A 72,089-nucleotide genomic window follows, 5' to 3' on the forward strand; every position below is an offset into this window, starting at 1 on the left:
AGCCGGTCCGGGCCCGTTGACACCTATATCTAGTTTAGTCGCACCCCTTAAGTATTTATATTTATTATATATTGGAAGAGGGGCTGTGTAAATTGCTGTAAATCAAATATATTATTACCTCATTATATATATGATCTAAATGGGTTTAGCCGCATTAGTAAAGTAGACACGATGTCAAAAAACAGAGTATTGCAGCGTATGCAGTGATACCTTTTTTATTGGACTAACATAATATTTAAATGACAAGCTTTCGAGAGTTATCCTCCCTTCATCAGGTCCGAAGCAAAACTAATCAACATGACAGAGGTTATAAATTGTGTTGTGATGGTATTAGGGAAGGGGGGTGTCATAAATATTTGGCCTGGAGGTGAAAAATGCAGAAAGGTAGAGAGATAACCAAAATTACAGAACAAATAAGCCTAGGGAAACCAATAAACACATCAGAGACAATAACAATTAGACACACATTGAGCATTAAGATGAACGTCCGTATGAAGTTCTCATAGTGTGTCAGGAAACCAGAACCCACATTAAGTCCCTCTTTTATGGCGTTAATACATGTTATTTTCATCTCAAATGTTTTCCTTTCCTGAGAGCCTTTAAAATGCCTTTTGAGTACTCTAATTTTCAGGTTTTGAATAGCTAGCTAGATAGATACGGCTGGCCACAACTATTTGACACTTGAGATTTTATTTCTCAGACTGACCACTCACACACTATTATCGTTATGTAACCCGTCTTTGTCACATGCTGTACAAACATTATAATACGTGATGTTAGTGGCGCTAAACGCTAACAGAACATTCCAGTATGCGTTAACGTGCTAACCACGAGACCAAACATATAAAACTAATAAAATCACAACAAAACTGCGGGACACAGCACAGCTACCCAGCAGGAACTAACCGGAAATAGGCGGGAACGTGATGTCCTTTTTTGCTATGGGCAACGCTGCCAATCAGATGTAGGGGGTGTGGCCTAATTCCTACAGTGTTTTCCGTTCTGCCTTCGGTTCCCTTACATGACGTAGAGAACAGCGTGTACTTTCCGAGGGGGATATACAAACCGGACTGTACCATTCCGCTGGCAGGATAGACAGTGTCATCGCCCGTCAATCACTCCGAACGGTATTTAATTTATTACTTTGATGCTTTTGTTGCTGGCGTATAGTTAAATTATCTTAACCAATGCTCAGTAGCGCTTACGGTAGACAAAGTGTGCATCCCCATGTAAAATGGTTTAGCCTGAAAACTGGGAATTATGTTTGTGAACAAATATGATGTAGTTCAGAGCTCGGGGAAAACCATCTAGGCAGTAAGTGGGTGATACCGTTTTTTTTTTAGTAGTTTCCCGGAGACCGAGTGTCCTTTTATAAACGTCACATGGGAAAAATACCCAAGTCGTTTTAGTATCCCGAGCTGAAAGCTTCAGATAGGTCCTCACTCTTTCAACACCCCTTTAAACAGTTGGTACCATCCAGCAGCCTGAGTGGGTGAGCAAGCTGGGGATGTCCACGCTGGATCAGTGAGAAGTAGACAATAGTGAGCCAAGGAGGCGAACGCTCACCCTCTAGGACACTGGGGTCATGTAAGTGACTGTCCTGTGCTGTAAAGTGTAAGCTCATGGGGCTAGGGTGTTTGGGGGGAGGAGGGGGATTATAGGAGTTACTACAGTGTACCCAATAGAGAGGGCTGCACAGTAATGCCTGTCTGTAGAGAGTACAGATAACTATGTAACAATGTCAGTGACTGCGCTGTACAGTGCAGCCTTAACCAGATGTGACAGTGTAACTTATGAGTGGGGACAAAGGAATGACCGTATACAAGAGACTGCAGATCCCTGGACTGTGTGTAAGACAGAATGTGACTGCAATGTATCTGAACAGACACACAGTTTGGACGTAATAACATTGTGTAATAACTACAGTGTATCCTGACACAGGCCTGGTGCACTTGTGTGACTTTACATCTTATTAACACGTTTCAGCTTCGATTACGGATGCCGTGCGGGTTTATCTGTTATCCTCGTTCTATAGTAATAGTGTCACTAATGTGTGCCTGTGTATAGGACCTGTGTATCGGAGTGCGTCTACCGTGTTGTTTTTGGTAGAAATATCTTCTGTTGTGCAGTTGTCAGTGTGTTCAAGAATGGGACATTATTGTACTGCACTAGTGTAGTTTTGTGTAGGCACTTGTGTAGTTACATTGGCTTTGTAGGATGAAGAACTTTGTAATAGTTATAAGTACCAGATTGTAACTAGCGTATGTTCAAGAAACAGAGACCCCATACAGTACAGGCTCTATAGTAATATATGTGTGTATGTGTATAGAGGGCCCTCCTCTCCTGCTATAACAGTATGTCTTTACATCTGTTAATGTTCAATGTAAATTTGTACATTTGGTTGTATTCGCTCTCCCTATTGTAACATTACTGCCTGTGTTCTATAAATAATGTAAATAAACATGTGAGTTGGTGCTTCTGGATACACTAGAGTCCGTATAAAGAGAAATTGGGGGATGGTCTAAAGTAATAATGTGAGCTTGTGTAGAAGTACTAATAACCTCTAGGATTAAAACAAAGTGTGTGTGTGTGTACATGCGCGCGATCTTCAGTGAACGGCGTTGCACACAAGGGTAGAGGGAACTTATAGAGCAAACAGTGTAAATACGATTGTGTCTCGGATAATCGGATAAGGGTTATCTAAGGTTAGTTAAGTAGAGTTACTTAGGTTCCAATCTTTAACCAGAAAAGATCTACGATAAGCAGATACATTGCTATCAACTCCTAGGGCCCAAGGCCTTTATCAAGAAATGTTGCCTGCAGGCGTACAAACCCTTTCTCTCCATAGTACTTTGATCCGTGAATCAATACAAAGAAACGACTCTGGGGCAAACTGGTAAAAAAGTGGTACAATCTCAAAGAAAATTCCACAGGTTGCTATGGTGGCTGCGCTATTTGACATCACAATTGTGTCTCCTATTTTGTATGTATATTTATTATTAGCTTTTATTTCTTAAACGCCAGCAAATTATACAGTGCTGTACGATTGTGTGTGTGTGTGTGTGTATATATATATATATATATATATATATATATATATATAATAGTTTTTGTTTTAAGTAAAGGACTATAATCACAAAGTAATATGTTGTTGTGTAACTTTGTCATACACTGTCCACAATAAATACATAAGGGGAACACGATGCACTTGGTGTACTATTAAAGCATTACTACATTTCACACTTCTATATAGCTGACACACGCCATTTGTCTCTCCCCGCAGTCACCACACTATAAAGTGCAGTTGTTTAGCAATAGATTGGCGCGGCGTCTGTTCCCAGCAGGGAGGCCCTTAGCACATGGAGTTTTAATAGGATTGTTTTGCCGTATTTACAAAATCCAGACCTTTACAATGTGATGCATTCTGTAGGATATTCCAAAATATAAACGCTCTACATGTAGCCTGCACCTTATCCTATTAAGAGATAATGCGTTCTTGTGCTCCTAGCAGTAGATGTACTAAACCTAAAGTTAAGACATATAGAAAACGGTGGGTATTTCCATCACATACAGTGATCTAAACTCTATAGCGAACTTTCTAAAATAAGAGGGTCAAAGGCTTAGATGTAATGTACGGAAGTTTGTTTAATGGTAGGTATATGGAGCAGCCTCCCATCAAGAGTGGTAGAGGCTAATACAGCGAGGGAAGTCTTTACAACCGGAAAAATGGGCAGATGAGATGGGCCAAATGGTTGTTCTGTGCCGTCAAATTCTATGTTTCTATGCAGATATTTATAAATATATATTTTTTGTTAGGTTAATTCAACAGTTTCCTGAGAATCAAGTCACTTTACGGAATTTTTTTCAGTCCCTGGACACCTTAGATTTGCGTACTTTCTCATTTCCTTCTTGTAGAATTTTAGAATAGGGTTATACTGATATTTAGGTTTTATCGTACGAAAAAAATAATTTATTTATTTTTTTTCCGTGTTTGCTCTGCCCAACATATTATAGCCAGATCTAGCATCGCTGTTGGAGTCGCCAATGTCCTCCTACATATAGAGCTTTAATTTATTTTCTTTCCGTGATAAATGAACAGAGCCCAAATTGTGAGACGAGGCATCACGTCTGTGACTGCAGCCACGCGTGTAAGTCCACGACCCCCACCATTATATGGTACGTGGCTTCTTGCTGACAATATGTCGGCGCCCCTAGCATTTTCCACTTGATTATTTCTCTTGTAGGCCTTTTGAACGCAGTCGCTTTGTACTTTTCACATTAGGGCTTTGATCAGACTTCTCAAACAAAACAGTGAATGGTTTGTGTGCTTAAGCAGCCCACCCTCCCTCGTGGAAAACAAATTGGTGTATGACTCCCAGACTCATTATAAGAGAAATAGATTATTTCCCTCTCTCCTTGTCTCCTGATACACATGAAATCCATATCTCCCGTAGCCAGTATTAATATTTTAAAGACAGAAGTCTGAGGGGAGGCGAAAGATACCAGGAAACCTTGTTTACTTACCCCAGGTAGGGGTACAGGGGGCCATTGCTGGATAGCAATTCCCAGTTTTTGGCCGCTGTTAGCCTGGTGATGGCTTATAGTGCTTCATTGTTTCGCACATCGTTGTTTAATTGAGGATCTGACGCTTCTGAGCACCAAAGCTACCTTGAGCTTATATCTCTCATTCTCGGGTGGCCGGATGTACCCTTTCCTTAAACTTGCCCTCTAGAGAAAAAGCAGAAACTGGAAGTAGGGGTGGACAACATTTTTGTGATTTCTACATGTTAATCTTTAATTTGTGTGTACTGCTTCCTTTTACTTGAAGAATTTTTTTTAATTATTATTTCCCCAGGGGCGCCATGGTTGAAGAGGAACAGTTCGTTAACATCGATCTGAATGATGACAACGTCTGCAGCATCTGTAAACTGGGCACGGACATTGAAACCTTGTCATTCTGCCACATCTGCTTCGAGCTAAGCATCGAGGGTAAGAGTGTCTCGTCTTGTTATTTCTCAAATGTGTGATGTGAGCAAGCCAACTTCTTGTCCAGTATGAGTATTTATATCTCATCAACTTGAGACTATTGGACACGTTCTGCTTAGGGGTCTAAAATGCTATTGAAAATGTCCATGTTTTCTAACTTGTGTTTATTTGATGTAATAAAGAGTCATCTGCAGAGGATGACTTTTTGTCCTTTCTGCAGGCTGTGGACTTTTTTTTTTTTTTTATCATGGTTTAAAATTTTAATTGATAGATGGGACTGTTGGTTAATACCAGATCTTTGTATTATTTATTCTTCAGTAAGGGTTCCCTTTCTCTGGAGCACAGACTAGACTAAACACTTGTTAGATGTGTCTAACTTCTTTTACACTATTTTTAGTACTGCATTAAGGGCGGGGGGGTTGTGGAATTGTACTTGATATTTTATTCTTCTTCTCCAAGCTCTGAATGGCACACTTCTCCATAATGCATAAAGGCTTCAGAAATTACAGCGAGAATTATGTGTTATGTGATTCGGTAATTTTAATTGTCTCCTGTTCCTACTCTTACTAGACACTGAGTAGGAGTACAGGGTGGATTGTTTTCTTGGGCTGGTTGGGTTATGGAAGTCAATCATACCCTTAAGTTTTTCTTTAAAGGGACACCCCAGCCATGCTCTTTAATATATAGTATAGTAATGTATAATAGTATATTATTTCCCCACCCGACACCCCGCTATAGAAAGTTTTAAAAGTACATTCTTCCAAAATAAAATAAATAAAGCATAAAGCACTTGCCCGACAGGATTTGCAGACGTGCTGTAAAAGTTGCCTTCTCCCTTCACGATCTGACATTTCTTGCCACTGATTGGCCAATTGAAGCTGTCAGTCAGTGGTAGGAACGTCTTCCCATTGAAATAAACGGGGTAGATTTATTCATGCACAATGGGGTCTAAACAGATCCCTGTATGCAGCGTTCAGCAGAGCCAGCCAAATGCATCTTCTTTCTGACGGTGGAGAAAGGGGACAAATGCAGAAACCCCCCCCACCCCATGCATTTGCAAAATGGCTCACGCTGGCGTGTCCCTTTAAACATTCCCTAGAGTAGACTATCCGTTTAGTAAACAATAGCCGGTATGGAGAGCCTATTGAGGCTGTATGCCTCAAGGTCACCTCTAATCCTGCTGCTACAAAGAAGTTTCTAAGGGCATTTGCCTCAAACCTAATGAAAAGGTTAAAATCTATGAATGAGGGTCAGCGCTTAGGAGCTGGGCTTTCCTGTGTCTGTAAACAATATAGACAGAAGAGCTGAATATGGCATTCTTCAGAGTCAATTCTAAACTATTTTTGTGGCCCATGTGTTGTAAGGACTAGCCGTGCCTGCTGGGGCTGAACGCTGCAATGCCCCTTCCTCCACTAAGGTAATCCCCTAAGATCATGGTAGTGTTTGCCGTGACTATGAAGCTTCTGCTGGAAATTCCTCTATTGCTGTAAACAATCTAGTGAAGACACATGATAGCTGCCTTCTTCAAGCAGTCTGGGTAAACACATTTATCTTGTGACTAAGCTACAAATACAGGCCAGTTCATAGCATTTACAAATCTTTGCTTGTAACCTTTCCAGTGCCTGGCTTAGCTCGGTGACTTCACTTCTTGCACCCCTTTATCCTTGGGGTATGCCTTCTCTTAAACCCTCTGCTGACCCATTGATAACATGCTGACCTTGTTAAACGTCTAAGAACATTTTACTTTTACTGAAGGGGTTGTAGATCAGCACAATAACCCTGCAAAGGTGGTAGAAGCTAATACAGCGAGGACATTTAAACATGTATGGGATAAGCATATAAAACAATCTATGCAGACTATGTAGGCAGAAGGGTTCTTATCTGATGATGAATTCTATGTATAATCTAGAAGCAGCTTGTTACGTGATCCAGGCGCCTTGATTTACCACTAGTGTGACTCCAATTACTAATGTTTTGCTGGAGTAGTTAAAGTTCCGACCCATTGTTTGCCAGAACAACGAACACCTAGCCCCGTGTTACATCGCCCAGTGCACCAGTCATCATTATATACGCTTGTAAAATGTTACGTTATTTTTCTATTAAACGCATCCCGTTCTGCTGAATAATTGTAGTGAATCGTTCCTCTACTCCAATAACTTTTGGTGTTCCCTCGGAAGTGCGGCCCTCCAGGCCTGTTATTACCTGCACGCTGTATAATTGCATACTTTGGTATTCTAGTTAAAGCCTGTGACGTGGAGGCTGACAACAGAACGTAATTAAAGGGATATTCTGATGGAAAGCTGAATCTTCTCATATAAAAGCAGATCTTGGTCCAATGGAATTAATTACCCCCCTATTTCCATTAAATTGTACACTAGTTTGCAATACAAAAGAGCTGTTTCTATATAAAGCCACATCCGTGCCGCGCCACCTCGACAAAGGAAGCGAATGGGGTGTATAATTAAATAGACTCTAATCTTTTCATGATCCTGTCCCTTTAATATGCATTTGGAACGGCGTGTAAGAGAGGAAGGTGTGCTTCCCCCTCGAGCTGTTCATGTAGGGCAGGGATGGGCTCATTGTTCATCTGAAAACTACTTTATTTAAAGCCTGGAAATGTTATTTGTTCTTCTCTTTAATTTCAAGTATTCACAGTCCATCGCTGGGTTCGGACACCAAGACTAATTATTTTTTTTTGTACATTGCCTCATTTAGTTAATGTGTCAGTCGCCCCAGGTGCAAATAAGGTCTCAGTGTGCAGGGATCTGTGTGAAAGTACTTCAAACAGATCACATGAAAGGCACGGTGTTTGGTTTTTGGCTTTTTTTTTTTTTTTTTTTTTTAATATAAACCTGCCACAGATGCCCCGTGAAGTTATACCTCTTGTGAAATTAATGATCTTTTGTCGTGTACACATTTAACTTTGCTGGATAACAAATGGCCGTTGTGGATCCCTGTATATGATCCCCTAAAAACACTAATTTTTCACATCCAAAATATATCATCTTTGGATTTGGACTTGCAAGTTCACAAAAATAGTGTAGATACAGGTTATACTACGGTAGACTCCATACAGAATCCATTTATTTAATGTTGGGTGGCTCGTAGGAAAGACGAGAGAGAAGTGATGGAAATTTAAATACTTAAACAGATTTAACAAAGTACTAGAGGGATGAAGTCAAAAATGTAAAACTAGAGGGTCAGAAGGTTAGATCTAAAGTAAGGAAGATTTATTTTATAGAGAGGGTGGTAGATAAATGGACCAGCTTCCCATCAGATATGGTAGAGGCTAATACAGTGAGGGGATTTTAAACATGATGGAATAGGCATGAATATGGCCAAGCATTCCTTTACATCAGGAAAAATGGGCAGATTAGATGGGCTCCATGGTTCTTATCTGCTGTCAAATAGTACGAATGCGAACAGTTGGCTATCATGGTGTAGATTGCTTTTGGACCCAGCCTCCCGAGTGTCCCTGTTTTATGAGGGGCAGTCCCACTTTGAGACCCAAATACCCCATCCCTCTGTTTTTAGGGCTCAGACTGCCTCCATGTTACTATAATATGTAACTGAATAATGTAAATAACGTACGTTCTTACTCGTAATGCTTTACCCAATAGATTACAGAATAGCGGCTAATAGACTGTAAATTGTGTTGGTAAAACCCACCACTACCCGTATCTCCATATCCCACCCTTACTCAAGCAGCCCTCTTGCACCATTTGAAACGTTCGGAAGTTTAAATTTTTTAAATGCCAGCTTTTTAAAGGGGTTGGCAGTAGATATTTTGTAATATTCATTGAGTTGCTGGAATGAAACACAAGCATAGAAAAATTGTCTTTCTTTACGGAAACATAATGCTTTTCGTTATCAATTAGTTTTTATGTCTTATAATTATTAGAGACCCCGAAACACCAGAGGTTATGCTAAACAGCTGACCGAAGCCATATATTTAATGCATTTAATGTCCCGCTGTGTCGTTCTGGCTTAGGATAAGCTATCCCATTCTGTGCATTTTAATGTGCTGGGGGGGCTAATGGGGGGCTTTCTTCTGCTCTCTGAAATCTGCGTAATCAAGTCGTATCATAAGGAATTAACAGAACTGGGTCTGTTACACTGCGCACATCTAATGAGCCGAGAGATGCTCACCCTGTGGAAATGGAAGCTGCTTTATCTGTTAAAAATCCAGCCACGCTGGTCCTCCCAGCAATAACGTTTAGCAGAACACATTAGGAACTCTAATGGTTTCACTCCCTGCGTTATTGTTGGCAGTTTTTTGTTTGTTTTAGATTTATATAATTTTTTCCTTCTGTGTTATGGTGCTTGGTGCGCGTCTATATAACCCATCTACTATGGCAGGCAAATGGATGGTGAGCTGTCTGCCAATAGCGACCCATTCCCGTCCTGCCACCCCGGCAGCAGATGGGGTCCGGCTGAGAGAGAGGGTTTAGTTACTAATTCTGTTGCAGACTCCATCCTGTAGAAGTCGAAATGTTATGTTATATACATTACGTCTTGTTTTTCTGTTTTCCCTATTGTACAACGCTGTAGAATATGATGGCGCTATATAAAACAATAAAGATTAATACTATACCTCGTCAGTTTAGTTTATCGTGCAATAAATCAGCCAGTATGCGATTGGACAAATGGTTATCTGTCCTCAAATTATGTTTCTATCTGTACTTTTGACTAAACGTTGCTTTCGCAGAGTACAAAGTTGCCAGATTTTACTAAATTATGACGTAAAGTCATGATTTATAAAGACACGGAGGCAAGCATTCTGCTTATCTCTTTTCTTTATTCCCTCTGCAGCAAAGAAGAGGAAAAAAATGTTTTTTTAACAAAATAAATATATGTAAAATAGGTAAATACACCAATCACAACACATATGAGCGTCCAATGAGGGACCTCCATGGATACCCCTCCTCTTCCTATATAATAGCTTGACTCCATAAACCTTCCTCTTTTCTTTGAACTGGAACCGAAGAACAGCCGAAAAACCGAACAAAAACAGGAACTCCGGTGAACAAAAGGACTCGCACCTCAACCACCGAAACGAATGGAAAAAACATCATCCAGTCGACAGTAGGACCCCAAAGAGACCTCACGCTGAAAGGAGAAAGAGACCGAGAAGAGAATTGAACCAGAAACAGACAAAAACACAGTAAATCACACGATTAGCATTTAACGAGCCGAAATATATACATATAACAGCATGGAAAATAATGTATAATAACAAGAAAATCACAATCACAATGCATATAAAACGAAAGGGTGGGAAACAAAAGAAACAACCATAAAAAGAAGAAAAACGTAAAATATATATAGGGTGGGAATAATGCTCGCCTCCGTGTCTTTATAAAATCATCAGGCAATTTATAAAGACACGGAGGCTCTCATTATGCTAGTTTAAAGCTGGCCAATAACCACAGAAGAGCAATGGATCAGAGGCTTGAAATAAAACGTAGACTCCCCGGACCAATCAGCTGCCTTAAGAAGATCCTCCAACCGACATCCCAGAGATGCAGCCTTAGATGCCATGGCCCCCCTCGTAGAATGGGGACCAAAAAACAGAAGTGTCGACACCTGCAGACCCCAACAACCATCTGACCCAACGAGCCAAAGTCGTGGTAGCCACTGGAAAATGAGGCCTGCGAAGAGACAAGAACAGATCAGGACGAGAGAGGTAACTAAAGGGGGCCGTCCTCACCTCATATTCCTTAAGACATGCCACAGGGCATAACTGAAGTTGGTGAGGAAAAGGGTAAAACACTGAGGTAATAGACGTCTTGGTACGCCTAGAGATGTCAAACTTCACACCTTCCGGAGTAAAAGATCTAGCTGAGATATCTAAAGCCCGAACATCAGACACACGTTTACATGAAATAAGACAAAACAGCATGACCAATTTGGCAGACAACTGCTGAAGAGACAAAAGGGCAGTAAACGGCCAAGCGACCAAAAAATTAAGGCCGAGGAGGGCGAGCCAGCTTCATGCCATTAAGCAAATGACATATAACCGTCTGCTTCCCCACTGGGACACCCACAATGCCCACATGACCAGCAGAGATAGCCGTCCTATACACGTTAATTGTACGGTAGGCCAAACCACCGTCAAATAATTCTGTTAGAAAACAGAGAATCACCATTACAGAAGCCGAAACGGGATCCACACGTTGTCCCATGCACCAACGTTCCCACATGTTCCAGGCATGACCGTAAGCCCGTCTGGTTCCTGGGGCCCAAGTGCCAACCAAGAGGTCCTGAGTCGATCTCGAAACTCCCTGGACACACCAGGGTCCCCTGAAACCATCCAAGCCATCAAGGGCAACAGGCCCTGATTAAGAAGAGGATGAGGGCACCCGTCCAAATCTGACACCAGATCCAGGCTGGAAGGGAGCAAACGTGGAACATCCACCAGCATCTCCAACAGCGTCGGGAACCATGGCTGAGTGGTCCATAGTGGGGCAATCAGAATGAGCAAGGTATTGCAACGTCTGAGATGGAGCAACATCCGTGCCAGAAGGCAAAAAGGTGGAAAGGCATAACACCTGCGGAAAGACCAATCCTGCAGAAACGCGTCGGAGGCGAGAGCTTCCGGATCCGGCCTCCAACTGAAGAACCTGGGAAGCTGGGTGTTCAGCCGAGAAGCGAAGAGATCTATCCCCAATGGGCCCCAAACACCCGAGATCTGATCGAAGACCGAGGGGAGTAAGCGCCAATCCCCGGAATCCTTGAGATGACGAGAATTCCAATCGGCGACACAGTTGGTCATCCCCGGGATATGCTCCGCCTAAACCGCAATGTTGTGTGCCAGACAAAATTGCTAAAACTCCGTGGCCAGACTCGAAAGTTCCCGGGACCTTGTGCCTCCCAGATGGTTTATATACCTGACCGCCGACACATTGTCCAGACGAAGGAGTACGGAGCAGCCTAACGAGTCCCTCAAGAAACTTTGAATGGCGAATGAGCCTGCCAGAAGTTCCAGGCAACTTATATGGAGTCTCTTTTCCTCCAGCGACCACTTGCCCCCTGTGGAGAAAGGACCGCATCTGGCTCCCCAACCTTCGAGGTTGGCATCGGACTCTATCACCACATCGGGGGTAACACCGAAAATCGCTCTCCCGTTCCAAGCATCAATGTGGCTTAACCACCAAGACGGTTCCTCCCTTGCCTCGCAATCGATTGGAACCGCTCCGTCGTACGATAGTCCCTGGAGTAAGGAACGGTTCTTCAGACGCTGCAATGCACGGTAATGTAGAGGCCTGGGAAAGATGGCCTGTATGGATGCCGATAATGTTCCTATTATCCGCGCCAAGTTCCGGATGGAGATGACTGGACGTCCCAGCACCCTCCTGATCTCCTTCTTGATTGATTTCACTTTGGAGGATGGCAGATGCGTGGATCCGCGAATCGAGTCGATCAGAAATTCCATGGATTGAGATGGAACGAGGTCCGACTTCTTCCAGTTACTCAGGAAACCCAGGTTCTGCAGGAGTGATGTTGTCCACGACAGATGAAGCTTTAGGGATTCTACGTCTTGAGACATAATAAGCAAGTCGTCTAAGTAAATGATGAGACGCACTCCTTTTTCTCGTAGTTTGCCCACCACCGGCTTCAGGAGTTTGGTGAAACACCAAGGGGCCGATGACGGGCCGAACGGAAGGCACGTGAACTTCCGTCTCTGCGAGTCCCATTCGAAGTGGAGAAAGTCCTGGTGTTCCGTCGCTATCGGGACCGTCAGGTAAGCATCTTGCAGGTCGAGCTTGACCATCCAATCTGCAAGAGATCTCGTAGGCAATGTATGCACTCCATTTTGAAATGCTGATACGTTATAAATGCATTTAGTGGACGAAGGTTGATCACTGGACGGACACCCCCGCCTTTTTTGGCCACCAAAAACAGGTTGTTTAGAAACCCTGGCGTATCGCCGGGGATAGGGCATAAGGCCCGTTTGGCGAACAGAGCCTGAACCTCCGCGGATACCAATGCCTTGTCCGTCTCGGAAAACCGTATCACCTTGGGGAACTGATATTGAATGGGAGTTTGAACAAAATCTATATGGTAACCCAACACCGTGTCTAGAACCCAAGGATCTGATGTCAGAGATCTCCAGGCACCGACACAAAACCGGAGCCTGCACCCGACTTGAGAATCTAGAGGTAAAAAGGGGAGATGTGTACTCACCATAGGACCCTCTAGCTCCTCTGTTCTGTCATGGGCGTGACCGTTGGGGAAAGAAAGGTGCGGACGTCTGCTTGTGGTCCTGAAAGTGTGACCTGGACAAACCGGGGCCTCGGGGACCGGAATATGGTCCTCTGGAGTTGCGGCCAGGTAGACGGCCCCTGTGTCTGCTGGCCCCTCCAAAAACCTTGCCTCTAAACGAAGGAGCCCAGATCCTTGACGAAAGAGTCGCCAAAGAGGAGACCTTTTGCCTGTGGGCCAGGCTCAGATACCGCCATATTAACCAGTTTAGGTTCTATTTTAAGTAAAATGACTTTGCGCCGTTCTGACGCCACAGCCGTATTGGCGTTGCCGATAAGGCAAATAGCGCGTTGTAACCAGCCGCGCAGCACCATAAGGTCCACTGTGGCATTATCGGACAGGGCCGCCTCCACCATATCAAAAGCCTTGGTAGTCGGGCCAAGGATATCCAGGATTTTATCCTGATAATTCGTAAGGGAGAATTCCAGTCCCTTCTTTGACTTCCAGCCCGACTTCCCCAAAAATTGCGCGATCTTGGGGTCCACCTCAGGCGTGGCACAGGCGTCATCGGGTACAGACGGCCTAGGACATTCTGCCCTTAACTTATTTCTAGCCACCTTATCCAGGGGCTTACTTACCCTGGAGGCCACGTAATGAGCAACATGAGGTGTAGGAAACCACTCCGCCGATCTGGGGTTCTGCAGAGTATCGGGATCAAAAAGGGGTTCGCCCTGGGGGTCCACAAGGGCATCCCTATCAGCTGGGTGGCGGACGGGACTCGTCTGGTCTCCGTCACCGGGCGCCGTATCCCCATAAGAGGAACAAGCGGCCTGGTCAAAATCAAATGACACCTCTGAAGCCTCTCCAGATACCGACTCAGAGTCGGATGAGTCAGAAAAGGACTTAGCCTTTTTCCATCTCCGCATTGATTTTGCCCGAAGGTGGGCTCTTTTACGTGGTGTGACCACGTCCTCAGTGACAGGGCGTACCTTGTCCGTCATAGAAGTTTTGGAGGGCAAATGTGTAATATGGTGGGATTTAGCGGAGGCCTCAGAAGTTTCTTGCCCAGACAAAACAGGGTTAAAGGGCATGGAAGGAATCTGAGCAGCTTTAATGGCAGAGGAGATAGATTGGGTAATATTAGAGGACATAAGTCCCATAGCTGATTGCAAGGCCTGGGTAATGGATTTTGTCATAGTAGCATCAAGGAGAGTATGGAATTCCTCAGAAGAAATAACATCCCCCTGGGAATCACCCAGGTGTGTACCCTCATTACGGATAGCAACATTATTCTGGCCAGAAGTTACTGGCATCTCAGCAGAGGAAGTAGACCTGATAGGGAACATCACACCAACAAAAGCTCACCTGGTTGAGCAGAAACGAATGGGGAATGATGAAAAAACACCAAAAACGGCAAGGAGGCACAGAGAGAACGATCACAGGCACCAAACCGCGCGGTACAACAGAAAAAATGGCCGCCACAATACGTACCATTAGTGACGTACAGAGACCTGGCAAAGAAAAGGATACAAACCTGTTCCAAGACGGCCGCCGTGTGCCTGACGTCTGACGCGCGCATGCGCGAATAAGGAACTAAATGAAGAAGAAACTGGAAACAGAAAATGGCCGCCAAACGCGAAGCAAGCGCGTCAGGCAGCCGGGAGAGACAACAAACGAAACGGCAAACGAGAGGTACTCCGGATGAGGTAGGCACAACCGCCCCCTGACCGGAGTGAAAACGGAGGGGAAGACAATCACATATGTAAGGCAAATAACCAATCACAGTATGAGTAACACAGAGCAAATAAATGGTGTACTTATGTGAGGGAGCAGCAAAGAAAAGAGGAAGGTTTATGGAGTCAAGCTATTATATAGGAAGAGGAGGGGTATCCATGGAGGTCCCTTATTGGACGCTCATATGTGTTGTGATTGGTGTATTTACCTATTTTACATATATTTGTTTTGTTAACATTTTTTTTTTTCCTCTTCTTTGCTGCTGAGGGAATAAAGAAAAGAGATAAGCATAATGGGAGCCTCCGTGTCTTTATAAATTTTAAATTGTGAATGCATTCTACACAATGGTTTTGTGTGTGTGTGTGTGTATGTATATATGTGTGTGTATATATATATATATATATATATATTTACTCACAGAGTCCATTGCACACCATTCCAAATGTTCCAAGCCCGGTGCTAGTAACCAGCAGTTTCCATATAAAACACTTTCAAAAAGATGGTCAGCACTCCAGGTCTTTAAATTGACAATTTCATTTTATTCAAAGTCAAGTCGACGTTTCAGTCATTACTGACTTTCATCAGGACATGTCATTATGTGCTTAGTGGTAAATTTCGTGGCTCCCAAAGCTCAGTATCTTAGTACTTGCACTTCATCCCTTAAGCTGTTCAGTTGGAGTCTATGTGTGAATCTGGAATTTTTTTTCTTAAAGTTTATGGTATGCAACAAAAACAAAACAAAAAAAATAATGGTGAGACTTAAAAAGCAGAATCTGCTGGCTTTATGTGTATTTTCTGCTTTTCATCGCTATTATTATTGCTCGGTTTAGGCTCCCGGTTAGGGATTGTGATGATATCAAACAGATGGAGGCTTCACACCTGAGCACTCATGCATCGCCGCCGGTGCCGACAAACCCCACGCAGTAAAAGGCTGCTAAATAACAAGGGACCCTCGCTGGGCTGTGCATGTGAGCTGAGATGATAGCCCTGGCATCCCTTTAGCTTAACTAGTTTCTTGTTTTAATGCGGCTTGAAACTTCACTTCTTATTTCAATCAGTATACCTAGACACATACATACATATATATAACCATAATGTCCGTCCCCTATCATACGCCGGCTCAAGTGTTTGCTTCATAGCGCATTGTATTTTTGCCTTTAAAGAGAGTTATTTAGCATATAGACTTTTTTTATTCTTCCAAACAATTCTCCTTTGCAAGTTTGCCGTAGGGACGCCACATATAGTTTAATTGGTGGAGTCTGCTTGGAATTTACTTGGCTAAAAAAAACCAAACGCTTCAGTGATCCGATAAACCTCCTCCTCGCTGCTGTTAAAGCAAATTATGGCTTGAGTTGGAAACTGTGTGAGAAATGGAGGCGAACCTCGGTCTCTGTTGGATTAATTTCAGTTGATGGGGCGGAAAGACTTAAAATCATGCCTAACTACTTACAACATGAAACGCACAACAATAATAGAAGTTAACCCCTTAAGGACCGGGCTCGTTTTTTCTTTTTGTACCCTGTGGGACCGAGGCTGTTTTAATACTTTTGTGGTGCTTGTGTTCAGCTGTAATTTTCTCCTCACCCATTTAGTGTACCCACATAAGTTATATATTGGTTTTTTCAGGACAACATGGGCTTTTTATGACTTTTTATTTGAAAAATCTTTTACTCACCTAAAAAAGCAAGTAAAAAATTTAGCTAAATACCCAATGTTTTTATGTTTTTTTGCCGTTTTTTGTAAGTTATAGGGCAATAAGTACAAGCAGCATTTCCAAACCTTTTTTAACAAATCTGGTCAGTCTGCCTCCATCTCCTCTTTGGAACATCTTTGAAGCCGGTTAACTCAATTTAACCCCGTCAAACCATATATTTTAGAAAACTATACACCACAGGGTATTCCAAATGCTGTTATTTTAACCCTTTTCATGCACCAATTATACAACTACACTTTGTCAAACTTTTTGTAATAGTAATTTTTTTTTATTTTTTTTTTCACACAAATTGTACTTTAGTTATAGATATACAGGTTCTGGTATATGTCACTGTCAAACATCCCGATGTGTGTTCAGGAACATCTCCTGAGTGCAGTGAAACCCCACATGCATGGGTTTGTCGTGTTGTTTGAGATTTAAAATGCCACATTTGGGAAGTGCGCTTTTTTTTCTCCATTTGAGCTTTTGATTCTTCATCTTTGAGCTCGGCCACTCCAATTTACCCCATCAGCCATTTTTTTTTATATTAGACACCCCTTGGGTATTTGAAGTGCTTTTATTTTAACTCTTTGTTGAGATTTTTGAGAAATTTTAGCACTTGCTCAAAATAATAAACTTTATTTTTTTAATACTTTTTTTTATATTTTCTTTACACATTTTGCTGGTACTTGATGGTTAATCTAGTGACATCACTGCATAATTATTTTTAAATGTTAGCACATTTTTTTTATTTTTTTATATTTTACTGATCACATTGTGATTAGAAAGCTGGGCTCCATTGACTTGCATGGTTGAGTGCAGTACCTGTATTCAACCTGCAAGTGGAGCCAGAGTTCTCTTGAGGGTCTGGAGACCATCTAGCGAACTCTTTCATCTTTATTAGTTTTTTTCCCGGGCCGCCGCCATCTTGCTGATGGCGAAGATCACCGGCAGCTGCGGCTGTGACCGCTCTCCGGAGCGTTCACAGCCCATCCAGAGGTAAGTGTTTGGTGTCGCTGGATGCCTCCTGATCGAGGCTAAACGCTTTTAAAACGGGCGTCAATGTATGGCGGCTGCTGACGCCCCGGGGAGGGGCCAGACATGGCCCCCGATGCCGATCTCGGCCTTGCTGAATGCCTCGACATCGAGGCATTACAGTAACGCCGTTTAAGCGAAGAAAGTGATCGTTGATCACTTTCTAAGCTTATTTAATTTTTTGAACCAGCAAAGGTCGTTAAGGGGTTAAGCAAGCACGCTCCATTTATTCTTGCTGAAATAACTCGTGCTAATGCAAATAGTTTAGGTGACTTAAAGGGGACTTTCGACTTCCAACATCTGTTTTTATCTTATAACTAGTATCAGATAAAAAAAAAAAAAAAGTATTTATTTTTTTTTAGTTCTAGTTTTTGCATAGTGTTTTCAGGCAGCCCCATATTAACTATTTGTATGTGTTCTGTTATCCCAATCTACTATACAAAGACCCCGACTCCTTATACTGCCTGTGATAAGGATACTTGGGAACACTTAGGGTTTTTGCTCCAAGCTCAGGGTCACAGGGTCTGGAGACTTATTTATGCTCTACATTGATCTGATGATATCTGAGACTCCTAATTACTGTGTTTGCTACCCGTATGTCATGGTTTATATCCATGATTTAATGCGGGTGACTCCATTACGTTTCCATGAGTATTAAGCATTATTTGGGTAACACGTTTGATGAGTCGCTACATAGTCTGCTGTAAGGGGTTAATATTTGAGAAGCCCCAGGGTCAGCTCATTTGGAAAGTTCCCAGGTATAGCGAAAAGCAATGGCTCAGTCTTGCCCGCACTCAGACACTCTGACTAATGAGAGTCTATGAAGGAACAACAGACCTCATTGGCGTTGCCATAAATAAACTGTTCAGTAAGGTTATTAAGTAGGAAAAGTCACCTAAAATATCACATGACTGATAAAAATGGCAGCCTCCAGGTATGCAGATAACAGACGAGGATAAAGGAAAGACCCATGGGGAAGAAAGATTTCTCCTTGAGTAAAAATACAGTGCTATACATTTTAATATTGGTTAAAGCTGAAACATGGCAGATTTACTGCGAGGTAATTCCAGTTCTTAATCGCACGGGTGACAGAATTCCAAAATTCAAGACCACTACTTTGGAGATCGCTAAACTGTCACTCGTGGGATTCAGGCCCTGAATTGCCTTGCAAAAAATCTGTTGCTTTTTTTTTTTTTATAACCCTGAATGTTATAGTTCTGTGCGCCAAATGATTTTGTTTAATGCCGTCTATAGATTCAAATTGAGAGCAGCCATCTTAACTACCCTTTCTTGGCATCTGCATGTCCTCCTCCACTGAGACATCCTATATAAAGAGATTTTAAAAAAAAGACAAGTGAGCGGACTTTGAGCAAGCTATTTTAATATATTTGATGCTTTTGATATATTTTGCAAGTTTCCATTTTCAGTGAGATTGGGTAATCCCATTGCTGCTCAAAATAATATTGGGGGGGGTTATTGAAGTTTTACTGACCCCCATAGTAACAATATGTCTCTTAGAAGCAGGAAAAAAACCTTTTTTTCCCCTGTAGCCCGCTTAGTTTTTTTGGCCGCGGAAATCTGAGCTCCCTGCAGAGTCTCACTTTGATGGCTGCCCCAATTTTTAAAGCCGATACTTCATATTCTTAACTGTTCTAAAAAAAAAAAACCAGGCTAATAAGCATGAAATTAAAATATACTCTGTCCTATCTGCGCGCCGCAGTCCTACCTGCTCTTATAGTGATGCTTTCAGCCTTCCTAAACATTCTCATTTTAACTTTTCTCTTGTGCGTGGATTGAGCACAGCAGGGATTTTCAATGCCGTTTTTGTGTTAAGCACATTTACCTCTTATCTTCGGAAGAATGATAATCTTCCTTCTCTGGTGTGAAGAAATGCCGTATTTTCACATTTTGCGTATTAATTAAAGTTCAATTTAAGTTTCCTAATGGATTTTGTAGAATGTATGAAGTTTTAGACAAGAAGGCAAAATAGGCAAAAATAAGAGTAAAGTAATCAGAAAAATACTTTTTTGTGCAATTAATGCTCTGCAGGATGAATTTTGTAGACCTACACGATCTGAGTGCCAGATTTAATGATTAGATGATGGAAACGGAAAACGTCAGGAGATGAAGAACCATTTGGGTTTTGTTTGTTCATGCCTTATATGCTCTATATATCCCATGAATTATGCTGTATTACCCTATACTACTATACTCTATACCAGAAGACGGTTCCGCTTATCTTCCACTTATTCAGACAAGATGTTGCATTATATATTAGGGATGCACCAAAGTGAAAACTCTAGACCGAAACCGAAAATTCAGGATTCACCTGGCCGAAACCGAGAATGACCCCCCCACCACCACCACCAACAACAAAAAAAAATATAATAATAATTAATAATAATAAAAAAATAAAAACAGCCACACATTTACTAAAAGTAAATAACACACCAAAATTGAACAAAAACAACATTTCAATAATATATATATCATATATATTTGTTAACAGCAATCACACTCCTATCATGCCCAGGTTCTAGCATGTACTGGTTGCCTGGGTATGATAGGAGTGTGATTGCTGTTAATCATATATATAGTAATATTGTTGTGGAATTTTTCTGTCCAATTTTGGTGTGTTGCTTTTAATAAAAGTGTGGTTAACACACCAAAATTGTGTCGCGTAGGTTTTTTTCTTCTCTTGAAAGACCATCTTTGACCCAACATGTTAATGCTCATGGACACTGGAAGAGGTCTGTTTGGTGAATTGAGGACTATAACTGATTATTTCACCCCAGACTCCAGTCTGGTGGCATTATTGTATTCCTTGACTATTCAACCATCTGCTTGTTTATTAGTGTTAGCTATGTTTAACTTGTCATTGGTTTGTCAATTCCAATCTTGTTGTTATTCCTTGAATATATGTATTGTAAGGCACGCTGCGTAAATAGTTGGCACCTTATAAATAAACGATTATAATGTCCAGTGCCATGATCTAGACCCATTGTGCCTTCTGAAACTGTTAACTGCCATTCAGACGTTTGATTCCTAGCATTTGTTTTTTATTATGTTGATGTTTTTCGTGTGTCTGTTTTGTTGAGGCTAATACACTTTCAACCTTTTGACATCATTTTCAATTTCATTCTGCTCAGGAATCCCAAGGTCTGATCTTCTACACACCAGATCCCTACGAGGGCACAAGGGCTGTTTTGAGAAATACCATCAAATTGCAAATCAGGATTGTTCACGATCCAAACTTGCTAAGAGTCCGTATGAGGAAGTGAAAACTGTTTTGAGCAAAAAAATTAATTGGATCGTTCAGTACGCACAGAATAAAGACTTGTATTCCAATTCCGACTGTTCCAAGCCTTCTCAGCTCAATTTTTGCAAGTTCCGATTTCAGAACGATAGGACTCTACTGCCTCAGTACGATTCACAAGTGCCACGATATTCTGAAAAGTGGCTTAAGTCTGGCGTGTCTAATTGTGCCCCAGGAATTTTGGATAGAAACAATTCTGGGGAATTCAACATGAGCGTGTTACAGAATACCGGTGCCACATTCTGCCATAGCAATGCATTGTGGCCTAGTTCCAGTAAAGCACAACACAATGAAAAGTCCAGCCTTGATCCCGGCGCTAGGATTCCAAGGAGATACCAGCAATATAGCAAGGAAGAACGTAAGCTATTTTTGTTTTTAATTTTATTTTTATGGATTAAATTAATGATGAAATGCGTGCTATTTTTATATTGAGTGTTCCATAGAAGCTGTCAATTGTCTATTAATTTTAAAATTCTCGTCTGGCTCCCGAAATGTAGTAAATTAGCCGGTTGCCCAAGGTGAAACACTTGAGATCAAGTAACTGCTTCGAAGGCAAAGAGAATGTGACATGGCTACCCAGCCAACATTGTGAATCGGAATAATGAAAAGCATCAATCTTGGCTGTTTGGTGGAAGACACCGCAAGGTCACATCTGGCTTAATGCAACGGTGGTTTAACTGCCTAAAGAGTTTTGTCTTGGGCCGCGGTGAACAAAAAAAAGGACAATCAGTTGATTGACGTTGAAACCAATTGTATAAGGACTCGGTAGATGTTCTTACAAAGTTAAAACTTTACGTAATTAAAATCCGCCTGCACCTATTAATTCTAGCAAGGGAACGAGGGACATGGGTTTTATTCCTTCATATGGTATGGGGTCTGTTTTTGGCAACTTTGCTCCGCTCTTATTAAAAATAGATCTAATCTGCAAGAACCTCCTTGTATTTACCAAATGTTCAACCAGGGTTCTTATCTTGGTTTCAGATGCCCATATTGTGTTACTTGATTTTCCTCTTTATTTCCTTCTCCAGTGAGTTTAATGAGCGCTGAAGAACTAGAACAATTAAATGAAAATCTCCTTCGACAAATCAATGGTAAATCCTGCTCCAAAACGTATGTGTGTAACCTTTTAGATATTAGTCTACGGGTGAAAATGTAAGCAACTCTCATCATGCAAAAGCAGTGAATTGTTATCTATTGAAACAGAAACCCACGCGTCGTCTCACAAGCAGACCTTTACCCACCCACAGCTTGGCTTGTAGCCGGCACCGCTGTGTGTCTCGTACGAGCCGGGGATGGGGCGTAATCTTAGCCACTCGCTAATTATAGGTTACAGTAAAGATTATCAATCCTTGTGGCTTATTTTTAGAACACGGATTATTAAAAGCTAAAATGCCTGCAGTGAGTTAAAGGGACTCGGGCATGTCTAATATGTAGCTTAGCCCATTTGTGTAAATATTATGTCCTATCTATGCCGAAAAGGTTATTGTAACATAGGAACGTAGAATCTGATGCCAGATGAGACCCATCGAGCCCGTCTACTCTAGCCTGCCCAAACGTAAACCCCAATCAGTCGTCTCTTGGATTCAGGATATGTCCGTCCCATGAATGTTTCAGTTCCCTCACTGTATCAGCCTCTACCATGCCTGAGGAGGCTGTTCCGTTTATCTACCACCCTCCCAGCAAAGCAACATTTACTTCCATTACATTGAAAACATTGACCTTCTAGTTTTAGATTATGGCCTCTTTACCTAACATTTCTCCTCGCGAATAAATTTCCCTTTACTTTAAGTATTTAAATGTTTCTATCATATCCCCTCTCTCTTCTTTCTCCCAAGCTATACGTATTGAGATCCCTTAGTCTTTCCTGATATTTTTTATCCTGCAAGCCATTTAACATTTTAGAACTCTCTCCAAAATGTCACTATCCTTCTGTAGATGGTCTGTTTAACCTAATCTAAGTCATGGCATATTCAGTGTTCCCTATGGCTACGCTACCCTATGCACGCATCACGGGGCAGCCATCTTTGTATGAGAACTTCTCTTTGGTGGAAACTTTATGATGATGTAAAATAGTAATTTTGTTTCTCTGAAACAGTTATGCTGCTAAATGCAGTTCTATAAATATATAATAAGTTGCAAATGCTACATTTACCCTTTTTGTGTACACTCACCCCCCCATTTTGTTTTTATTTTAGAAGTGTTTGAGGACCTCACATGTGTCGTGCAGGAGAAGGACTCCTTATCTTCAGAGCTCAACGTGCGTCACATAGCCATTGAGCAACTGCTGAAGAACTGCTCAAAACTGCCGTGTTTGCAGATGGGTCGGGCTGGATTGAAAGCAAATGTGGCCAACAACTGAATAATATATATAAATATATGTGACTGAAAGACCCCACCAGCCATTCTAAACCACCAGGCTATATGACTTCAACGACCTTCAAAATATTTTTTATAATAATCTCTTCCTTGGTGGATAAAGAAAACTAACAAAAACAAGTTATGCTTGGATAGCAATTTCTTCTGCTTTGTTTTGCCCATGTGGCCCTTTCTGGTTTTCATTGAATGGAAGCAATTTTTTTTTTATCAGAACTTTAAAAAAAAAAAAAAAATTCAGAAAAGACTTTAGAACGCATATTTTTCTCTTTGCACTGAAAGTAAATTTTAAATGAGAAAAAAAAAAAAACACAATTGTTTGCCTTTTTCTATTGTGAAAAAAAAGACTACTGCCAACATGCATTTGTGTCTGGCACAATACAGCTATGATTTACGTTTACCAAACGCAAGGCAATAAAAGCATCCGCAACCACGTAATAAATAAATTTATATTGTGGATATTGGTCGGTAATGGGACAATACTTTGCACACATTTTCTGTGCCTATTTTGCAAAGATTGCAGTCAAAACTCTGACGTTTCGATTCTGTGTATTGACTTGAATTTCTGTATCTGGCTCTTCCAGAAAGCAACTTTGGATCCGTACTGAAAAGCAACTCTATTAAGCCTTGATAAAAATGCAAGATTTTCTTTCTTTCCATTTAAAAAAAAATAAAAAAAAATGGGAGATCGGAGGAAATACATGTTTTGCTTGAACTTGTACCGTTTTCCATGTTTACAATGATACATTTTTACAATCTACTTTTTTTCACAAAGAAAACTATTTTGGGTACTTCTTGATAATTCAGTATAAGCCTGCGTAAGTGTTGGTAGGAGACCGTCGACGTTTTGTGTATGATAATGGTGTTCAGTCATACATCAGGCTGATTCCTAGCGGGGTTTTTTTATACCGAAGCACTGAATTATTTTGGTTTCTAGGATCCTGGTGAACATCCATAACATTTAAAGGCCGCCTATTAATTTTGCAGGTCATGTTTTTCCATTTCTTTATCGAGTTGAATGAATGCTTTCTTTTCACTATGGGGGGGGTGTTCACTTAGATTAGTGCTTGAAGTGTGACATTTGCATTAAGTCTTAACACAATCTGGTCACATTTACTAATTGATAGTATTTGGGGGTTTTTTCTATTTTCATAAATTGTATTTAAAGTAAAGTTTTGTCAAAGAAAGAAAATGCACAATTTTACTGTATTATGTATTGGTGCTTTGAAAGAAATGATTTGATCATTATGATATGTTACACCAACGGGTGAATTACCGATTTCATCTAAAACCTATAACCAGACTTTGGTGAGAATTCTGGTCCGATATCTGGGTGGGTACAGATTTTGTGCCCCAGTCTTTAAATCTATATTGCTATGCAATACTTACAGGGATATGGTAAAACTGTTAGATGCAGTAATGTTTGGTTTGTGTATTTTTTAATATCCAGACTTAGATCTTTTTTAATATCTCTCAAAAATATTGGTAATAAAATTTAGACGACCCCCTCCCTTTACAAAGGTATTATTTAGATGGTGGGTATATATTATAAATTAAATAAGCAAATATTTTCTACGTTAGAGGGTAGTCTATGATTAAGCTATTTTTTAAGAAATAAAAATGTTACATTCAGCGTGGATTTTCTGAGCATAGTAATACAGATGGCCGTTAACGCAGGGTTAACCTAAGCGGATGCCCCATTTAAGGGCAACATTGTGAACGGTATCCACGAAGAATGCACATAAACCATTATTTGCCAAAAATTAATGTGCTTTATTAATTAATTGTTTAATTTTGTGCTAAACGTTTCATTATGGAAATGTGATGTTCTCTCCTAAACCCTGTTTCAGGCATTATGCCCGGACTGCAATATTCTCCCACGTTTCTAAATAAGATAAAGTTTACAGATATTGTATTTCGTATTGTAAAGGAGTAGAGGCTGTATTAAGAACAGGGATAATTGTCTTTTTTCTTTTTTCATATTAAACAATAGAAGTTTAAAGGGGAGATGTGTAATTTTCCATTTAAGCCTCAATCCCACTGTAGTTCTTATACTTCTTTATGTATTAATTTAAGCAGTTAAATTGCTGCCTAAAATGTGATATCAGCTTTACAAAAGAGCTGCACAGTAAATAACCTCCGACTAATGCGGGTAAAGTTCAGGAATCATCTTCCAGTTTAGTAAGCCGACCCTTCATGATGCATAATGAAGTTGGTGTGTATAACTTGTGTAATGTTCACGTCAGTTCCTGATTTAATGAATAATCCCCCCCAAAAAATTAGGTATTGTATTTCCTGTTTCATGCAGCTAAACCCAGCCTTGTTTGTTTTATTTTTTTTGTAATGTATTTTTATTTTTAAGCTAAGTTACCCAAAGTGACATTTTTACTATTTATCCCGCCTTGGTCAATCTCCCCAAAATTGTCTCCTGCTTGTGTGGATTTTGGGTGTTACAGTTTTTGTGCTATTAGTTTGTTACTTTTTTTTTATTATTCAAAGTTTGTGCGTTTCCAGTACAATTAAAATGTTTTATCGATTTTTCACAGAACGAGATAACGAGATTAAACCAAAAATTTTCAAATTTTTCTTCTGGACCTTGAGTTTATGCTGAAGCAGGACAAAGTTTTCAAATAGAATGCTGCTTGTAAATTTTCCCTGTAGAAGTATTTTTTTGCATAAAATATTTGACGTGAGAGAACTCCTCTCTGAAGTTACGTTTTTAGAAACCAAGACAAAATCCCAAAAAGTGTCTGGTGGTAGAACCAACTTGTTGAACTGTTACCAGCCAATAGGAAATGGAATCTCAGCCCTGCTTGTCTGCCATTGGTTGCAGAGTTTCCTCATTTTAATTTTAAAAATTTTCAAGATACTCAATGTAGTGAGAAATTTTTGTACGCAGTATTTCCTTTAGCTACAAACATAGGATGTCTTGTACCCCATCTGTTGTGAACTACCATTCCCAGAATGCTTCTGGTTTTGCTTGGGTCTCCAGCTGTGGTGCCAGATGTTCTGTACTTCCTCATTATATTAAACAATTGTGAGTAGAGATTATGACTGCCAGATTTTAGGAGTTACTGCTGACATATTCATGAAAATGCCCTTATTTAAAGACCCGTTTCAATTATTTAAATTTTTAGGAAATTACTTGTTTTTTTTATTTTATTGAGAGGGCAGACATACTATAGAAACATGATATGCATTCTAGATGCTATTTCAAGTCTTGAGATGGCATGACATCTGCCAATGTAAAGAAAACAATGGTGGTTCTTGAGCTGTAAAACAGAAGCGTTGTGGTTGGATGGCCTTGTATTAGAGGCTCTACAAAGCATGGATTTGGTTTTTTTTGTTTTGTTTTTTTACCCGCTACCAAGATGTGGGAAACCTCACTGCCTGGCCAGTCATAAGGTAACTTGTGTTCTTGTAACGAGGAGGTCATAAAATGCCCCTTTATATTTAATCTAAATGCTTTAGAGGAGCCCGAGTCTTTTTTTTCCCCCAAGTATCGGTACGAGTTTGAAAATACTGAAAATGCAAAAATGTATTTCACTTTGGAAAGTGGCACTGTTTATTAAGTATTGTATTTTTTTATTTGCTTTACCTTTCTGTTTCTTATGTTTCTGTTTTTCGTTTGCTTTATTGCCGACAATGTACTCCAGTATTTTGTTTCCAGGAGTTTGGAATAAAAAAAATAAATCTATTTATATACTGTGTGTTAATTGATTGGGGGGGGAATATATATATACGTATATGTGTGTGTATGTCTAATGGTGTGCGAATGGTTAAATAGTGAACAGACGTGCAAGGGGAAGTCATTGGGTAGATTGTAGTCTTGCAGAGAACAAGAAAATCATAGTGTTACTGGAAAGGTGGAAATAATCTGTGGGCTTTTTTTAGGCACTAAACCATTAATTCTCTCAAAATTATAGTACTTGGCAGTATGAGCCGACTGTCAATAAGGATCTGAATTAACAGTATATTCTAATCTTATTGTTTCTGAGCAAAAGATCAGTTTTCTTAAGATTTGCAGGCACCCGTAGCACCATGAAGTAAGCTATTGTACAACATATGAAAGGCAACAATGCGTGATTAGTGAAGGGGCTCCTGGATAAGATACGGCCAGGCTCTCTAGCCCGTCAGAGCAAGTAGGTACGAGGTAGTTGTCCATCAATAAATCTGAATTTATTTATATAGCCCCAACAATTTCTGCAGTGCTTGTTTCAGTACAGACTAAGACAAAACGATACATTATGAATAGACGATCCGGCTCGCAAGCTTACAATCTAGAGGACAATAGTAATAGTCCACGGCTTAGCCCTTTATATAATGCACGATCAAGATCATTATAACTAATCTGAGTGAGTAAAATTCATACAGATACACCAGAGAATAAATGTCTGTTCACGCCCGTAACGTTGTCTTATTGCACAAACCAGCTTTACCTGTATTAGAAGCGCTCTAAACCCAGGTATCGTTTCATGCGGTGGCTTTACATCTACACTTATACTAGAATTGTTATTGATATATTTTCCCCTGCTTATTACTCTTATTTTCAGGAAGGTCTGGCAAGACTAGAGTAGACAGACTAAGATAAACCGATACCCCTATAGGGGGCCCTGCTTACAGGCCAAAACATTTTAGAATAGATAACATTTAAAATATGTAAAGGCAAAAATCTGTGCACTATACAGCAGAGCCTTAACAGAGCTGATTTAGAGCTTTAGTGTGTTAAACAGATATTTACAGAGACAAATTAGTTTGTGTTTAATAGCCAGGTGCTAAGTTGCATTTTTTTTTATCCTTCCTTTCATTGAAGCCATTCCTATACCATCCATATGACGGGGGATGCTGATGTTTATGCTATTTGTCCTTCACAGTTGCATGCTTTGCCATTTGGCTATTGACACAGATGCTAACTGTGCAACATGCGCCTATTACAGCAAATCTACCTAAAAGGAGAATGCTTTCCATTATCTGAAATCCTACGCCGTTTACACATACTTTCTGAAAAATATTATAGCATATTAGGCCATATTAGAGAACAGGGGTGAGCCTTAGATTTGCTAACTAAAACACATGAACATACTAACATGTAAACTCGCACTAACACCATACACTTTATACATACACACGCTACCTCCCTCATTTCTCGTACCACTAATCCTAGGCTCGCCCTTAACACTAACACTTTACGCTCACATGCACACACTGCTGCCATGTACGTACACGCAGTGTCACTCTCTCCTGCTTCCATCATCAATGCATATTACTCTATCCCTTATCCTGCTGCTGCCAATACTACTGTGGGTTCACATAACACAAGTTACATGATCCAATGATGCGACTTGGTTACCAGGCATCTCGGGGCCGTTCATGGGCGATACTTGCAGACACCTGTTAGAGAACATTAGCTGACATGCAATGGTAGCAGAGAAAAGTAGGTAGAATACATAATACTTGTCTTATTTCCTGTTAGAATTGTAACATTGAAAAATTAGCATTTACTTAAGTTGGATCATTTATGATCTGGGGATCTAGAGAAGGTAGAGGTGATCTCAGGGTAGAAATCTGATGTATGCCACATATTCAGTAAACTGAAGGTGGGCAAACGTGACAAAATCCCAACAATGCAATTAATGTAACTTAGGTGATGTCTGCGTGTGTGTAGTATAAAATACTAAAGGAGCTTGGCTTGGTCTTGCACTTGTGAATAGACTGGAGATGAAAATCTGCCCTGACTCTTAAAGACAGTGGCTGATAAACATATAACAGTGTAAGAAGGTAGCGTGCAGCCATGTGTATCGAGCAAGCAGGTACATGCTAAACACATGATTGTCTGCGCAAGTGTCAAAGGACAAGAAATGTTAGAATAAGAAGGCTAGGGAGGGATTTTAAATGGCATAAAGCTATCCTGGGCCTCCTCTCAATCTTCCATTCATGACAAGCCATGCAGGCCCAGCTCCGTCTAAAGGGTTACCAAGGTTTTGTGTTGCTCAGCCTTCCTGTTGTCAAATAGTTAAATGTCCTTCTGTCTCAGAATCATTCTCTCTGCTAAGAGTTATTGTCAGCATCATTCTATAAGAAGGCTAATGCAACCCTTGCTAATCCGTGATGGATTTAACTAATTATTAGAGCTGTATTTCCCAGTGCCTGCCATATACAGACATTTAATCTCTCTGCTTTTTTTAGTTTTCTGCAGTATTTAGCATACAATTATCCCAGATTCCACAGATATACATGCTGTTTATATATATATATATATATAATATATTCATATATACACACACAGGTATATATATACACACAGTGTTGCCGCAGACAGCTAAAAATTCTACAAGCTTTCTCCTTCATAAATAAAGAGGTAACCCGTGCATATGATTTGCTAATGCCTTACTTTTATCATAATGTGAGATTTCATTTTAATTTTTTTTAATATCATCACCATCGGAAAACACAATTGAGTCAAAATCCATTTAAAGCATCTAAGGAGAAATTAATGGTGCTTATTGATGAATTAAGACTTCTTTATGCTTGTTCTTGTACACCGTGATAACACAGAAATTGGCTCGTAAACAAATGCATAAAATAAAACGGCTCATTCTTCTAAATGCCTCGCTGAATTTCATAAGTTGCTATGAACAGGAACATGCAAAGAGCAATGTATGACTAAAGCCCATTCATTGAGTAGGGAATAAGCAGAAGAAATGAACATTTCAACTATCCACTGATATAGTTATGCCCAAGTCGAGCAGCCTCTGAGGGTAGGCAATCCAAAGCTCTCCCTCTTCAGGTAGGGTGGTTTTGTGGGGCTAAGCTCAAGTAGCGGGCTACTACGCCATTCCCCTACTCAGAGAAAGACCACTGGACCGCTGTATGTCTGGGTTCCAGACTGTATCATGCAACACTTTGGCCAGGGGAGGCTGGGATACACCAAAAGGGAGTAAAGTGATGCAACGGAGTGAAGGATGAGAGAGGGATAAGGGAGTTTGAGAGGGAGTGATTGTGTATGCATTCTTGTATACTGCAGTGAATGTGTGTATGTATAAGTCTGAGTGTTAGCATGAGTAAACATGCGAAACTGTGTATGTAATAGTATGAGTTCATATGTGTGTGTGTACGTTCGTGTATGTGTGTTAGTATATGTAAATTTGTAGCATGAGTGTGTGTGCGTGTTAGTGTTTGCCAGTGTGTATATTACTGGAGGGGGGCTGCAAGGGGCCGATGGGGCTACTTGGCTTTGCTTGGTGAAAAGGTGCCAGCCCTCCCCTGAGTTTGGTTCCTCACTGACCTCTATGTGAGCTTCACTGAAAACCACCACTCCTTAAGAAATAAGTCCCATTAGATATTTCTGTGTCAAAGTAGCATATTTAATGTATTTCAGGTAAACTGTGGAACGATTAGGAACTTTGTTGAACATGAACAAAGTTTTCTGCACTCCAATGCTGTCCAAACCAACCAGGAACGAGCCTTTCAAAGCCTATCCAAAGTTAATCTGTGTTGATGTCAAAGTCTAGGACTGGTTACCAATACCTTCCTATATTTTGCCATTTCTTACAAGTTCTACAAAAAATCAAGCTTTCCTTTTACTAATCAACAGTCACCAGCACCATTTGTAAAGCTATAGCTGCCACCTATGTAATTAATGAAGAAACTTCCTACTAAATGTTTCCCCTCTTTGAATTCCCACTGAAGCCATTATCCAAGCTGTCTTGACAATGTGTCCTCAGGCAATGCGCTGTGCAATTATAAGGATTACTCACAGCCTAATGATATATTGTCCCTTAACTATAGATATTTATGAGATCCATGCATTATTTCCATCAAGTTGCTCAGGGATAAGAAGGTGGGTGGAATCATAGCAGAGACCGATTAAAATAATATTGTCAGCTAGCCTACTGCAATCAATCCCCAACCAAAAGTGAAACGTACCGCTGCTTGAAAGATGATTCTTCTTTATCGCTTATGTTTAGCAATTAGCGTGCAATTAATCAACACCCCCTCTCGTGGCAAGTTATGCTAAGGACAGATAACACTGCAGTCATATAATTAAGAATCACTTAATCAGTGAGCTCCCTTATGAACAAGGGTCTGCCTGTGTATTAAGCTTAATTCTTTTTATTTTATTTTTTTAATGAATTGTCTTCATTTATTTCAATGTATAACATCTGTCTCGGATTTATAATTCCTACAGCGCCGCTAGATCATTATAATATTATAGCCAATCCCTTTGCTTGTATAGCAACGATCGCGGATTGGAATACAACCTGCGCTACGATGTAGCCTTGGGTAATAAACAAAGAATAATAAATAAGGTAAAGTTAACAAATGAGTTTTCATATATTATAAAAAACTAACTTAGAAAAATCACAAAAAAAAACATATTATTAATGGCTCAATTGTTTGTTGTCTTTTGGGGAGCTTGCGCCAAATTCCTTCACTAGGTTTGTTAATGTAACATATTTCCTAACCCATTTTGTAGATAAAATATAATGATTTCTACCAGAACCCGCATCTCTGAAAAAGACAGCAGCTGGAGCATAATAATATTTGACAGTAAAACCATCGTCCAGAGGTTTTCAGCTACATTTAGTAATATAAAAAATGGCACATGGTCTACAATTATTTGTTAGGTAACCTTATAAAAATGTTTTTTTTATTTATTTTTTTAAAAAAAGGGCTATTTGAAATTCATTATTTTATATACAGCTTGCTGAGATGGAACTGGTATGATAATGAATGGTGTGCGAAGTATCTTTGAACGTTCAGTACTGCAAGTTTCATTACCAATATCTTTGCAGTCTTTCTTTGTTCTTGCAATAACTCTTCCGCTTTTGACGTTAATTCCAGCTAAACCGATAGAGATGATTAATCTGCATGATATTACTCTGTCTTAATGTTCATATAGGTTAAAATAACCATCACTATTAAAGGGACGCTCCAGCCATCATATGCACTTTAATGCAAATGATAGCTAAGAGGCGCCTCTAAACCCCCAGCGCTGCACACAGTAACAACCCCCAGGGCTGCATACAGTAATAACCCCCAGCACTTTGTACAGTAACAACCCCCAGCACTGTGTACAGTACTAGCCTCCAGAGCTGTATACCGTCATAACCCCCAGCGCTGTGTACAGTAAAAACCCCCAGAGCTGTACACCATCATAATCCCCAGCGCTGTATACAGTAATTACCCCCCAGCTCTCCATGGCATCCCCCTTGTATTTTCCATACAGGACATGCGTTTAGCAGAGCTCCAACTCTGGCTTGGTGAACGTTGTGTCACGAGACCATCCCCATGTCCATTTGTCTCAGTGATTTCAACGAGAACTTCTCTGCCATTGGCTGCTTTAAGCTTTCACCTGGCTGCTTTCAGCCCATCAGTGGGATGCGAGAATCATCCAACCGTGGGATGAGGCAGGAAGCATCTACTTCCTAAGTAGCTCTAAGGCTCTAAGGCTGTAGCATCTACTTAAGTCTTTTTTTAAAGAATCCTTTGCATATCAATATGCATTCTTCATTTGTGAGGCTGTCAGGGACATTACACTGTCCCTTTAATAAACTGCGGCTCACAGCATATATCATCTTCACAAAAAAAAATGGTACCATGCCATGTAAAAAGAAAATGTGTAAAATAACACCGTCGGCTTTAAGAGGTTGCATAAATGTTATTCTTTAAACCACATTTTTTTTTATCACTGTTTCAGTTACTGAGCGATCCATACACAAATGTGAATGGATTAAGTCTATTCACAATATAAAGTTATGTGAAAATATATTGTATTAAATTTCCAGTAAGTTATTCTCTTTATACCCATAAATTGCCAATTTTCTGGTAAAGTGAAGATTCTTTATTTTCTTGCTGAGCAAAAGCGCCATCTACTGGCAGACAATGTGTAATACAAAATACAGGCTGCAGAAACATGATATGTTTCTTGGAAGGCTTCACAAATCAATTAATAAAAATGTATGCCAATGTTTGCTGAGCAGTCCCATTCCAGAAGGACAAAATCAATGCCGGCTGTGGTGGAAAACACATATCTAAAACCTTCTGTATGCTTAATTGAAATGTATTTTGGGCTTCTGTTATTATTTATTAAGAAATTATTTACTAGGAAGTATACATTGAGGTTTCTTTAGTTTTTTAAGTCTGTCCCGGATTCCCGAACATTGCGTCGTTACGATAGGTCACTTATATTATGTTCTCATGAATGATAGGAATTCTACACTAGCGACTACAGCTGGAAAATGGCAGGTTAGTCAGCTGTGTGTCCTTCAAAACACTCAATGACCTTGAGGCCTCGTACACTGGGCTATTTCATTTCATGGATACAAACGATTACACGTTTAGTCATTGGAGTCCAACCTTTCCAAGATACGACTTATAGCAGTGATCCAGATGAAGGAAAAACTTTTTAGGGTCTTGTCAATTTTGTCCATAAAGAGTAAACCTTCAAAACTTTGAGGGAAGAGGAATCCCCCACACAAAAAAGCTAAATCCACCTCAATGCCATCAAGTACCCCAGAGGTAAAATCTGCATCCCGGGTATCTGAAGGCGAGAACGGAGTTTGAAAAGAGATAGCACCCTCAACACTACTACAAGCTTAACAATCGTGATTGAGTTGAGAGTCGCTTGGGTGTCTAAGATTTCTCAGCATTTATATGCAGGAATGATCCAATCTGCGCTCCTTTTGGGTAGTCCCTTTTGATGAATGCATGTTGGAACTTGGACGGAACTAAAGAATGTGCCAGGAGCATATTATCTGTATAGTCGGAACCACTAGGGATTTTCCCGGGAGGTTCCTGGTGACACAAGTGATTACGGAGCAGCCGTTGATCTCCAGGTGGGGAGTGGTGTCTAGTTCTTCCTAGTTCTTCACATGTCATGTCCTCATCCACCCACCCAAGGGAAGCGATGCCTCCACGGACACTATATGGATCTATTGGTAAATGCCCGGGACTTACATACCTAACAACTGCCCTTTTGTTGGAAGCACAGCCCCTCTCTTGGACCAAAATCTTACGAGCTATAGTTAATGTACGGTAAACACATCAGCCATTTTTCCCAGGACTTTCCCTGCTCAAACACCACACCGAGCTGATGCTTTACGGCAATGCTAATAGAGTCTGCTCCTCCGTAGACTTTCATTAGCCAGTGTTCAACTGGGTGATTAAGACACATCCATTCTATTGGTTACCGTAGGCAGTACGATAAGGAATCGGAGTTTGTCTAGTAGATTGGGCCAAAGTACCGGTAAACGAGACCTCATCTACATATGTATAATTATACCCAAGATTCACCTGCCTGAAAATATTACAATATTTTTGAAAACTGTTTTTTAATCTTATGCTAGGAATAAAAAAAAATGGCGGGAGTTCCCCTCAACACAACACTTTCATTTATTTCCTTTTACAAAGACTATTTTTTATATGTTTTCTGCAATGCTTTACTAGCACTTTAACATTATTTGTTGCCTGATAATTTATTTTATTACTATTAGCCATTATTTGCGTCCCACATTAAAAAATGATATATATATATATATGTGTGTGTATTCGAAAGCAATAGACGAAGTTCAAATACTTTTATTCTATGAGAAGTGGGAATCCTGCCCAAAACAAAGATGGCCGCCGCTCGGCTCGCTAGTGTGATCCTGAAAGTGACATCTTCGGCGCCACCTAGAGCCTTTATCCACCTACATCTGATTCAGAATGGGGCCCCGGGTGGCCTTTTGACGTCAGTGAGCGGTGGGACTGGCGGGAGACGCGGCTACCGGCTCTCATACCGGCTTCCTGGAGGCTCACAGGGGTAAGACGTTTACAGCACCCGGGAATGTTACCCCCTGTACCGGGCGGCGTGTACCGAGCGCAGTTTTTGATGTCTCGGTGTATGTATCAATTACTTGCTCATATGTTACGATGAACTAACTACCTACCCATCGCCAGGCATTCCTATTAAGCAGCCTAAAGGGGTAAAAAGTTGGCATCTCTGGGCATTTAACTCTTTCTACTCGCTGTTATTGGGCATCCTATGTGTAAATTGACGGGTTCCATTGGCTGCTGCAGAACCTCTTAGACAGGCAGCTGTCAGTTACTGTCCTCCCTCATGCATGCAGCAAGGGGTAGTTATTCCTTAATAGAAGGGGGGGAAGTTATTACTTTACTAGAAGCGGGAGGGGGGTAGTTTCCACAGACTTTACAAACCCAACTGAACCACAATATTTTCACCTACGTTTTTTTCTTCCCAAAGTCTGTGGCCCCTGATATAAGGGAACGGACACCCTGTTGATTTTTACATGTAAATTGTTAGTATTGCGGCTGTAGACATGTAATTATTATTATTTATTGTTTTATATAGCACCGTCATATTCCGGAGCGCTGTATAACGGGTATTGGTGACTCCCAAGGCCGCTGCCTTTGGAATTAGATTGGGACGGGACCAACGACTCATTAGGGTCTGAGTCTGTACGTCAGGATAACGAGACCGACTAGCTGGCCGACTGGGTCTTATCTGCCGTTGAATTCTATGTTTCTATATGATGTGATGTAATGCGTACGAGGGCCGAGTCTTACCGTCTGTTATGTTTCTTTTCTATCCACATCAGTATCCTCCGCGTACGTTTGGCTCGTCCCCCCGGCTCGTCCCCCCAGCCCCTGCTTGGCTCTGCAGAAGATGCTTGCGATCGAACGCGTCTCCTGGTAAGCATCACATAAAGCAGCAGCCCCTGCGAGATCTCTAATGAGACCCCCTCCTCATGGGTGTGGTTAGCTTCAAACAGTACTGAACAGGAATGGGGTATGGGTGGGGCATGGACTGTGCGTGGGCTGGGACAGGGTATGGGTGGGGCCAAATGCCACTCCCCTGCCCAGAGAAAGAAGAAACTGACCCAGAGGCTCCAGGTTAAGCCTACCGAGTTCCCAGGCATGTGAGACGCGTGTACTCAGAGGTATATAGTCCCGGAAACATGCAGCTTTGGGTTAAAAACAGAAATGTGATCTAATATAAAGTTATGAATTCTGTTTATATTCCAGACAACAAGTCCCAATCCTGCCTTTTTTTTTCTTCCCCCTTCAGCCTTACTTTGCTATGCTTACAGCCGCCTTCAAAGCTTCGGAGATCGTAGACTGGGAGCCATCGCTTGTTGCAGTAAGTCACAGTACGAGGTCACGATGCCGTTTTAAAGTGTAGTATAAGTGGTTTGTTCTGTGATGACATTTCCTGCATTGATCAGAATCCGGAGACACGCAGGATATTATGTGCATTTCCCTGCATTTATATGACATGTGCTATAAAATGGAGCCACTTGTTCCATTTCGGAAACCCAACGCTAAATGAATTACATTAAATTCCATAATAAATGTGAATAGAGTTTTCTAGCGTTGGATGCAGACAGAAACCGTTTCCAGTACTCAGGGCCCGTAATGCATCGTGTCGCATTAGATTTTCTCTGCAATTATTTATTATTTTGCTTAGCTGAGCGTTCAGTAAAACAAATTAGTGCTGGAAACCGGATGCTGTCTGGCTTTGGCAACCAGATAAGCCCAAAAAAGCCTGTGTGCCCTCCTTACAATCATCCGTTTGCCATTGTTGCCTATAGGATACCCTGCATGTAGTGGGGAGCTCCTGTGTTGTGTTTATTATATTAATGATAATAATAATAATAATAATTAGATTTTTATTAGTAGTAATTATTCTTATCGTTTATTTTCTTACTATTTATAATTTTAATGCTAATACGTTTTATTATTAGTTTTATTATAAGTATATTATTAATAATAATAATTATGGTATCTTGGCTGTAAAGAGATTGAATTTCAAAGCATATTGATAGGCTCTTAGTGAATTACCCTTTGTTGTATGCCTTTTGCAGTCATAAATATTTTTATAAAGAGGAACAGATCTGTGTGCCTAATTCCAGCGTTGGGGTACAGCTTCAAGTACTTTTATATTTTTTATACTGACTCGCAAACAAAGAAAAATGACCTGTTCTCTAGTACTGATTTTTATTTTAAAAGTTCATAAACAAGACTGCCGCTGATAGCCGCCCCAGAAATGTTCTGCGTATACTTAATAGCTGTATTATTTACAGCACTTTATATCTTAGGCGTAACATATAGAAGTTTTACTTTACTGAGATGGTGGTAGATAAATGGAACAGCCTCCCAGTAGAAGTGGTAGAGGCTAATACAGTGAGGGGATTTCAATATAGGGGGATTAAGGTCTACAGACTCAATGGACCAAATCTTATATTTCTATAAGATATACAGAAAATGTCTACCTTGAACAGTTTAAGTTCTGTAATGTGAATTAACCCTTCGCAGGACTGACTCGATACCGTGTTATAGAGCTCTAAATATTGATTCAGTTTTTTTAGTGTTTTTTTTTTTCTTTTTTTTCAGGCCCTTTTTGTGATACGTCGGTAGAAGATGAAAAACGAAATATCCGCAGTAGTATATTTTCTTTCGAGACTCGTCAAGAAGAACGAGAACTTAAGAAAAGAGGAGATTGAGCGTTTCTCGGACGAGCTCGCAAGAATCCTGCACGATAAGTATGTTAATCACTGGTATCCGGAGACGCCCAGCAGAGGACAGGCGTATAGGTGAGGAGCGCAGATTTGGTTAAAAGAATGTCTTTTTCTTAGAAACAATAAAATCTACTAAAACTGCCATTTTAAGGCTAGGTTTCTACTTGGGTTTTTGTCCTGCGTTTTTTTTCTTGATGAAAAACGCCAAGAAAACTGCCACTGCATTTTCCTGCGTTTTTTTCTGGAGTTTTTTCTGGCGTTTTAGCCTTTCTGTGGAAATTGCTTTTTTTGACCTTAGGCAGTTTTTCCAGCCTTTACAAGTTAGAAGTTTCACCCAGCTAAAAGGGATTAGGATAAATGGCAAGTATCTGCCCCTGATGTCATTTACTTGGTAGAGTTCTACTTAAACACGCCCCGGCGTACCCTTTTGTCTCTTTTCTGTGGTTTGTAAGGCATGTTTTATTCCGAATGTCTGCTCCTCTAGGAAGATTGGCCCCAAATGATGGTGCAAATTGTTTGCTGTTGCTTTTGGCACGCAGGATCCAGTTGATGCGTCGCGTATGTTTGTTTGTAATGGCATGTTTGTTCCAAATGGTGTAGAATTCAATATGAACTTTGTTTTGTGTGAAACTGTTTGTTTCCAGCCTATTTCTCGTAGGACACACAGATACTGGGTCCATAAAAAACGCCAAGGCAATAAACCCACATGGCTTTTTCATGGCGTTTTTTCTCTCCCATAGACTTCTATTGGAGAAAAACGCCAAGATTTCCTTGCAAAAAACGCCAGAGTGTCAACATGCTGCGATTTTGAAAAACTGCCACAGAGCCCAAAAAAGCAGAAAAACGCCAAAGAGGACTGAAAAAACGCCAAACAGAAAAACGCCAAGTGGATATGGCATTGTGCGATTTCCTATTGAAGAACAGCTAACATCTGGCTGCAGCGTTTTTTCACTAAAAAATCGCCAGGTGGCGCTATTGGCGTTTTTATGGGCGTTTTTAGCAAGAAAAAACCAAGTGGAAACCTAGCCTAATACAGATATAATCATTTTGGTAAAGTGATGTCACAATAAGTGTTTTTGCACCACTTGGTGTGTCTTTTCAGGTGTATCCGTGTGAATATGTTTCAGGGCGCCGATCCTGCCCTCCTGAAAGCCTGTCTGCGGAGTGGGCTAATGTATGACGATCTGGGGCTACCTAGAGAAATAACCCTGTGGGTTGATCCGTGGGAAGTCTGCTGCAGGTGAGATCCGGAGAGGGGTTTATCACGAGCCCCGATGAATGTAAACATCAATGAAATAGAACCTGTCCTGCAAAATCTCACAAAGCAGCAAATGGCACGAGAAGACGACGAGAAACAAAGTCATTAACATCTGTCAGTCTAGAAAGGGTTAAAAGGTCATTTCTAAGGCTCTGGGACTCCAGTGAGAGCCCTTATCTACAAATAGAGAAAACTTGGAGCCGTGATGAACCTTCCCAGGACCGGCCGCCTAACAGAATCCCCAATGATTCAGCTCCAGCCGTAAGAAATCGGATAGGACTCGCCAAACTTGGTGACGGGCGTACAGTGTGACGGACCCCCCAGTATTTATGCCTCAGATAGGTGGTCTTTAAAGTATGTGCTGCGCTGATCTCTTGCTATGCTAAGATTCTGGAGAATATGTGTATGTATGTGTGTCTATGTATGTGTGCTTCTCACATGATATATAGATCTATAGCATACCAGCATTCCAGAGAGAGGCCCTGTTAGTTGTGTCGTAGGATTAAAACACATGTTCTATGGACTTGCCTGTCACGTGTGTGTGTGAGTGCATGTGTGTATATGTGCGTGTGTGTATGTGTGTATATATATATATATATATATATATATATATATATATATATATATATATATATATATATAATATATTATACGTATAATTAGAACAAAGAACATCCGGATTACTTACATGAGCCCATACAAGCACTCTATGGGGATTCTATGTGCTTGGATGGGCTGTATAATGAAGTTCCCTCATTTTTTGACGGCAAGAAGCGGTTAAGTTAGCAATGTAGCTGCGGTGTCTTGTGTTTTATTTTGGCAGATACGGCGAGAAGAACCATGCATTTACCGTGGCCTGTTTTGAAAGCGAAGAAGGTGACCAGGGGACCGTCTCTGAGAAAGTTACTCACGCTATGGAGAAAGTGACCTCTGACTATCATTCCGGCTCCTCTTCCGATGATGAAATATACGGAAACCTCAGGAAAACGTTATCGGCTTCGGCGGTGACCAGCACGCAGAGTGTTTATAAGGTATTAGAACACCTTTCTTTTTGTACGCAAGTTTTACTTTTTCTGCATTTTTTTAAATTAAAACAACCGCAGTGTTCTAAATGATAAGCAGAGTTTTACTTTCAGAATATTATGTCCGTGTGTGAGCATAGCATTTTCCCCGGGGGCCGGCGTGTCAAACAGTTTCATGTTACTGTCCCTTTAGAAAAATCCATGTATTTTTAAAGATATTTTTAATTCCTTTAAAACTCACTAAATCGGTGCACACTTTTAATTTGGGGGAAAAAATATTTTTTGCCCATAGGAGCCGGAATTTGTGTTGCAATCGGTGCCTTTTTGGAACAAGTATCCTAAGAAGAAGCCTGGACCCCACTACCATCACCGTCCTCGGTTTCTGTCCAGTTATCACCCTCAAGGAAGCGTCAAGGTGCCCGGGCAAACAGCGTGGCTTCTCCCTGTAGTGTCAAGCGAGAGAAACCATTGGACTAATGTACACATATTGGCAGCCGGCCACCGCGGCATGGTTCAGTAGTCAGTGCCGCAGTGCAGTACTGAGCAGTGGTCTATTCACTAAAGGGAGAGTTTGCGGGAGAGCTGTAGTTCTAACACTCTCACTTCATTATGCAATATGAAGGGCCGAGCTGGCCCTGTATAATGCATAATTCAATGTGTGATAAGATTAAAGCAATCTCACCGTTTTAACTATACGTTATACAGGGACAGCCAAGCTCGCTGGGATTGGCCTTCATAAAAGATAATGAAGTCAAGGAGCTGTAACACAACTCCCCGTTTAGTGAATAGATCCCAAAGTGCAGAGGGACCAAATGACATAAGCACAGTTTTCTACTAGATATTTTTTGGCTACAGTTAAGTGCCTAAATATTTTTAATATGTATTACTACATTATTGCTTGCACATAGTCATGTTAAATATAGATTGATTACTGACATCTAAGATAATATATTCTATTTATTTACTTATCTAATAATATTTTATATAGTGGGTATTACAGTGTCATTTTATTATAAATAGATTGGAGTGTGCACAGAAATCACGTTTAGTGCTGATGCCTAATTGTGTGAATAATTCAATAATTGTTTAAATGTTGCTGTGCTGACAAAAGTTGTTGCAATATAAATCTGCAATAAACATTTCACTTTCCTAAATGCCGCCATCTTTTTTTCACTGCTGTGCTACTTTTACAGACTCTGCACCAAATTCAGTTTTTATACACATTTTATACGTTAACCCCCAAAATATCTGGCAAAAAACATAACTAAGTGCAGACCCGATGAATGCCTGTGATCATATGATGGAAGGTCCACTGGAGAGACTGGGAAACGCGGTCATGTCCCATTACCCTACTTGCCAGCAATAACTAGAGTGTGTCTCCCCAATATACACACAATCGTGATACAACCCCTATGGGGTCTTATTTGGTTAATGCAATGAGGTAGGTAGGTATGGGACAGCTGTAAGGCCATCCTGAACACAGTACAACTCCAAGGACCTTGAGGGCAGGATAGATGGGCCGGTAGTTATCTTCCATCGCATTCTATGTTATTTATTCACACAGTGAGAAGCAGGTCCTGGTCATGGAAGCTTACATACGTGTCATCTGTCTGGGACTGGAATTAGTTTATGCCCCCCTGGCTCGCTACCCAATGGCAAAGATTAATACAAAAGCTGGGCTCTACATATTGTGCACTGAGCTGTCAATCAGATGTGGGGTCCGTGTACGTGCAGTGGCGTACTTACCTTTGGGGCCGCTGTTGTCAGATCTCCGGTACAATAAAAGGTGATCTGCACCTTTAAGAAACAAGCACCGGGATCTGACGTCATATCCAGTGCCTTATCTTAAATGACTAAATGAAGTATACGGAGGTCGTGCTGAGCATAGGTCAGTTGGGGAGATCAAAGGTGTAACCGCCCCAGTGTTAGGCGATCTGCCCCCCCCCCCCATCCCATGGGGACTGCTGACCTGCCTACTAGTCGGCCTTGGTTCTGCAAAACTTGCCTCCGTATCTGTGCTTTCCCTATATTACCTCAGAGAGATTTAAACATTTAATGCAGCCCAGGCATGTCTTTAACCCCTTAATGACAAAGCCCGTACATGTACAGGCTCAAAATGCATTGTTTTCAATGGGTTTAGGGACAGCCCATTGTCCTTAAGGGGTTAATTCTAACGGGGCCCTAGTAACATAGTAACATAGTTCATAAGGTTGAAAAAAGACCAAAGTCCATCAAGTTCAACCTATATACATATTGTGTCCCTACTGTGTTGATCCAGAGGAAGGCAAAAAACCCTTATGAAGCAGATGCCAATTGCCCCATACCAGGGGGAAAATTCCTTCCCGACTCCAAATATGGCAATCAGAATAAATCCCTGGATCAACGTTCTGTCCCTATTAATCTAATATCCATAACTTGTAATATTATTGCTTTCAAGAAACACGTCCAGGCTCCTTTTGAACTCTTTTATTGAGTTTGCCATAACCACTTCCTCTGGCAGAGAGTTCCATAATCTCACCGCTCTTACTGTAAAGAACCCCCGTCTGTGCTGGTGTAGAAACCTTCTTTCCTCCAGCCGTAGAGGATGTCCCCTTGTTATAGATACAGTCCTGGGTATAAATAGGTCCTGGGAGTGATCTCTGTACTGTCCCCTTATATATTTATACATAGTTATTAAGTCCCCCCTAAGCCGTCTTTTTTCCAAACTAAATAACCCCAATTCTGATAATCTTTCTGGGTACTGTAGTCCTCCCATTCCCCTTATTACTCTGGTTGCCCGTCTTTGAACCCTCTCCAGCTCCACTATATCTTTCTTGTACACTGGTGCCCAGTACTGTACACAGTATTCCATGTGTGGTCTGACTAGTGACTTGTACAGGGGTAGAATTATTTCCTTGTCGTGGGCATCTATGCCCCTTTTGATGCACCCCATGATTTTATTTGCCTTAGCAGCAGCTGCCTGACACTGGTCGCTACAGGTAAATTTACTGTTAACTAAAACTCCTAAGTCCTTTTCCATGTCAGTCGTCCCCAGTGTTTTCCCATTTAATACATATTCCCAGCCTGGATTTTTCTTCCCCATGTGCATAACCTTACATTTATCTGTGTTGAACCTCATCTGCCACATCCCAGCCCAAGCCTCCAACCTATGCAGATCCATTTGTAATCGTGCGCTGTCCTCTATTGTGTTAACCACGTTACAGAGCTTAGTATCGTCTGCAAAGATTGATACTTTACTATGCAATCCCTCTACAAGGTCATTAATAAATATATTAAAAAGAATAGGACCCAAAACTGACCCCTGTGGTACCCCACTAGCAACAGTCACCCACTCAGAGTATGTACCATTAATAACCACCCTCTGTTTCCTATCACTGAGCCAGTTACTTACCCACATACACACATTCTCCCCCAGCCCAAGCATTCTCATTTTATGTACGAGCCTTTTATGTGGCACCGTATCAAATGCTTTGGAAAAATCAAGATATACGACATCCAGCGATTCACCCCGATCCAGTCTTGAGCTCACCTCCTCATAAAAGCTGATCAGGTTAGTTTGACAGGACCGATCCCTTGTAAACCCATGCTGATATGGAGTCATACACTTATTTTCATTGAGATACTCCAAAATAGCATCTCTTAGGAAACCCTCAAACAGTTTACACACAACAGAAGTTAAACTAACAGGCCTATAATTCCCCGGGTCACTTTTTGTCCCCTTTTTGAATATTGGCACAACATTTGCTATGCGCCAGTCCTGGGGAACAGACCCTGTCACTATAGAGTCCTTGAATACCCTAGGCATACCTCCAGTGACAGGCCCCATCACAGGCGCTGGCGGGGTGACTGCATGGTTGTGACAGGGCCGGCTCCTGGACTCTCAGACCGACTTGGCAGTGAGCTACAGAGGAAGGTGTGCGGGAGGTAAATCAAGGGAGGAGAATTCTCAATCGCGTACGAGAATGATTGTGCAAACCTTACTTTTAACATAAGTGAGGGTTGCTTAAACTTTTTCTTAACACCAAGAACAATTTACTGCCCCTTTAATATATACACAAAATGTCACCAATGTAAAGGGGGCTCGAGATCATTACTGATTGTCCAAAATGTCTTGGGCTGTCCCCTTCAGCATACCAAGACATTTTGGACAATTCTGTGCTTCCAACTTTGTGGGAACAGTTTGGGGAAGGTCCTTTTCTATTCCAGCATGACTCTGCCCCAGCGCAAAAAGCAAGGTCCATAAAGACTTGGTTGGATGAGTTTGGGATGGAAGAACTGGACCGGCCACACAGAACCCTGACTTCAACCCCTTGGGACACCTTTGGGATGAACTGAAACGGAGGTTGCGGGCCAGGCCTTCTCATCCAACATCACTGCCTGACCTCACAAATGCTCTACTGGATGAATGGGCAAAAATTCCCACAGAAACTCCCCAAAATCTTGTGGAAAGCTGCTATAGCTGCAAAGGGGGGGACCAACTTCATATTAATGTCTGATGTGTCATAAAAGTCCCTGTTGGTGTAATGGTCAGGCGTCCCAATACTTTTGTCCATATAATGTATATACACACGTGGTGTGGAGGAAAATGTATTCTCACGGTTGTTGAGTTCAAACACAAGAGGCTCTAGACTGTAAGCTCTTTTGAGCAGGGCCCTCCTCACCTGTTGTCTCTGTTAGTCAATTTGTAATGTTACATACTACTTGTTATGTCCTGTCTACCCATTGTACAGCGCTACGGAATTTGATGGCGCTATATAAAACAATAAATAATAATAATGTGTCCTCTGGGGTCAAAAACTGGAGATGTACAGTGAGAGGAGCAAATGGCGTCCAGGTCCTTCTAATTCTCTACACAGGAAACCCGAAATGAAGAGGACCATGTACAGGTGCAAAAACATGGATAAGTGTTACCACTAATGGAAAAAAAAATTCACGGGATCAAAACACAAAAAATTAATCTAAACCACCGAGCACTGAAATAATAGACAATTCAGCAGCGACAAAAAGTAGATTTAGTAACACGGGTTTCTATGGGAGAACAAACAGGAACAGGGGATGGATCTGGTCAATTACCGCAAAACGTAGTTGATTCACCAGGTGTCCCACCATTTAAAAATGTCTGGCTATGGGAGACTCCGAGCCTCCCGTGCCTCTAAGTGCTGCCATGATCTTACATGTATGTTCTTCTACACAGCTGTGGCTCATCTGGTGGTTTTGCCTACATAGATGATGCCATGGTGACATTTGAGAAGGTACTAAACATAATCCATACGTAAAGTATTTTGATGGCATCTCCCTTAATGACACTATTACTGTGCACACAGCAGACACGGAAAGGTGCCAAGCTTGGGGCATTAGAAAAAAATGACTTTTAATTTTTATAAAAGCGCCGTTTCCGGCGTGGGGCCTTAGAAGGACTTGTACGTCTGAACCTATTCCCATCGTACATCTCCACCATGCGAGGGCTGACCGATGAGAAACACACGAAACTTACATTACGGCCCCCGAGGCGAGATCGTTAACAACACTTCGCCTTTCCGTTATTGTGACTGCCGATGAAGCTTTTGCCTGTGGCGCCACCACATGGACATTTTTGATTATCGCACCTGCACTTTATGAGACCCTGCATGGAATGAATTCTCATTGACGAACTGTTGATTTGGATTATTTTTCATTGAATTAATTCTTCATTAATGACCATTTGAATGAATGCTGGACGTTATGCACTTTTCCTGTTTTTGTGCTACAACTTGCACCTTCAGGTATTGCGTACTATTAGTAAAGGTATCGGGTATATCAGGGATCTGTTTAATAGACTTCTGTACCTGATTAATTCCTCTGGATTGTCCCTCCTATCTTTATTCTCATTCCTTCTTTTCTGTAATCGGAGTACTTCAGATATTTAGAATTAACTGAATTTTCATATGCTTACCCTTAAGACTTATATGATTATCCATGTTAACTAATAATCATTGTGAAGTGAGAAATGTTTTTTTTTTTTGTTTGTTTTTTTTCATATCAAAATTTTTTATTAATTTTCCATACATAGAAAAAAAGAAACAATTTTTACAATAACCAATAATACGTACAATCGACAATGACAAATAAACCTCTAATTCGGGATGCAACGATATTTTAGGGAAGCAATATATCTCCTACTACACAATTTCCAGGAGCTGAATGCATTTCTCCCACATTTTAACCTTACTTATACTATATCCAACTGATTTTGTTATGCCCAGTTCCATTTTACAATGGTATAATGATCGTAATCTTATCTCTGACCACTGAGGGACCATATTACTTTTCCAATATTTGGCTATCAGTATCTTAGTAGACAGAAGTATATGAATTATTAAATATATGTCTACCTTTGGACCTGATGGACAGTCCAGATGTAAAAGAGCAAAATCTGGAGTAAAGGGCATCTTAAATCCAATCAATCTCTCGATATGGTCAAAGACCTTTCTCCAAAGATCTTTTATTTGAGTGCATAACCACCAGGTATGTATATAATCCCCATTTTCAGATCCACATCTCCAACATATTGCTTCTGTTTTTCCATACATTTTTGCTAATTTAGAAGGAACATGGTACCATCTATAACCCAAATTTTCCCTAGTATTCAAACAACGTATAGCTTTATTGACCCATCGTATCGAATCTAACCAAGATTCCCAGGGTATTGTCCTCCTTAAATCCCTTTCCCATAACTTCATTGCCGAAATCTGCGTATATTTTTGATGGGATCTAATGAGGTTTAAGCATCTAGAAATCATACCCTTAGTATTCCTCATACTATAGATTCTTTTAAGTTGTTTCAGATCTTCTCCATTATACAGTAGATTACATTTTGAAATAAAGCCCTTAATTCTTAAATATGAGAATATCTCTTTGGAGGGTATGGAAAACTCCTCCTGAATCTGGGGAAAGGATTTAAGTTCATTGTCTAGATATAGATCTTGACCAATATAAATACCTGCTTGTTTCCATGGGTTTAGATTTAGATTATCTATATTGCCTGAGATTACATCTAAGGGGAGAAAATTCCCTAGCGTATTATGTAAACCTAGTTTTTTTTTGGTCCGATTCCATACGTCTAGTATACTTTCTAAGACTAGAGATCTTTCTCTCCATATTTTTTCCCTGCTTCCAGATTTTATAATCCATGGTAAAGATGCGATATCTCTACAGCCAATCATTTTTCCTTCAATTTGATACCATATCTCGTCTCTAGTTTCCTTTATCTGGGAGGCCATTACATGGGCTAGCATACATGCATCATGATATTCCACAATATTTGGTATTCCAAGTCCTCCTTTCTTAGAAAGGAGTTTTAAACTTATTCTAGGTTTTTTATTTAGCCAAATGAATTTATTAAAAGCTGTCTGGATCATACGTAACCAAGATTTGGGGACTTGTAGAGGTAACATCTGAAATAGATATGTCCATTTGGGAAGAATATATGATTTGATAGTATTTATTCTACCGGTCCAAGAAATTTCTTTCCTTTTCCAGTCTTTTAAAGTTTTATTTGTAGATCTTAATAACGGTAGAAAATTAGTCTCTACTATCCTTACAGGGTCCTTAGAAATCTTAATCCCTAGGTACTCTATATAATCTTTAGCCCAGATAAAATCAAAATTGGATTTTATAAATCTTAATTCTTCTTGGCTTAAATTATTTGCCATAAGAACAGTTTTATTAATATTCACTTTATAGTTGGAATATTTAGAATAAATTTCAATCACTCGCATTAATTCAGGTAAGGATGTTCTAGGTTGTTCTAAAAAAAGAAGGATATCGTCTGCGTATAAACTAATCTTACTTACCAGCGTATTAATTCTAAAGCCATATATGTCCTGGTTACCTCGAATATCGGAGGCAAGGGGTTCAATTGTTAATATGTATAAAAGAGGTGATAATGGGCACCCCTGCCTCGTACCATTAGTAATTGGGAACCATTGGGATTCTATCCCCGGGCCAACTGTTCTTGCAGACAAATGTTTCCTTTTAAACCATAGGCTTCAAGAGTATGTTCCAGGAAGTCCCAACTGACCCTGTCAAAGGCCTTCTCAGCATCCAATGACAGGGTCAAAGTTGGGACCCCCGAGCGCGAAGAGACGTCCAGAATATCAATAACTTTCCTAATGTTGTTCTTCGACGTCCTACCCGGAATGAAGCCAGTCTGGTCTTGAAGAATTAGATTATGTATTACAGCTTTTAGCCTCTTCGCTAGTATTGCCGCATAGATTTTAACATCCCCATTTAAAAGCGAGATTGGGCGATAGTTGGAAAGGGTCTCTGGGTCTTTATTAGGCTTTAGTATCGGAACTATATTATCCCTTAGCATTTCAGGGGGGAAAAACGAATTTTAATTACTTCATTGAAAGTCTTGGTGAGTTTATCCGCTAATAGATCTTTGAAAATTTTATAAAATTTATTACTATAACCATCTGGCCCTGGCGCCTTGTTATTTTGCATTTCATTAATAACCTTTTTAACTTCTTCTATTTCTATAGATTGATTTATGGACATCAGTTGGTCTTCTGATAATTTCGGAGTGGCTCTTTTTAAGAAATATTCATATGCATGTTCTTGCTTTTTAATCTTTAAGTTATATAGAAGTTTATAGTAGTCATTAAAGGCTACTCCGATTTTCTCTGGAGTAAGGCACAGTTCTCCGTTTGATCTTATTTTATGAATTCTTCTTAATTGTCTCTTAGCCTTAAGTTTATTGGATAACAATAAATCGGCTCGGTTGCCCTTATAATACCAGTTAATTTTTAGGTAATGCAAGTTTTTATTTTTTTCCTCAATTAGTGCTTCATTTATTTTATTTTGTATTTCATTTAATACTCTTGTCTTAGATTCTGAAGGGGAGAATTTGTTTTCCTGTGAAATTCTATAAACATTTAGATATAACTCAGCCAAAGGGGCCCCCCTGGATTTTTTCATTTTAGTACCCAATTTAATAAGGTGACCTCTGATTACGCATTTATAGGCACTCCAAACTATTGGCGAAGGGACTTCTTTATTCTCATTTTCCAAAAAATATTTTTTTGTAATGTCTATTATGTAATCTCTATTCTCCTTTTTAGATAATATATTTTCATTTAGGCGCCAATTTGATCTTTTTTTAGGATTTTCAGGTAAGATAACCATTATTAATGCGTTATGATCTGACCAGGTAATATCCTGTATTAAAATCTTTTTTACCCTTCTTGCTATCTCATCATCACCTAGGAATAAATCAATTCTTGAATACGAAAGATATGTTTTAGAAAAGCACGTAAAGTCCCTTTCTTCTGGATGGTAAATCGCCATAGATCCAATAAACCATAGTTCCTTATGGTTTTTTTAAATTGGAGTGCCTGTGTTTTTATATTTTTATCTATAATCTGAACTTTGTTTTCTTATCCAGCGCTGGCTCTATAATTCGATTGAAGTCTCCCGCAAATAATAGTTTTCCTTGTTTAATTCTTATAATCTTTTCAAATAGACTTCTAAAGAAACTATTAGAAGAGCCATTAGGGGCATAGATATTAATCAAGGTATAGATTTCACCTTGCATTTCCATTATTACTATTATAACCCTTGCCTCTTGATCAGTTTCTTGATAGATAATTTTAGCGTCTAATTCATTACTAATAAGAATTGCCACTCCTCTTTTTCTAGAACTTTCTAGTGACGAGCAAATGTTTTTACTAATGCCATCTATGGCCTGAACTGTAGCAAGTTAAGATATTTAAGTAAAATGAAGCAAAAAAGAGTTGTTTCTCTCTGCTATATACACTCTGTGTGTAATGGTGATGTCACAGCAGTGATGGTGATGTCACAGCCATAATGCTATACTTTTATTTCAAGCGTGATACTTTTATATACACTGCATTTCACGTTCCCAGTGTAGTAAAATAACTTGAAAATTGTAAAACTTCACTCTGAAAATGTCCATTCTTTCAAAAAACCTGGCTTCAACATTTCCAGAAATTTGACATCTCTAGGCTGGTCACTGATATGAAAGTGGATCGGCCCCTTCTATAATTTTAGAGGTGGGCACATTAGCTAGTTTAATATTAAACCTCGCCGCTTGTGCTGGCATTGGGCCCATCCATTGAAAGTTAACTTTTTACTTATTTTTATTAAACTCCTCTGATAAGGCTTGGCATATAACTATTATATCACGCCACCAGACCACAAAACCAGAACATTTTCAGAAATAAACTCTTTTATTTGTATTTACATTATTCACAGTAGAAAAGTACAAGAAGTTCTGCACCAATCCCAAACCTTAGCCCCGCCTGGCGAAATATACATTCTCTTTAGAGAGCGTATATACTCTTATCTCTACAGGCAAAGCATGCAATGCTTTCATTTATAGTTCCTAATGTTTAACCACAGCAATCTTTATTTTTTGTTACAGAATCAAACGCAAATATATAATAAAAAAAAAAAAAAGCTTAAAATTCAACATTACTTGCATACTATTCAATAAAGTAGAATGTTCTGATTTAACTATATATTACGCAACCAACTCATGCCGTCTCATAGTAAAAACTTGCCAGGCATGGATAGGGACATCAGAGAGTTAAATAGCATATTTCTACCGTTCCTGAAAACGGCCACTTTAATAAAATCCAAAGTCTGTTATAAAAAAAATATATATATAAACATATTTGGAGTTTAAAAAACCTTTTTGTATTGAAATAGGTTTTGTTGGTTTTTTTTTTACTTTTTCCCATTCAGCAACATCTAAGAGTATGAAAGATTTCAGTACCTTTTCTATAACATGTATTTTTCTCATTGTAGACTTCTTTAAATATCAAAATGATAATTTTGCATACGTACCACAATATCGAGAAGAGAGAAAAAAAGGATTTGTAAACATACATCTTCTCCTTGGGTTAGCATGTGGTGAAAACATAAAACTACATATTAAACGCTCGCTACTCATCCCACATGTTGGTAGCTATGATGGCGGATTAACACAAAAGTCGTAACGTGAATATCAGCGTAGTTTGGGAGTTTACTTGCTATTTGAGATTTCGGTCTCGGTGTGATATTATTAGTGTTCTCACATCCTGGTAAACAAATTAAAACGTAATGTCAGAAGTCCTGTTTAATGTTTTTCTAAGAGATTTAAAAACCTATGAAACCGACTGAAATAAACTTATTCTGGAGAGAAAAGAAAAGCCGTAAACATTTTCAAGATCCTGTCCGTCTAGCTCAAAACCAAATCACAGCACAAGCAGAGAGCAACTTTTATCAGTATTGCTGTCTGCAAGCAGGCAAGCGCAGGTCACCCAGAGTAAGCAGCCTGTAACTGCTAAAGTGCCAGCCACTTCTCAAAATTCTTGGTGCCTTGAAGAAAATAACTTTGCCCTTTAAGAATCACCAGAACAGTAGGGAATAGATTTTTCAATTACAATTATATACACACTATAATCACTGTTTATATATATTTTTTAAAAGGCATTTTGGCATTAATAGAATAAAAAAAATTATGGCATGGTTACAAGAATTTTTCTTGCTTTAGAAAAAAGGTCTATGCCTAAGTGAATATTTTTATATATCTACTTCTGCAATATAGGAGTTCAGATTTAAAAAAAATAAAAAAAAATAAATGAAAAAAAAAAAAGGCTGATAATGAGTATAACAAGTCTGAAATGGCGAAAATACAGTATGATGAAGGCTCAAGCTGAGTGTATAGTTCACAGCTTCTCTTCACGTTCTTCTGAGCTCCTCTTAAACCACAGTTAAGCCATGATACTTGAATGAAGAAAAGAAAAAGAAAAGTCAGTTAAATGCGTGTTTAATGCTTTTTCTACAGATACAAAAAATTGAGGTTAAATTAGGGGGTGCCTAGGCTGCAAAGCCCTTAAGGATAGGACATTAAACCGAATATAACATTTCACATTTTTTGATACCTATCAATAAAGAAAAATAAACATTCATTAAAAAAAAAAAAGACCTCAGGACCCTGTTCTTTACATCTGGAGAGCACAGCCACTTGGGGAAAATCCATCATTTGAGTCCATTGTGTTTTTTTTGCAGAGGTCCAGGAAACAAACTTAGCGGTGCAGAAGCTGGAAACGCCGAGGATTTGCAGGCGGTTTGGTTCAGCGGGGACGTTCTATTTTGTAGAATTCCCAGGTGACAGCTGCCTCTACGCCCTATTACTATCCATCCAAGAGTTCTCATTATCTGTGACCTCTTTTCTCACTTATCACAGGCAATACTAATAACATAAGTTATGGAGGGTAAAGGTGATGGAAACCCTTCCCCTTAACATTAAGGGTGTAGTAGAAGTATTATTAAACACTCATCTACAGACACCAGACAAGCCAGAAGGCCCGTTTTCCCTCAGAAATCTCATGGTGCTGCCACAACCACAGGGGATTCTGGGTAGGCACATGCAAATAAAATTGTACACTCATTTTGATACTTCATGTCGAAGGGTCAGGGTAATCAGTAAGTTAAAACAACCCAATGAAAACCATTTAACAGATCTGTCTACTCTACAATAACTACCCTGGGAAAGACTAAATTCACTGGCTATCATTCCACAAATACCCCAGAGCTCTTCATGAGTTATTTTTAATCTGTACCACACTGCGTTGGGTGATTTTGGTGGCATTGTATCCAATTACACAACCCAAAATATCTCATATTTTAGGTCTGTAATCAGACCCCTTAAATCTCATCTGCTGGAAAGTCTACAAAATGTCAGCAGAAGCCACCAGGGGGCAGTAGACTCCTATGTAGAGAAAATCTTCTAAACGAGAAAACGATTGAGGTTAATTAACGAGAAAAGGAAAAGGCGATGCTGCGGTGCTGTTTTTACGGCAGCTCCCTTTGTATATTGCAGCTCTGGTGCCGCAAACGATCTCGCTTTATGTCTACTTTTGCTCCTAAGTGAAGTGAATTACAGAAGCAGAGGTTGGGGTACAAAAATTATAGCAAAACTTTACAAGCCGGTAACCAACGTGCGTCTAGAGTGAATTCTTTATCCAGTTTTCTAGCCGAGATATTAATTGAAGGGCGTTTAAGTGAATAGTTTCTAAAGAAAAACTACAAGCACATGAAAAAAAAACATCTTTAAAATACTCAAATCTAAATTAAAAATGAGTTAGAAACGTGATAGCCAGGGCCAAGCAGACCTCATTGTCTAGTCTGTAAATACATTTAAATGAATGCCTGGCTCCATGTCAACCAGGGGGGGGGGGATAAAAAACGATTGTGCGTTTCATGGAGTGGCACCAGTAATTACTTCCCCGACATGAATCAGGTCTATCGTTCAGGTACCGCTATTAACGGCTTAAAAGGACTCTGTAATTAAAATACTTATAATCTTTTTACGCGACTCAGAATAATGTAGTATTTTCATATTACTGGCATTACTTGACTTGGAAGACAGTTTCTTGTATAAAAGTTAAATGTGGAAAATAAATAAAAGGGCAAAAAAATGAATTTATGCAATTTCTGCCGCTACGGTTTCCTCGCTAGATCTGGAATAAGTAGCAAGAATACATTGTTTAGAATATATCTTTTATATGTTCCATTTCACCAGCTCTTTATACCTTCCCTTATAATTTGTAACGTGTTGCATTAAACTAGGATTTGTGAAAGAGAAAAAAAAGTGCAAATCAAGAGAATCCTTTATTTTCTAATTGGTTTTATATTCAACTCTTCTGAACAAGCAAGCCAAATTTACAAAAGTTGTAAAAGTTTAGATGAAATACAGCAAACGTTTCTTTAGAATTCTTACACCGTGGAAAAGGTTAGAAAGCACAAGATCGGATTACACAAAATGCTGAAAACAGACAAGTCTGGGTTTCACCAAAGTATATTTATTTGTTTTTTGAAAGTACAGAAAAAAGTCACAATTCTACTAAAAATATTACACGTCAGAAAGCCCTTAGTGTACAGGTTTCTTATAAAAAGGAGCACAAAATTCATCAGGGGGTTATATTAAAAAAAACCCATCAGTGTCAGGCAATAGCCATCTGTGTGCCCATTCAGCTAATGTGGACAACAACTCCTATGATGCTCAGCTTGTTAGGGTTAATGATACAAGCCAGTGGCTGGAGTGCCAAAGGCGGCTTAGCCCTGATCGGAATGGGCATCTGAGGCATCCGTCCTCATTATATAAGGGAAATCTATAGAGTACTGTATATATAGATGCAGTACGGTTGTGCTTTTTATACAGGTATGCAGGGTAGTGTTGTACGTGTTCATTCTTTCATGCTATTTACACAATTGCATTCGGGACCTTAGCGAAATGCTACATCAATAAGGACCAAACCTTGGCTTTTTCAACATTTTGAGTAGATATAAAACATGTAACAATTGATTGAAAAATCACGTAACAGGATTTGTAACCAGCATCATTTGTCTCAATAAGAAGAAAACAACATGTCAAAAAAAAAAAAAAAAGAATACATCCCCCAAATGGATTGGGCACAAGGTTGCAAAATAACAGATCAGGCATGAGGAATATTACATTTTCAAGTAGAAGCTGCATCAGTTCGGGGTCACTAATCACACTTGGGAACATTTCGCACGGATACCCAAAGCCAGGCGTTTCAATGTTAACTGTGTCCGTTACATATCGCGATATCAGACACATTGTAGACAATCCTGACAAAGACAACATTTAATTGATATGCAAAAGAAACCTGTAGACTGTACCTTCACGTTAAAGCACCCTTGAGAAATGTAGGCACACCCTTGGTTAAAAAGATACATTCTTATAGGAAGGATTTGTTTGAAAAGGCACAGGAAGAGGTAAGGTTAGAGAGCGGTGATCGGCTGCAAGCAACTGATAGAAAGCAAACCGATGGGAAAGAGAACTGTGCAACGGCACAAAGTCAGAGTTTGGGGAGAAAATAAAAAACAAAGTAAAAAAATTTTGAGAAAAGAAAAATCGGGCGTGTATGGATGTCGCCAATCCGCAATAATATTTACAACATACCTGAGCTACAGAAACCTATGTATTCTACCCTGAAAAGCAATCCACATTTGTCCTAGACACATAAAATAGTTTGGTCTTTCAGGAAAAAAGACGAGGCTAAAATCCACAAGACTGAAGCCATCTATTCCCATTTAATTGTCATGCCTTATAATTCAACTTGACCCATCCTTTCCATTTGGAGAAACATAAATACAAACAAAGTACGCACCCCGCACTGATAGAGCCCCCGTTCCGCACATGCATTTATCCAACCGCATGCAAGGCTCCAGCGCAAACGCCCAGGATTCAGATTCCCTACTAGACCCAAACGTATGCACAAGTTTATACCCAACTCTCCGTGATAATTCAATACTTAACCGGCATTGTAGAGTTACCTGAAATATGCGACACATCACCTTGATGACATAACAACCTCAACAAAAGTCCATTCGCTTGAAATGAAATATCTGAATGATTTTTGAAATGTTAAGAGCACAAAAGATATGCTTAATGTAGCTAAAAAGGAAAGGTGTTTTCTACTTGTCTGAAACAAACATAAATAGGAAAAAACATGTGCATCTGGTGTGTAGATCATATATATATATATATATATATATATATATATATATATATATATATATATATATATATGTTTATATCAAGTACCATGAAGAAGCGATTTAGTATTAAACACATCCTTTTAGGGGAAAATATCACTACAAGGTTGTACAAAATCCATGCACAACCACCAGTGACCTTTTGAGTACATTTATACAATCGAACCATCCTTGCTCTGTGCAGGAACCATCACAGGAATGGCTCCCATTCTACTTAGATTTGGACCAGCTACCTTGGGTGGCACGAAGTTTGGGGTTTGGCTTTGGGGGCGTTCATGCTCTTCACTTGGTACTTGATTGTATCGAGCCTTGGAATAACCATCAATGTTCGAGGGGGAGAGAGATCCTAGAGAGGAATGATTGCTCCCAATGTAACTTCGAGCAGTCGAGTTGCGGCTTTTTGGAGGCGCGACATCCTCTCTGTGGAATAAGAGAGACAAACGTTGGTTTGAGAGTTAAAAAAATGTTAAGTTGATTATAGTTTTTAACCCCTTCGCGACCTTTGCCGGTTCAGGACCGTCATAACAAGAAGGTCACTAAATGACCTTTGACGGTCCTGAACCGTCAAAAAATTAAATAAGCTTAGAAAGTGATCAAGGATCACTTTCTTCGCTTAAACGGCCTTGCTGCAATGCCTCGATGTCGAGGCATTCAGCAAGGCCGAGATCGGCATCGGGGGCCATGTCTGGCCCCTCCCCGGGGCGTCAACAGCCGCCATACATTGTATGGCGGCGGACGCCCGTTTTAAAAGCGTTTAGGAGGCGATCAACGATCGCCTCCTAAACTTAAATGGTGTCGCTGGAATGCCTCGATCAGGAGGCATCCAGCGACACCAAACACTTACCTCTGGGTGGGCTGTGACCGCTCCGGAGAGCGGTCACAGCCGCCGCTGCCGGTGATCTTCGCCATCAAGCAAGATGGCGGCGGCCCGGGAAATAAAACAATAAAGACGAAAAAGTTCGCTAGAGGGTCTCCAGACCCTCTAGAGAACTGGCTCCACTTGCTGGTTGAATACAGGTACTGCATTCAACCATGCAAGTCAATGGAGCCCAGCTTTCTAATCACTATGTGATTAGTAAAATATTCAAAAAAAATAAAAATAAATAAAAAATGGAAAAAAAATTAAAAAAAAAATGTGCTAACATTTAAAAATAATTATGCAGTGATGTCACTAGATGAACCATCCAGTACCAGCAAAATGTGTAAAAAAAAATATAAGAAAAGTATTAAAAAAATAAAATAAAATTAAAAAATAAAGTTTATTATTTTGAGCAAGTGCTAAAATTTCTCAAAAATCTCAACAAAGAGTTAAAATAAAAGCACTTCAAATACCCAAGGGGTGTCTAATATATAAAAAAAATGGCTGATGGGGTAAATTGGAGTGGCCTAGCTCAAAGATAGGGCATAGGTACAGACTGACCAAAATGGCGAAAAAAAGCGCACTTCCCAAATGTGGCATTTTAAATCTGAAACAACCCGACAAACCCATGCATGTCGGGTATCACTGCACTCAGGAGATGTTCCTGAACACACATTGGCGTGTTGTTTGACAGTGGCATATACCAGGACCTGTATATCTATAACTAAAGTACAATTTGTGTGAAAAAAAAATAAAAATAATTACTATTACAAAGTTTGACAAAGTGTAGTTGTATAATTGGTGCATGGAAAGGGTTAAAATAACAGCATTTGGAATACCCTGGGGTGTCTTGTTTTCAAAAATATATGGTTTGAATGGGTTAAATTGAGTTAACCGGCTTCAAAGATGTTCCAAAGAGGAGATGGAGGCAGACTGACCAGATTTGTTAAAAAAGATTTGGAAATCATAAAACGCTGCTTGTACTTATTGCCCTATAACTTACAAAAAACAGCAAAAAAACATAAAAACATTGGGTATTTCTAAACTCAGGACAAGTAGTAGAATCTATTTAGCTAGTTTTTTTACTTGCTTTTTTAGGCGAGTAAAAGATTTTTCAAATAAAAGTCATAAAATGTGTTTTTTTTTCAACTTTTCACCATGTTTTTTTTATTTTTTTTTATAGTAAATAAGTAAATAATGGTATCTGAAGAAAGCCCATCTTGTCCTGAAAAAAACAATATATAACTTATGTGGGTACACTAAATGGGTGAGGAGAAAATTACAGCTGAACACAAGCACCACAAAAGTGTCAAAACAGCCTCGGTCCCACAGGGTACAAAACGAAAAATGAGCCCGGTCCTTAAGGGGTTAAACTAGCTGTAAATTTGTGTTTCTTGTTTTGCAATCAGTGTCTTTGTGTTTGATAAATTGGGACTATGTGGGTAAAGCCTGCATATCTGATCAAAGTTCCTGTTCTCTGTGCCCAATCCCCCCCCCAAAAAAAGGCTACCGGAAACAAAGAGCAAATGAAAAATATAGGAGAGAACGGGGAAAAATAATCGTAAAGATTATTTTAATACGTAAACCCAGATATGAAATCCCAGAAATTCTAGTAAAATTACAGACCTGCTTTGAAATATAGAATAAATAGGAGTACTTAAACCATGGCGGTATTCGATTATACATGAAGCCATTGCCTGCTACATCAGTTTCACATAACATCCCAATACTGGAAGTTTTTCCAATGGGAACTGTAACATTACAACCATCTAGTTAATTGCCTATATTTTTTTTGTAATGACACTGTATCTGTCCAAAACCACCTATTACCCTTATTTTGTATATATAGTGATTTACAAAACTATTTAACGCTGCATACCACAAACTAAAAAGTCCAAAAGAGTTATCTAACCATTGGAGTGAAAAGCTGGGTATGAAAAGGGAGGGGTTGCAGTGAAGAAAGTTTTAAAAAAGTGAAAATTTTAAAACAAAATAGAAAAATAAAAATTACAGGGGTACTCAGAATTTTTTTTTTTGGTTTAAAGTCTTTATCCTTAAGGGGTTAAACATTCCAATAATGCTGATGGCAAACACAAGTTAGTCTATAAATTTGCAGCATCATCTTCCGTGTGTTGAGAGAAATGAAAGTATTCGCTGACGTGTAACTCCTGTGAAATGTCATCGTACCTGATTTCATGCTGTACTTCTTTCTCATACTTTTTCTCTCTTTGTTTCTTGCAGCAAAAAAACACCAGGAGCCCAACAAGTCCAAGACTTAATAATGTCCCTATTATGGCACCCGCAACCACTCCGGCTACATTTGAAGCTGTGAAGAGTAAAAAAGAAGCATATTTGTCTTTTTGGAAAGGAAAACGGCCATAACCAACGATGTAGAATATGAAAGCGAAAATCCAGAATTTAGAATATATTGCAGTATTCGTGTGGCGGGAGCAATATACGCTTACAGCACCGGGAAGCCTCGCCAACGTATGTAAATCATTTTAATGGATTTAATTAGAGTTACTTATTTTATTGCAAGTACCTGTAGCTTGCACTTGCTTGTCGGTCAATCTGTTTCATCTTTCCGGTGAGATTTAGTTCAATGGAAGGTGAGGTTGGCAGCCAGTGAGACAAACGCTCTCCTAACCTTACCTTAATGGTAATATCCGCACTTTGCAGTTTAGGTGCATCTGACAATGCTTAATAAATACCGCAAAAAATTTTCTATTTTAACCTGTAGACAGTTATATGGGATAATTTTACGCTACACAACGTTGAAATGTACTAAAATGTCTGCTTTAAAATAATATTTTGAGCACTTAGGGCAAAACGGTAAATACTTACGAGGAACAACATTAAGTATGACCATGCACTCCTCGGAGCCAACTCTGTTATTAGCTAAACACCTGTACGTGCCGCTGTGATACTGAGAAGCATTTTTCACAGAAAGAGTTCCGCTGGCTGGATCTAAAGAAGGGAAAACAAGATCGTCATGAAAATCTAATACGCACTTGCCGTATGGAGTACTATCTAACAGTTTAAAAATGCGAAAGCACATCAATAACAAAACAGAATTGCAAAAACAAACAAACTATAGTCACCCCAGTTGAGCCCCGGGGGCCGCGGCTGCTGGCCGGTGAGCTTGAACCATTGATATGTTACAGGAGGAGTTCCTTCTTTGGATTCGCATTTCAGGCTAAGGTCCTTCCCAATCTGTTGTGATCCTTCAATAAAGCATCGCGTTTTTGCTGGCTTAACTAGAAGACATTGGGAAAACTTTTAAGCATATCTGCAGTTTACTAATCACACCCTCCGGAGACTTGACCCGGATACAGAAGTGCATGCGCTGAACTTTACACGCTCATCTTTAAGAACTTAACCTACATTTTAGTATGGGCGTCCATTAAAAACCATTAAAAATCACAATGAAAAAAAAAACACTCAAATACCTATACAAATAGGGACATTCTATACAAATAGGGACATTCTATACAAATAGGGCCGATCTTCGGATCAAACACGTCATCTAGAGAATGCCACCGAGCAGCACTTCACGCACACCTTTGCACTGTTGGCCTAAAGCACTATAGTTTGTTCAATGGCGCACAGTCATGATGACACGGAAACCTTCGTTTTGGAGGAATAATCTCCCACACGTACAAAGTGTATGTATATACGCATGCCTGGGTATTAATGTCAACATCCATTTTAATGTATGGATTTTGCAGGGACAATGTCAAGAACACTGTAAAGTAACGCAAGGACCTATATACTGTACACCGTTGGAAGGGCAGCGACTGGTAATGGGGAGGGTCTGGTTGGCGTATGTAAGATGTGATCATATTATGGGTGAAACTGGCAGTAACAGTCACTTGGAACTTTCACGTATGGGATTTCCCTGTTCGCATGTTTGCAGCACCTTTGGGACAAGCGAATGTTTATGGATAAGAACAAGGCGTTGCACACATACGGACATATGAGAAGTGACTTGCAGACCACTTTAATCAGTTACTCTTTAACCATCTCTGGCTCAGATCTAGAAACCTGAGCTGTAAGACAGCATTCGTCGAACACTTCATTCATATAAAATAGTCGTAACGATCCGATATCGAGTGGCAGGGAGGGGGCTTCTGTCTGTAAGTGAAAATGTTTAAGGTGTTCTTGCATTCTTCTGACGTGAGCAACATGACAAAGTAAACCTGGACAAAGCGCGGACGTACTTACGATACACAGAGAGAGCTATTTTCCTGCTTTTCATCCCCGGTACCTTCTTCACCTTGCATTGATATGTACCGGTATCCATGCTTTTTAAATTAACGATTTCTATTGACGCGTCGCCATCCGAGGGGTCAGAGGAGCTGAAGTGGACCCTGTTTTTTAGTTCTTCGGAATTTACATACGTAACCCCGCCACTGAACATGATTATCTAAAAAGAAAAACATTTAACAAAACCGTCGCGTTACATCGCAGGGAACGGCAAGATTCAAGATACATTCGAGAGCTCAAAACGTAATTCCAATAATAGATACTTGGTACATACAGACTGATCTGGTTTCTGTGTATCTGCCGACACCAAGTCCCAGTCAATATCCAGTGTCCCGATATCCATGGGTCCCACATTATATTTGCATTCCAAAGTGACCTTGTCGCCTTCAGACTTCTCAAGAATTTTCTGGTCAGAGGGAACCAATTCCAAAGCTCTAGCTGAACCTAACAACAACAAAAAAAAGTCAGATTTAGTTCACATATCCTTTTTCATATCATACATACACTCATTTATACATAAAATGTGGCTGCTTCATATAAATATATATAAATCTCAACATCATACACGTTTCTGTTCACTTAACATCCGGTGAGCCTGTAACCGCTACACCCGTCATCTTATTCTATAATCGAAGTTTGTTAGAATAAACTCACCGCTGGCTGCTAAGCAGTAAGAACATGGGGTGCTTGCCAAAAATCTACCATTTATAAAGAACCAAAATTTGAATGTTTTTCCTACATCATCACATTTACTTATTAACAAGTACGTTGGGATAGGCTCCATCTTTATTCTAAATATTGGTTTCTCGCTTATCATTAACAGGCCTTTGATATTTATATACAATATATATAATAACTTACGCCAGTCAGTGGGCTATGGTAACAATTTCATTTTTCATATACGACGTTTTGATTCAGATTTGGCACTAAATGACTAAACAGTCTACACCAAGAAACCCCACAACATCCGCTACCAACGCTTGTAAGATTGAAAAAAGAAATTACTTTCTTGTTCTAAAAAATATCCCAAAAAAGGGATTATAATAGAATCGTATAGTAAAAACAGTGTATTGAATAACTTAGAAGAGGCATTGATGCAGCGGCGTGCGAGCGAGGCAGGGGCGTGCGTGCGAGCGAGGCAGGGGCGTGCGTGCGAGCGAGGCAGGGGCGTGCGTGCGAGCGAGGCAGGGGCGTGCGTGCGAGCGAGGCAGGGGCGTGCGTGCGAGCGAGGCAGGGGCGTGCGAGCGAGCGAGGCAGGGGCGTGCGAGCGAGCGAGGCAGGGGCGTGCGAGCGAGCGAGGCAGGGGCGTGCGAGCGAGGCAGCGGCGTGCGATCGCGCTGGTGTTTCCTTTGTTCGGTTGCTTGTTACTAATCCCTGAAGAGCGAGGTCAGCGCTGGACTTGTTGCCAGGCAACCGAGAACAAACCGAACGCGACTCTTGGGGAAACGCAGCGGCTCAGGACTCCCGGCCACTTGTTGTGAATGAGCCGCAATTATATTTTGCAATCTAGCGGATTATTTTCTACGTTCTTGTGAAATTGTATCCCATCTAAAAAAGAAATCTCTTTTGTAGGTTCTCCCGGCGACGGACTGCATTGTAGGCGTATTTGCCAATGATTTCACTTCTCAACCCCATGTCTACCGGTCCAAGTTCATTCTCTGCTAGTTAGTTCCAGGCCCCCAGGGCTACACTGGATAATCCTGGCACAGGCCACAAAAGAGCCGCATCCGTCCCGGCTACTGTGGCTGGAAGGTGGGCACACAACATGTATGTGACCCCACACTCTACATGCGCGGGGGAGGGGAGTCAGATACCTCAATATTTGTGGGGGGGTTTACTTGTTTAACTACAGACTATAGCAGAGGGAGCGGTGACATCGGTCACTAACCAACCTATGCTTTTTTTACCTAATTTGCTAAAATGTCATGTTGGGCCAGTTAAATCTTAACCCCCTAGCCAGCAGGGTTATAGTGTGAATGCTTAAGTATATAAAAGTATCTAATCTCCTGTGTATTAGATGACAGTTCTTGATGCTGAGGTTCTAGATTATATTCTACCTATTCCCATTAGGGATGCACCGAGATGAAAATTAGGGACCGAAACCGAAACCAAAACTTCAGCATTCACTTGGCGGAAACTGAAAATGACCCCCCCCCCCACACACACCTTTAAAAAAGACCCAAAAACTTATTTAATAAAAGTGTGGTTAACACACCAAAATTGGACAAAAAAATTCAACAATATTGAACCTTAAGAACTCAACACATAACACATTAAAAACTCAAACCCGTTTGCTGGTGGGAGGTGCGCTCAGTTGGGGACCACTGCCCCCGTACTCACTGCCAGGGCGCGTGCGAAGGTTCAAAGGCGGTCTAATGAGACCATGATCAGGATGTGCAAAAGCGTTCCCACTGATTTCAGAACTTGCCAAACCGGTGTGAATACCCGGCAGCGGAGGGGGCAGCACGCGGTACCGAGCGCCCATATCTGCAATGTTACAGGGTCACCTTACCCAAGGCTGGGTACCCCTGTTTGAGGGCTGAGGAATCACCAGTCAGCAGCCTCATACGGAGCTCCTGCTACCCACGGATCAGTCCGACCACCATCCGTGCCGTAAAACAAGAATCACTTTTATTACAAACACATAGAACTTATATAGAGCCTTAATTCTATTTACCCCACGTTGTACACAGAACCCAACCCCAAATCCTATCAGCTCGGGGAGTGCACAGGGAATGGATCAAGTGAGGAGATTAAGGGATGTATCCCCCCCCTGTAGTGAGGCTGCCTTCTGGGCCAACAGCGCTGTGCTGGCCGATTAAGAGCTCCAGCCAGGCTACCTGATTGTCCCTTTGAAGAGCCAGAGCTGCAGCCACATTCAGTCTCTGGGGCCGGTTATAAAATAAAAGATATTATAAAATATTACCGGGTCATGGGATCAGAAAAAGGACACAAGTACTCCATGACCCAGCTAAGAGTTCCACGAAAATATTAGCCTGTGACACTGGCCCCGTCACATGCATTCTTTGTTGGTGGGCTTCAGGGGACATTATACTGCTACTGAACGGCTTCAGCTTCCCCTGCACCAGTCACATACAATACACCGTCAGCCAGCCCACCAGGTACCGGCTCACCCGCAGTCACATACAAATACACCGTCAGCCAGCCCACCAGGTACCGGCTCACCCGCACAGTCACATACAATACACCGTCAGCCAGCCCACCAGGCACCGGCTCACCCGCACAGTCACACACAATACACCGTCAGCCAGCCCACCCGCAGTCACACACAATACACCGTCAGCCAGCCCACCAGGTACCGGCTCACCCGCACAGTCACACACAATACACCGTCAGCCAGCCCACCAGGTACCGGCTCACCCGCACAGTCACATACAATACACCGTCAGCCAGCCCACCAGGTACCGGCTCACCCGCACAGTCACATACAATACACCGTCAGCCAGCCCACCAGGTACCGGCTCACCCGCACAGTCACATACAATACACCGTCAGCCAGCCCACCAGGTACCGGCTCACCCGCACAGTCACACACAATACACCGTCAGCCAGCCCACCAGGTACCGGGTCACCTGCAATATGTCTGATGATTTCTGGGCTAGCAGAACACTTTCAGGATTGTGCGCTGCTGCTGCCGGCAGACTAGCCTTTTCAACGACCTAGGACTCCGGGGGTAAGAGGCAGAAACACAACATCCAACAGAAAGCATCAGCAGACACGTTATTACAGATTAGTTCAAGAGCAATAGTTATTTTTAATATTGCATACAAAGATTTATTTTACTTGACATGATAGGACATTACTGTATATAAGACTAAATGAGTTATTAATAAAGCTCATTTTATTAGCCTGCCTAATGAACCGAACGTGCCGCGTATTCTCAGAAATCTCCATAAAGAACAGCAGGAGGTAACTGACCGATCCATCATTCCTCGCCGCGGAGTCAGAGCGCTACAAGGCGACAATCCCCAAACGTGAAACCGGCACCAGATCCGGTGTCAATACTCAAATTATATGCATTACTGAGCAACAACGATCCACACAACATGCCAGGAAAGACCGATGACGGAATCTCTGCACAGCGACAAGTTACCGGACGCAACAGAGAGAGATGAGCAACATCAGATTAGAAAAATCATTTTTCAAAATATTTTTTTTTTTTTTTCTTTTAAACCGATTGTAGAATTTGCCCAATAATGTAATGTTTTCAGATGGCTGCATGTTAGCTATTTGTATGAGTTCTCTCTCTGTTATCTGAGCCCGATCTACTATACAAACACCCCGACTGCTTAGGACATGGTCTGTGGAAAACAATAGAATGACTAAGACCGAGTCACTCGGTTGGACGCGCTAATGGAAGTCTATGGAGGAACTGACTTCGTTAAGCTCTACCATAAAGCATCAGCTCAGTGTGGTGTGTGGGCTGGTAACAGTCACCCAAAATATCACATGACTGACAATGGCGGCCTCCGAGTGGGTAGATAAAGGAAGTTTATTGGAACAAAAAGTTTTTGCAAAGCCGACCTACGCTGTATTATCGAGGAGCAGAATGTATTTTATTTTCACTGGACCGACCCTTTAATTAAACAAAAGATCCATATGAACATTTTGTGAAAAGCACAGCTAAGCACCTTATTCATATGCATCTCTCCATAAGACTAAAGTCGGTCTTTGTGACCCTAATGCCGCAGAAGGAATCACAGATTTGTGCAGTTCGTTCCTGGCTCGGAGGAAACATAAAAACGCACAGAAAGAAAGAGAGTCCATAACGGCTCTCACGATAAACACCTTTTCCATCTCAACCAGTAAACCCCTGTGCTGCGTGCCGAGGGTAAAACGGGGCTAGACCACCAAGTGAGTCATTAAACGAAAAGGAAACACGTGGTTAATCCGCTTTAACACAAATCTACAAATGAACGAACTTCACATTAACATGAAAAAGACTATTAAATAATTTAGAATCAAATATTTGCTTTTGTTTTATAAACGACAACATTGTTTCATACCGATTTATAAACATTTCCCAAAACTCTAATAAAAATAAACACCGCGGTGTCTGTGTTCACCTGACACCTGGAACGCCGTGAGTCCGGAAAATATATACATAAAGCTGGTGGCCTTCCTGCCTCCGATCTCCGTCACACCATCGGGGTTTATTCGAGTTACAGACGAGCAGAACCGCATTAACAAGAAGGTCCCATAGGTTTCGGGTTTATGGGGTTTATGTAAGAGGAGTGGCTGCTCATCTCATGGAAATCCTAATCGAGATAACAGCGAGAGGGGGGAGCGAGGCGGGGGTGGAAAACAGACTAAAAAGAAGTTAGAGAATGCAAAGACGGGACAATCGGAGGGGGCAAGGAGCAAGAAGTAAACTGAATGCCATCAGCTTACGATTGAAAGGATAAGGAAGGATGGAAGTGAAAGAGAAAGTGAGCGTGGAAAGCGGGAAATACTACACTAGTATAGAAAGAATAGTCGCATAGAGACAGAGAACCTTAGCAATTAGAATGAAATATAGAAGAAATCTGGAGACACCGGATGTGAGAACGATGCCACCGGCTCACACTACAGCCATTACACCAAGTTACTCAATATCTACGTAAACCTGCGACCCGTAGGTTCAGTTTCATCGAGTCATTTCCAATAATATAACACCCTATTCTAACAGTCTGCGTATCTAACGTATACATCTTCCTCACATCAGGGGTTTAAAAAGGGAATGAGAATGACTGGATACTTAAGAAAACTATAGCGCACCGTCACCCCAAAACCCCCCGCGCGCCAATTAAGTATTTTGCTTAGGGACACGAACGCCGTATTAACATTACTTATAAATAGTACTGCGGGCACGTGGTTTACAAGTGTTTTTATCGCCATAGTAACCGGTGGAAGGGTCCAATCAGCAGGAACATTCTGCTAGGATGATAAAACCACTTTAAAAACTGCTTTATTAAACAAAGGGCTGTGTGATTGGAATGAAAGCTCTTCGCTCCAGCAGGACGCTCGCCAGCTCCATACACTCAGCACACGTTTAGTTTTACAAACTGGAACATTCCGGAAGCCCCGACGATTTTATTTCACATCAGGTGTAATCAGCGCGTACCGTAACACTAAGCGCCTGCCAGATTCCCGGGTAAAATAAGCGTTCGCTGGCTTTGCTGCCAAGTCCAGAGACATATCCGTGTGTTTCCAGGCAGCACATGAATAACACACGGCACTGATAACAAACCCGCAGCGGGGTTATCAGCGCGAAGGAAGAGGAGTCCAAAGAGCACTCCTAGCCAGGAAAACAGCCTCCAGAAACTATTTCACAGCCTACCTTCTGAGAGCGCAATGTAATGAAGATTCACAATACTGAGGGGGTAGTAGATAAATGGAACTGCCGCCAGTCAGAAGTGGTAGAGGCTAATACAGTGGGGGAATTTAAACTTGCATTGGATAGGATTAGGGCTCCTGAATCTAAGACGAGACCAACGAGTTTCTAGATCAGGAAAAAGGGGGAGACTAGATGGTTTTCTCTGCAAATAAAGCGTCCTTAAAAAGGAGCTTAGAAAGGGATCAACAAACTTTTTTTCCTTCAATTTTTTACTAGATTTTATTTAGAATACATTACATGACTAAAATAATATCTAAAGAAAGCTCTTGCACAGAGAAAAAATATATAATTTCTCTGGATACAGTAAGTGAGAAAGACCAAAATTATAGCTAAACACAAAACACCCCAGAAACGTCAAAACAGCCATCATCACGAAGGGTTTAAAATGTGTAAAACAGTCCGGTCACGAAGGGGTTAAATTACGTCTCATAATAAAATACTGCTCTTTAAGACAAAAAAAATGAAAATCAGTAGTACAAAGTATAAAGGTCTGCCTGCTTTCACGTGTATAGACAGCCCCCTACAGAAACTGATAGACTAAAGAATAAAGGAGAGGGGTTACTAAACTGCCCCATTACGTTAAACTTACACTACATGCAGACTGGAAGCTCGCGAGGTGGACCCTCTATCTAACCTATCGGTCTCCGTCTGTCAGACCGTTTGTATGGACTGTAAGCGCTGCGGAAATCGGAAATTTATTTATAATAAAAAGGCTTCTGCAGAGATCCCAACGATGAGATCATTTCTTGTTACAAGGTTGGGTCGGATTAGTAAGAAGTGAAGCAGTGTGTGTGTGTGTGTGGGGGGGGGTGATTAGGTGTAGAGATAAGGTAAACTACACAGACTCAAGTAAATAAATAATTCACTGTACAGGGCCAGCTGGGAGTATCCCTATCCAGAGGTCAACAAAGGCTTCCCATGACTACACACATGCTAACGGCAGCGATAATATACAGAACAGAAAAAAATACAGATCTCCAAATGCTGGGATTATCCTTAAAAAAGGATCAACACCGTTGAAATATTCAGACATTAGGATGAAGACTCGCCTGCTGCTAATAAAAGAGATTAGGGAAAATCGAATTAATCATGTGTAGAAAACATGTAACACTTAATATGAACAGTTATATATATATATATTTTAATAATAATAATAATAAATATAACTGACATCGCAAGCCTTAAAGCATGAGGATCCCCTCACAGTAAAAAGTTCTGATCAATGCAACTTATGCCCTACGGGTACCCGTTGGAGTCAAAACATTTAAATGCATTTAAAAAGTTCTTTCTATTGTTATCTGTCCTTCTAACAAACCCCACTCAATGCATCAGAGCTCAGCCTAAAACCTCCCCTTCTGTATTGTCTCATAGCTGGAGTTACCCTCCCCCACTGACTAATTTAAGCCCACAAAATCAGAGAAAATAAATACAGGAGAGGTGAAGGGGCAATAACAGAAATCGGGGTCACAAGCCATGGCACTGGGGTAATCGGCGAACGTGCCTCTTTGGACTTCAAAGGGTTAAGAAATGCGCAGACATCTAAGCCCCTGGGGGGTGAGGGTCTCAAAGGAGGTAATACATACACCCCTTCAGTGCCAGTGGGGTGTGCGCTGTGATTTTCTGCCCCGGATAACAGACATGTATTCAGTAAAAGCACCCTTTCAGTGCCAGTGTACTTTACTACCCCATTGTGGTTATTAATGCTCCAGGCAGCTGGTAATCCAATATGCTGGGCACGAAATGAAAGGTAATTAGTGCTGCAGAGCAGTTTATTAAAGCAGCCAGGACGCAGCAATCCGCCGAACTGAAACTAAGCTGCCTCCTACATACCCCGAGATCGATAACACGGAACGGGAGGCTATGCCAGAAACTTTACAGAACGCTCCCGGGTTCCGGGGCAAAAGTTGTAACACTAGCCACTGATTGATAGACAGCAGACAGGGAGCGTTGTGGCTGCCTGAGAGCGATGGGTGCTATTTGCGGAATTGGTATTATACAGGGTCCGGTTAGCCAGTCCTCGCCGTGCACCGCTTTATAACCGAACATGCTACAGAGGTAAGGAACCGCACCCCTCCCAACACCTGCCAAGCACCGAGCCTCGCAGACAATGCCCAGGTTACCCACCGCAGTACACCAACAGCAGCAGCAGAGGGAGAGATGCCAGCGCCATCCCAAGGACACCTCCCTGAGGTCCGAGCGGCTCCCGGTATATCCCGCACCCCGTCTCCAGGCAGCTCCCGTTGTATCCCGCACCCCGTCTCCAGGCGGCTCCCGCTCCTTCTGACTGGCACGAGACGCGCAGTGCACTGGGGGTTCGGCAGGTGCCCGCGTGCGCTCCAGATAAGGCGGCTGTCTCGCGCTTGGTACAGGCGGCTCGCGCTCTCTCCTTCCTCTCAGTGTGTGGAATGGATGCGTATCTCCCCGAGCTCTGCCCACCGAGCAGCAGGTGAATCGTGACGTCACTTCCTGGAGGACACTAACAAACCCCCCTCTCACCCTCCTTTTCCTTGTACCACTCCCTACCCGGCCACAGGCGGAGGTAGCTGTCCCTGACCGCTCAGTACAAACACCTAAGAGTTCTAGTGCGTGCACCTGCCTCCAGCACCCACCAGCCATTACAGTCAGCTGTCAATCAAACGAGGCAGCCGTTATTTTTATTAGTTCAAAATTTGGGCTATGGAATTATTTGTGGCATTGCAAAGGGTTAATGGAATAATATTTTATAAAATAAACCTTACGAAGGGTCTGAGCAGGGCCGTAACCCCGTCCTCGAGAGATCCCAAGATATCGGGCAGTGGGGTTACTGTACGGGTGTAAAACCTGGTTGAGGAAGACCTCACAAAGTTTTAAACTTTGGCGTATTTATTACCGAACTAAATATTATTTACGGTAATGCCTGTCATCCAAATATGCGCTGACTTATACCCTAACGGTTTTTGTTTTTCCTTTTTTTTTTTTTAACCAAAACGGATATTGTGTATATGTCTTTATGTTGTATGTAATTTCCTAATCCTTGCCCTTTACATAAGAAAATAAAGATTATTAAAAAAATAAAATATGCGCTGACTTTTAGGTGCCACGAAGGCCATTTTCCCAGGACACACACAATTCCATACAAGCAAAATAACGGGGCATGCGCACAGGTGAGCATAGAGAGATCTTGGATGTGTAACTAAGGTGTGTTTCCCATTTACAGAAGTTATTTTGATAGAAGCTGTTTTAGGGGGGTTACAGTAAGGTGACCCCATTGGCCATTTTTTCTAGGACATATATAGTGCCGGCCGCCTGTAAAAATTATACTCTGTCCTAGAAAAAAATGGCTGATGTGGTCTCCCTACTGTAACCACCCAAAACAGTTTCTATCAAACGATCTAACTTTTGCCTATGATGGAATTGTATCATATGTCTCCCTGTGTTCACCTGTGCTGTCACACTCGCACTGTCACTTTGCAGCAGGCTTTATTCACTAAATCTGTGATGTCAGAAGGTACGCTGCCATTCAAAAGTTTAGGGTCGCTGCACTAACATAATTGCAAAAGGCTTTTCTAACGATCAATTAGCCTTTTAAACTTAAACTTGGATCAGCGAACACAACGTGCCATTGGAACAAAGGAGTGATGGGAGTGATAAAGGGCCATTGGAACACAGGAGTGATGGGAGTGATAAAGGGCCATTGGAACACAGGAGTGATGGGATTTATAAAGGGCCTCTTACCACCTATGAAGATATTCCATAAAAAAATCAGCCGTTTCCAGCTACAATAGTCATTTATAACATTAACCCCGTCTGCACTGGATTTGTGATCCATTTCATGTTATTTTAATGGACAAAATTTGTTTTTCTTTCAAAAACATGGACATTTCTAAGTGACCCCCAAACTTTGAACGGTAGTTTAAGTAAAATTACAGCATTTTATTGATTTTACTGGGAAGTGAAGCAAATCAGAACTTAGTATGCATTTCCGTTTGGGTAAAAAAAAGGTAAAGAATCGCATACCGCTTTAGTTTAACCAGGAAGTGTTATTTTTTTTAGGCAAGCACTCGTATGGATGATTGGGTATAGAAGTATAGGAGATAGGCCCCCGCGTCTCAAATCTGAGGTTCGCTATGCATAAGATATATATGTGTATGTGTATTCCGTCTAATGGTCTTACTTCTCTACCCACATATTCTTAGAAGAGCACCGCTCTGAGCCTATCCGTGATTGCTTATGGGCTAACACGCAAGCCATTTGTATGCATATGATACATTGTATACCGCTTCGTTTCCCTTTAACTTCGATTGTATGTAAATAATCAGTAGGCCAACTTTGTCTTGTGCGTTCAATTAGCCCATACTTAGAGAAACTGCTATTAAAACATTTTTTCTCTACAATGATTAATGGCTTCATTTTCACATCTAATGTGGAATTGATAAATCATCACACAAGGGTAAACTTTAGTTTATTAGAACTAAACAGATGTGGGTGTGCAAGAACGATGAGAAACCGAGATTTACTGGGTTTTTTTCCTAATTATTCCTGGAGCAAAAGGCATTTTCTGAATCATTGTTTGTAAAATGCAATTAAACAGCGAGAAGACAAAATCAGCCAAGGCACTCAAGCCCCCCGCTCAGCGTTTAGCTCCAACCAAATCATTTTTATGGTGTTTATATAAAAAAAACAAACAAACGTCTGTCCCTTTAAGATTTTATTAACATTCCATAATAATGGAAATGCAGTCGTTAATTTCGCGGGAACCTTCGCTGCACCTCCTCCTTCTTTATCAGTAATGATTGCGAAATCTGTGAATCATGGAAAGGTGTTTGGTGGGCGCTGTATTTAAGGCTCTTGCTTGGGGCAGGCGTAACCCTATCCTA

General features: G+C 40.7%; 2 protein-coding genes and 1 pseudogene across 3 annotated transcripts; 2 read left to right on the top strand and 1 right to left on the bottom strand.

Moving 5' to 3' along the window:
• The first annotated feature begins 4,862 nt into the window (after positions 1–4,862).
• On the top strand, positions 4,863–23,328 carry LOC149274390 (protein EURL-like). Of its 2 annotated transcripts, none has more exons than XM_089505558.1 (4): positions 4,863–4,989; positions 20,803–21,327; positions 21,998–22,060; positions 23,165–23,328. In XM_089505558.1, the coding sequence occupies exons 1-4, from the start codon at positions 4,863–4,865 to the stop codon at positions 23,326–23,328; spliced, it is 879 nt and encodes a 292-aa protein (XP_089361684.1). The 2 variants fall into 2 exon arrangements, with proteins under 2 accessions (XP_089361684.1, XP_089361685.1); XM_089505559.1 differs by having other exon boundaries at positions 23,168–23,328.
• Positions 23,329–37,763: 14,435 nt separating this feature from the next.
• On the top strand, positions 37,764–45,663 carry LOC149274391 (protein BTG3-like). Its single transcript, XM_089505556.1, has 4 exons — positions 37,764–37,936; positions 38,964–39,101; positions 39,943–40,150; positions 45,529–45,663. The coding sequence occupies exons 1-4, from the start codon at positions 37,764–37,766 to the stop codon at positions 45,661–45,663; spliced, it is 654 nt and encodes a 217-aa protein (XP_089361682.1).
• A 10,200-nt stretch (positions 45,664–55,863) lies between these two features.
• On the bottom strand, positions 55,864–61,317 carry LOC149274392 (coxsackievirus and adenovirus receptor-like; annotated as a pseudogene).
• Between the last annotated feature and the right edge of the window lie 10,772 nt (positions 61,318–72,089).

Source organism: Sceloporus occidentalis, unplaced genomic scaffold (genome assembly GCF_023333645.1).
Source record: "Sceloporus occidentalis isolate IW3139 unplaced genomic scaffold, rSceOcc1.0.p SCAF_334, whole genome shotgun sequence".
NCBI classification, from domain to species: domain Eukaryota; kingdom Metazoa; phylum Chordata; class Lepidosauria; order Squamata; family Phrynosomatidae; genus Sceloporus; species Sceloporus occidentalis.

What these genes read in the sequence shown, in the direction of transcription:
- LOC149274390 (XM_089505558.1), top strand. Translation starts at nt 4,863, where the DNA reads ATGGTTGAAGAGGAACAGTTCGTTAACATCGATCTGAATGATGACAAC. An exon ending in CTTCGAGCTAAGCATCGAGG is followed by an intron (nt 4,990 to 20,802) that starts GTAAGAGTGTCT and finishes CATTCTGCTCAG; the next exon opens with GAATCCCAAGGTCTGATCTT. An exon ending in TCTCCTTCGACAAATCAATG is followed by an intron (nt 22,061 to 23,164) that starts GTAAATCCTGCT and finishes TTTTTATTTTAG; the next exon opens with AAGTGTTTGAGGACCTCACA.
- LOC149274391 (XM_089505556.1), top strand. Translation starts at nt 37,764, where the DNA reads ATGAAAAACGAAATATCCGCAGTAGTATATTTTCTTTCGAGACTCGTC. An exon ending in AGCAGAGGACAGGCGTATAG is followed by an intron (nt 37,937 to 38,963) that starts GTGAGGAGCGCA and finishes GTGTCTTTTCAG; the next exon opens with GTGTATCCGTGTGAATATGT. An exon ending in GCACGCAGAGTGTTTATAAG is followed by an intron (nt 40,151 to 45,528) that starts GTATTAGAACAC and finishes TTTTTATAAAAG; the next exon opens with CGCCGTTTCCGGCGTGGGGC.